Source organism: Amborella trichopoda, chromosome 9 (genome assembly GCF_054954075.1).
Source record: "Amborella trichopoda isolate Santa Cruz 75 chromosome 9, AtrichopodaSantaCruz75HAP2 v2.0, whole genome shotgun sequence".
Taxonomy (NCBI): domain Eukaryota; kingdom Viridiplantae; phylum Streptophyta; class Magnoliopsida; order Amborellales; family Amborellaceae; genus Amborella; species Amborella trichopoda.
Genome location: NC_142344.1, coordinates 3824538 through 3895785, shown reverse-complemented (window position 1 = coordinate 3895785; position 71248 = coordinate 3824538). Strand labels below are relative to the sequence as shown.

At 34.3% G+C, this 71248-nt stretch overlaps 6 protein-coding genes across 16 annotated transcripts in view; 5 read left to right on the top strand and 1 right to left on the bottom strand.

Moving 5' to 3' along the window:
- LOC18437766 (uncharacterized) overlaps positions 1 to 3047 on the top strand; it is a 9615-nt gene extending 6568 nt beyond the window's left edge. The window contains exons 5-8 of one of the 3 annotated variants that reach the window (XM_020669295.2): positions 701 to 888; positions 1161 to 1266; positions 1356 to 1481; positions 2512 to 3047. In XM_020669295.2, coding sequence (XP_020524954.1) covers positions 701 to 888; positions 1161 to 1266; positions 1356 to 1481; positions 2512 to 2646 — 555 coding nt within the window. In that variant the 3' untranslated portion in view covers positions 2647 to 3047. Of the gene's footprint in view, positions 1 to 700; positions 889 to 1160; positions 1267 to 1355; positions 1510 to 2447 lie in introns of all 3 variants that reach the window. The other 2 variants (XM_020669296.2, XM_088847168.1) reach the window with 2 other exon arrangements.
- A 9079-nt stretch (positions 3048 to 12126) lies between these two features.
- Positions 12127 to 15361, top strand: LOC105420925 (defensin Tk-AMP-D2-like). Its single transcript, XM_011626391.3, has 2 exons — positions 12127 to 12221; positions 14784 to 15361. The coding sequence occupies exons 1-2, from the start codon at positions 12158 to 12160 to the stop codon at positions 14948 to 14950; spliced, it is 231 nt and encodes a 76-aa protein (XP_011624693.1). The 5' UTR covers positions 12127 to 12157; the 3' UTR covers positions 14951 to 15361.
- A 3737-nt stretch (positions 15362 to 19098) lies between these two features.
- LOC18437764 (U11/U12 small nuclear ribonucleoprotein) lies at positions 19099 to 28497 on the top strand. Of its 9 annotated transcripts, XM_088847163.1 has the most exons (7): positions 19099 to 20565; positions 21250 to 21364; positions 23675 to 23782; positions 23967 to 24832; positions 24937 to 25511; positions 26902 to 27061; positions 28275 to 28497. In XM_088847163.1, exons 1-4 carry the CDS (start codon positions 19160 to 19162, stop codon positions 24735 to 24737), a joined length of 2400 nt encoding a protein of 799 aa, XP_088703289.1. In that variant the 5' UTR covers positions 19099 to 19159; the 3' UTR covers positions 24738 to 24832; positions 24937 to 25511; positions 26902 to 27061; positions 28275 to 28497. The 9 variants fall into 9 exon arrangements, with proteins under 9 accessions (XP_088703289.1, XP_020525218.1, XP_020525216.1 ...); XM_020669559.2 differs by lacking the exon at positions 24937 to 25511 and having other exon boundaries at positions 23967 to 24826; XM_020669557.2 differs by having other exon boundaries at positions 23967 to 24826; positions 24937 to 27061.
- A 12253-nt stretch (positions 28498 to 40750) lies between these two features.
- On the top strand, positions 40751 to 42353 carry LOC148780310 (defensin-like protein). The gene is made up of 2 exons (XM_088847160.1): positions 40751 to 40814; positions 42050 to 42353. The coding sequence occupies exons 1-2, from the start codon at positions 40751 to 40753 to the stop codon at positions 42202 to 42204; spliced, it is 219 nt and encodes a 72-aa protein (XP_088703286.1). The 3' UTR covers positions 42205 to 42353.
- Positions 42354 to 47686: 5333 nt separating this feature from the next.
- LOC148780309 (defensin-like protein) lies at positions 47687 to 51974 on the top strand. Its single transcript, XM_088847159.1, has 2 exons — positions 47687 to 47828; positions 51610 to 51974. Exons 1-2 carry the CDS (start codon positions 47765 to 47767, stop codon positions 51771 to 51773), a joined length of 228 nt encoding a protein of 75 aa, XP_088703285.1. The 5' UTR covers positions 47687 to 47764; the 3' UTR covers positions 51774 to 51974.
- A 6452-nt stretch (positions 51975 to 58426) lies between these two features.
- Positions 58427 to 69723, bottom strand: LOC18437763 (adenylate kinase 1, chloroplastic). Its single transcript, XM_088845912.1, has 5 exons — positions 69653 to 69723; positions 67008 to 67200; positions 64409 to 64552; positions 59201 to 59473; positions 58427 to 59095 (listed from the first exon to the last, which is right to left on the bottom strand). The coding sequence occupies exons 1-5, from the start codon at positions 69721 to 69723 to the stop codon at positions 58952 to 58954; spliced, it is 825 nt and encodes a 274-aa protein (XP_088702038.1). The 3' UTR covers positions 58427 to 58951.
- Positions 69724 to 71248: the final 1525 nt, after the last annotated feature.

The window sequence follows — 71248 nt, the reverse complement described above, 5'->3', positions numbered from 1 at the left end:
CTCATGTTTTAACATTGTGAACATCCCATTTGGGATCTTATACAGTCATGCATGAGTTACAACAGGTATACTACATTTTACCTCAAACTGTTGCTTGCCAAAGTGGACATACATGGAGGAAAGATTGGCACCCGCCATCTGTTGTTAATAATGGAGGGTTTATGTGTAGTTTACTGTTGGTAAACTATTATGCCTCACTATATATTTCATCTTCATTGTTAGGGGTAGTATTGAGGGGTAAAGAATCATAGATTAGTTCAACTGCTTGGTTTTTCACTGATGCTTGTTGGATTTTTGTGTTACTTTTCTTCTAGAATACTCAAAAAATACTATCATATGAGGATTGAGAGAAAATATTAAGCGGAAATTTGAAAATATTATTTCTCTTTGAAAATATTAAAACAAGGGGACTACTTGAAGCCTGACAACAGTGCCTTGCTTGTTCAATGTTTAAGAGTATCACATGATGAACAATCCAGAATTATTTTAACTGATCTTCTGCAAACCTATAAATGATTAAGTCATAATTTTGGATGCTTTTTTTCCTTTTTTCCTTTTTTCCTTTTTTCCTTTTTTCCTTTTTAATACACTCTTCTTCATTTCTGGTATAATTGAATATGTTGTGGCACCATATTGATGAAAGACTATTGCAATGTCTAGGTGGGAAATGATTAACCAATGGAATCATTGTGTTATACAGGACAATTCCTTCGAAGGCCTTCTTAGTTTGGAGGACCAAATTCTTCATTCTGTGATACTGTCTGTGATTGCTAAAGATAAGGAGGGTGCAGGATCAGTAGTAGAAGAATCTGCAACAAAAGCACACACATTTTTGGAGGAATATATGGGAGAAGATCAGCACTGGGAGCTGTTCCAACAGTGGGAGAGGTTAGTCTCATTTCTTTTACCACCAGGCTGCCCATACAGAGGAAACGAAACAAACTTCTAATTTTGACATTGCAAAATTGATTTCTCTTCTCATTTTAAATGGTTCAAAATTGATCCTTTTTCTTATTTAGGGAGGGAGGGGAGGTTGGGAGGGTTTACACTCGCTATGCTTGTTATTTTATATTGCAAAAGTGATTCTGAAGAATTAATTCTTATTTGAAATGGTGACTACCATCTTTCATTCCTTGTGATTGATGCTTTGTTCATTCTAGGCTGAAGCCTTCCACAAGGCATGTTTTAGCTTTGGTTGCTGAGGTGGAGTCACTAAGGCGTGACAAAGATCATCTGAGGACGAACCTTCACAAAGCTGAAGAAGAGGTATGTATACATTTGAAACATGTTGCATTGGAGATCTCTAAAACCCTTACTGTCCTTTTTTCTTTCTCATGACTCTTGGTTTCATTTAGGTATCTAAATTTTATGAGGAAAACAAGCTTTTGGATGAGGAGAACAAGAAGCTTCTGAGACACAGCAACAGGGAGCGGCGTCATGCATCACATGATGGCAGCCATCTATCCCCACATTCAGCCAAAGTGAGAAGAAGGCATCTTTTCCTTCTCAGTAAAATTTTTTGAACTTATCTTTCCCTCTCTTGCTAGAATTTGTTTAAGTTGATTAAGACACCCCATCTAATGCCTTTGATTCATCCAAATTGAGAAGAAAGCCTCCCTTCTAACTGAAAATCCCCTCATTCAGCCAAAGTGAGAAGAAGGCATCTTTTCCTTCTCAGTAAAATTTTTTGAACTTATCTTTCCCTCTCTTGCTAGAATTTGTTTAAGTTGATTAAGACACCCCATCTAGTGCCTGTGATTCATCCAAATTGAGAAGAAAGCCTCCCTTCTAACTGAAAATCTATTAAAACTTATTTGATGCAAGTTGTGGTTTGTTTTATTTCTTTCAGCGCAAGTGAGAAACAAGCATCCTCTGTCACTGAAATTGTTTTAACTTTTTTGAACAAATTTTGGTTATTAGCGCTATAAAATGAGAAATTGTTTAAGTTGAAGGCATCTTAAAAATTCCTCATTCGACCAAAGTGAGAAGAAGGCATCTTTTCCTTCTCAGTAAAATTTTTCTAACTTATCTTTCCCTCTTTCGCTAGAATTTGTTTAAGTTGATTAAGACACACCCCATCTAGTGCCTTTGATTCATCCAAATTGAGAAGAAAGCCTCCCTTCTAACTGAAAATCCATTAAAACTTATTTAATGCAAGTTGTGGTTTGTTTTATTTCTTTCAGCGAAAGTGAGAAACAAGCATCTTCTGTCATCCAAATTGAGAAGAAAGCCTCCCTTCTAACTTAAAATCTATTAAAACTTATTTAATGCAAGTTGTGGTTTGTTTTATTTCTTTCAGTGAAAGTGAGAAACAATCATCCTCTATCACTGAATATTTTTAACTTTTTAGAACAAATTTTGGTTATTAGCTCTATAAAATGAGAAATTTTTGTAATGGTACTAATAGTCTCTCAACCAATGATTTCTGATTCAATTTGTTTGTGCAGCTAAATAGTTTTTGTCATAGTTCTTTACCGACTGGTTATAACTCTAGGCCTTATATTTCCTCAGAGCAAGAGATCACCAAGCCCCAAGGTGAGCCAATCGCCCGAGAAGCCAAGCGATCCAAACAGTCTTGATACGCTGAGGCAGCCTCTCTCACCTTTGCAATACAACCCACCAGCTTCCAAAACACCAATTCGCTAGTAAATCTTAACTTTTCTAAATGAGGGGTCTCTCTCTCTCTCTCTCTCTCTCTCTCTCTCTCTCTCTCCTGGTGGTCAGCCACATTATTTTGTGTACACAATCACACGGAGTGACTTGCGAAGGTGCTCCCTTTTGTGATTACGGATTCCCATAATTGTTTTGTACAATCACACGGAGTGACTTAAAGAGAATATATGACAAAGTGATCATCTCTTTTATGATCTTATACATGGTTGTCATAATTTGGAAAATGTTAAGGATGTTACTTCCGATCAAATTGATCATCTATTTGCTTTTTGTAAAGCAGGGAATGGTTGTCGGTGATATTGTTATTAATTTCTTTGTAGGATTCTTGTGACATGGAACAACTAGAGAACTCAATCTTCACGGATGTTCAAAAATTGAAGTGTAATCTCGACCAGTTCTATTCTTTGGAGTCTATTTTCAATCTATCTGTAAATTTTCCATATAGGATTCTTGTGACATGAACTAACTAGAACCTTCAATCTACATGGTTCTTCAAAAATTAAAGTGTATTCTTAACTTGTTCTAATATTTGAAATCTGTTTTAATCTGTCTGTAGTTGGTCTCTCTCCCTCTCATGTTGATTTGATTCTAGTTCATTGAATTTCATAAAATCTTTACATCGTGTATTATTGCAGTCTATATGTCCATATGGTGTATTTCATATATCAATAATTTCCAGATTTCCCGGCTGGTGCATTAATGAAGAATATTTTTACTTACCCAAAAAAAAACATTTTCCAGATCTATTAACAGCCAAAACTTGGTTTGCTGCACCTAACTTATCCAACTTCCCTTATCTCATTGTGTATTGCTATAAGGTTCGATGGTATTGTATTTAACGAATCTTCCTTCAACCACCTTTTTCCCTTACTCTTTCTTCTTGGAGCAATTGTACCCTTTGAGGGAGGACCTTCATCTCAGCTTTGTTGTTGATGATATCCCTGTTGGTCCAGAGTTAGGATGACCCTTCCATTCTTTACTAATCCTCCAAGGCCTGATTGACCTGGGTTTCCCTGGGCACTTCCATCAAAGTTGAGCTCAATACTTCCCAAAGGTGCTGGCTGCCAGGTTCCATTTCTTTGCCACTTAATAACTCATTGTCGTGGCCACCTCCCCGTAGTTCCTTCTTAACTGAGACCCAATCTGCTACAATCCCTATGATTTTTTACCTTCATTTACTCCAAATTTAGGGATGTTCCTTTGATGCTTCTTCAATTCCTTCCATTTCATAGTTGCCATAATGGTGCAGCCACTAGAGGCCTGCCACACATGCTTCTACCCACTTTGGATAAAAGAGATGTCGTTAGCTGTTCACATAGATTTGAAGCAGGTACAGGAACAATTGGTTCTCGCCTGATTTTTGGCACGGCCCAGTTCTGCAGGGTGCTTGCTACTTGACAATGTAGGAAGAGATGATCTCTATTTCCTTCATTTTGTTTAAACGTAGTACATGCATTTGTTATGACCGTCCCTCTTTCTTAGTTTGTACACTGTCAAGAACTTGCCCTTCTGTGTAAATTCCAAACTTGCCCCCTTGTGTGGGGTTTGGAGTTCCCATACCTTCTGGATTGTGTTGTTTGACCATCTTGGTCTGTCGTGAAGAATCGTAGTGGGTTCTCACTGAAAATATACCATCCGATATAAGCTCCCAAACTATTTGGTCTTCTATCCTCTTTCTTAGTTCGTACACTGTCAAGAACTTGCCGTTCTGTGTAAATTCCAAACTTGCCCTTTTGTGGGGTTTGGAGTTCCCATACCTTCTGGATTGTGTTGTTTGACCATCTTGGTCTGTCGTGAAGAATCGTAGCGGGATCTCACTGAAAATATACCATCCAATATAAGCTCCCAAACTATTTGGTCTTCTATGTTGGGGCTACAGTCTTATGGTATGTATGCCTATTGTTAGGTGTCCAACAGTGTAGTAAACTGCACTGTTTAGTCTAATTTTATTGTTATACCCCGACCTTGTAACCTGGTCCCTCACTTTGGCTCCTGGTTTTGAGGTTTTCTCAAATACCTCATGAAATTGAAACTTCAATGATCTCAAAATCCCCATGAAATTGAAACTTCAAAGTTCTGTTCCTCCACCATTTTTTTTGCCAAAGCATTGTTTAATCCCCTTTTCCAACCACATTTCTAAACTTCCATTTTGAACAAGGATTTGTAGTGACCAATTGCTCTCCCCACTGCTGAGGCTTTATTTTTTTCCTTTGGAACAAGGATTTACATCTCTCTCTCTGCAGATTGGCTTGCAAAGTGCTCCTTTTGTGATTACTGATTCCCATAATCTGAACTGTATTGTACATCCACTCAGGATAACTTGCAGTGATTATAATTGAAATTGACCGTCACTTTTATGATCCTATGCATGCTTGTCATAAAATGGAAAATGATAGGGATGTTGTTTCCTTTACCAATGCTATTTGCTCTTTGTAAAGCATGGCATGGTTGTCGCTGATTAACATGGGCTCCAACTACAACAAAGGAAGCATCAAAATGCATGGTAACTTGGATTTTGCCAAGTTTTGTCCAAAATAATGTGAAAAATTATGTGCTATATAGGCTCAATAAGAAGTTATGGAATATAATTCTAGATATAGGAATATTCATGTAGATGTTAATTTTTTATTTTAAGTGTCAGTTCAATCCTATCAGCCGCTGATCACATGCTTATGGTGTGCCATTCGAATCCTCAGTTGAAGGGGAGGCAGTGCAGTGGGTCTTTACATGATCTAACAACTCGTGTTTATTTGATGGGAAATTTACCAAACACCCAAGAGGTGAACTACTTAATATCTCTTCTAATTCTTTTTATTTAATTTCATAAAATCGTCAAAGGACATATGGTCCTGAGAAAATTAGACGTTGTGTTAGGTGTTTTTTGATTAATGGGTGTACGTGTTATGTAGTTGATATTTTAGGTGTGCTACAATAAAGTTCCTTTATTTGAATAAAAATATGCTCTAGTGGTTGGTAGAGGGTAACTTGCATTATGTAGATTTAGTATTATGGAATCTATACAGTAAGACTGGTACTTTTCATTTAAAAAGGTCTCTAACACTCTATGCCATTTGATTTGAACTCGGACAATCAAGGTATATCATTTCTCTGCACAAAGTTTGAGGAAATTTGTAAGGGTACTTGACAATTCATCTGCCTAATTTCGCATTTGATTGCTATGGCTCGGAATGATTGTGGGGTTTACCAAAGACAAAATAATTTTATTGTATACTTTTCCTTAATTAGGATGGAACCCCTTATGGGGGTTTTCGTAGTTTCATATTATTGGGTTTAGTAGAGGGATGATATGATAGGATCCATAGGGTTATACTGTATAATATTCTCACTGCCCCCAACAGATAAATTGGATGGTAATGCAGGCATTCGGTCTCACAAAAGAGTCACTAATTTTATGGTTATCAAGACTGGACTAGATCCACTGGTATGATTGGTCGAACTTGTGCTATGATCCAAAGGACAAATAGGGCGGGCTAGATAATCAATCAGAACTAATATTCGATGTGTTTTTGCCAGTGGAACTAATCAGTTTTGATTTGTTCGATTGAATAAATAAAGCTATACAAATCTTTAAAAGTATTTTATATTAACTATTATTATTATTTTTTTTAATCTTTTACAAAACTCTCTCCAACAGATTATACCGGCAATTGGACCGGTTTTGACGAAAACTAAACCTCTTCATTCGGTAACATTATTCATTTCATTGATTGAATGGTGATAATGCCTATGATCAAGTTGTTTATCATAACCGTATGAATCATATTATGTTTTCCCTTGTGAAAATTTCAAAAGAGGAAAACCTCACATGGGAAGATGGATAGCCTCCCTTGTTGTACTTTCCATTCCCACTGCCACAACCCTACTAACACATTAAAAAAACTAGTTTCTAAACTATTTGAAAAAGGATGCGGTTAGCATGCGGACCAAGTCTGCATATGTAGAAATGTGGGCCCTTTAATAAATCTATATTTGAGATGGATTTTTGGACATAATTTTTAAGGATATGTAATGTCCAACATGGAGATCATGAATATGAAAAAATAAAATAATAATTTTTTTAAGAAAATATTTGGACCGTTAGTTTCAATTGTTTTTAGATAGACCACATATTTGCATCCATCTTTAAGATGTATGCTTTATACATTTGGAGTGCATGATGTAGAAATGCAGTTCAGCACACATGAAATAATTTTCCTTTTAAAAAACAGGTAGGGGTCCATCTTTCCCACTTAGTTATCAAAAATAAAAAAAATAAAAAATAAAGAAAAGTAAAGAAGTAAAAGACTTTCTCACTGAGTTACCAAAAAAAAAAAAAAAAGCGTCCCATCGGTTGTGTAGAGCGCGCCCACCTTGCTGCTGATTGATAGTGAGATTTATTTGGTTGCATACGTCTGAGTGCATAATGAGAGATAGAGCCGATTCCTACTTTTAGTTTTTCCTTTCCTTCTTGACAAGACAGCCTTGGCCTACCTTCCTATGTCTATTATTTACTCTTCATTTTTCACGTACCTCTTAAATATTGCCAAGTAGTTTTTTAGCTTGCCCAAAAATCCAATAAAGTTTTTGTTGAATTCTCGTTCTATCACAATATCACTTACTTTACACCCCTTACACCAAACCTCATTTGCAAGCATGGTAACGGACTGGGTCAGTGGCCCGGTCCGGTCACGGCTAAGCCCAAGCCTGGGCCAATATGCGGCCTCTAAACCAGGCATGGCATAGCTATGACTTGGCCCTGACCTTAACAAAAGGCCGGGCCAAGGTAGGGCTGGCCCAACCCGTTTCAAGGGGTAATTCCTTTTCCAGAAAACCTGCGTGCCCATTAAAGGGTCCTCCATATGATCTCTTTCTTTCTCTCTCTTTCTTCCCCTTAGTGATTGAGAAAATGCCAATGTGGATCGAGAGTTCAAGAATAGGTGGGGATCACAACCCGGGTCCTTGACGGAACCATGAATTAGTCTGTTTTATAGGTGCTCAATACTTATGTTAGGGAACCGGGTGAACCAATCATGGAACTGGGTGTTTTGGATTGGCCAAATTGACAGTTTCTACTAATTTTATTTTTCATTATTTATATTTTTTTAAATTTTTAAATATTATTTATTTATTAATTTTGGATGACATTGGAACATCAATCTGATTCAGCCTAGATATGTTATCTAGATGGTCCAATCGGTGACCGATTTGGCCACCCAATCGAGGTTTCAAAACATTGTTAAACAAATTTTTTTTTAAAAAAGAATATATATAAGGAGTTCACTCACTATTGGTACAAAGAGGTTATAATCATTATTGACCATTAAATAAAAAATCGGAGGCTATAATCATTATTGACCATTAAATGAGAAATCGAACGGAAAATATTGTGCTATTGATGGGACACAACGCCTCTACAGGATTTTTTAAATGATGTGACACACTTTAATATCTAGGATTTTGCATCCAAAGATGAGAGTAATCGTGACTTGGCACTAAAGATAAATGATCCCACAATATAAATTTTCTTGGTCCGTTCTTATTCTATGCCTTTATACTATGCTCCCTCGGGAGCATAGTATACTTCTACTCGCTCGGTTAAAAGGCTTATTTGAGAGAATTTTTCAATTGAAATTTTGGGATTATTTTCTAAAAAGAAAAAAATTTAAATTTGAGTTTTTTAAAACTTATTTCTCACCCTTTAAAAGTTGGATGGTCTCTACTCAATCTTAAAATATTATTTTTTCAAGTGCATAGAAAGTATAGGTTAATCTATGTATAAAGAGGTTACATCCCCAAGATTTGGGACTCTAAAATTAACTCTAGGTGGGATTTGACGTGAGAAAGTAAATTCAGACATTTTACTCGGTCGGCAAACATACTGTTCATTTTTGCTAAAACTTTTTGTGCTCCCAAGAGCATATTGTCCATTTATTCCCTCCAGTAAAAGCCAATCTATGAGTAATTGAGGACCTCAAATTTGGCTGATGTTACATTTCTAACTCATAGACTAACCTCAATTGAAATTTTTTCTAAATCACACTATCTATATACGTGAAAACAAATAATGTCTCAAGATTATTTGTAGTTTTTAGGGTGAGATCTAAGCGTTAAAATACTAAATTCAAAATTTCTTTTAAAAATAATCATTTAGTAGTTCTTAGCTGGTTCCAAAATTTTCAAATTGACAAAATCCTCCCAAGTAAGCTATCAACCAAAAAGAGTAGATATATAGTATGGTCCTGCGAGAGCAAAATATACATGATCGTTTTACAACTTGGACTCGTCATTCGTGATAAGGTGGGAGAGGAAAATGAGTTGTCTGAGGCGGTTGGTCGGCCATATTGTCTTGTGCCAAAAAGAAAGAAAGCAACGCTGCTACAATGGATTGATTTATTCATGAAATGTAAGTGCTGATCTTTTATATTTGATTGATTTCCCATTACTTTCCATGATCTGAAAATGGTGATTCAGTGGTTTTCTTCGATAAAAATAGATTGCTCTATCACCAATTAAAAAAAAAAAAAAACAAATTACTTGGCCTATCCACTTGTATAGTACAGTAGATGCTTTTCGGCACTTGCGGTTTCGAGATGCTTCCTGGGCTTTTACAATGAATCTTCGGTAAATGCGGTTTATTTAAGGTGTCAATCTTAAATAATTGAAGTAAGGCACTTATACTGGAAGATGCAGTTCTGGGTGTCAGAAGATACAGATCGGTATTAGCAACCTCTGTGATAGCCTGAAGAACTGTTTCTACACTTAATTATAAAATTTGAAGCTAAAAAAATAGCATAGATCGAGTAGATCCATAAGTATTTGAAATATTCGAAAATGGGTGGTTACGGCGGTAGAGATGAAATGGTCTTATGATCAAGTCTTTCTTGGATCAAGCATAAAAGCGGTGCATCTCCACCATCTGTTTTGAGCACAGGTTGTTGACTTTACATGTCGTATTCATATTATTTGTGCCTTAAACCTAAGCCATCAAACCCCTAATTGAATATTTGAAATCTTGCACCAATATAATGTAATAGTCTATATACCATGCAATATTTGTATGAATGTTATTGACTGATATTTCACCATTGAATATAAAAATATCGGACACTTTATTGATGTATATACTGTGTAGTACGCTCTCTTTTCCTATTAATTAGTCAAGGAAGAAGTTTATATAAGGTATCGACCCTATATTGTAGAAGTAAGATGCACCTCAAGAATTTACCGGAAAGGCTAATTCAATGTTGATTACCTTGTCAAAAAAAAAAAGAAAAGTCGAAAAACCCTACAATTGATCATCTTGGTTTCAAGAAAATGATTTCGAGTCCTAAAATTAATGCATATTGTAAGACGCCATCTAGACAATCTATTTCTAAGTGTTTATAGATTTGCTCGATCTACACAGTTTTAATGCTTTGCATTCACAATTAGGAGTTCAAATGATTTTTTAGGCTAATATAGAAGTTTTCGGTGCCAAAACCACCTCTTTTAGCAGGATTTAGAGGTATGCCTTACTTTGATTGCTCAAGGTTGACATCTTGTGCAAACTGCACCCATTATTAACTGAGAAAGGGAAGGTTTGGTTTTAGAGTAGCACCCTTTCAAAATTCAATGAGTCACAACTTTAGAAAAGAAAGTGAGGTCACCCAAGTAAAGGCAACTAGGTTCATAATGGGATTAATTCTATGAGACAAAGGTCTTCCTGTTAATATAGGTCATACAACCAAGGTAGAACAAAGAGGTAAGTCTAGAAGGCGGACTCATTTCTCCTTAAAATGTACATGTGTGAAAATTTTGGAGACCATTGAACCCCTACTTTTCTTAAAAGGTATGGTTTGCCTAAGGTTGTAGCCTTAAATATATCATCAAAGCTAGTTTTGGTGTAAATTTTTTTTTAAGATGACTTGAGAATCTATTTAATTATAAAATTTTAAGCTTCAAAGATAGTTCAAATCAAGAAGATTTATAAACACACGAAAAAATCTTGAAAATGGGCTGTCTAGATAGTGTGATGAAGATGCACTATTTTTCAGACTCGAAATCTTTATATATATATATATATATATATATATATATATATATATATATATATATATATATATATATATATATATATATATATATATATATATATATATATCATGTTGAGATGATCAATTAGAGGGTTTTCGAAAGTCAAAACAGCCATTTTTATGAATTTCTAATATTCACCTTAATTCTACAATTTAAGGTTGCAACCTATTTCAACTTTTTCATTTCTTAGAAACCTTATCTATTAACACGCAAATACGAGTCATTCCTCTTTTTCTCTTTCAATCTTGGATGTCCAGCATATACCATCCTATATGTCGGTAGGCTTATAAAATCAGCTGTCATGTTTATAATCTATCACATGTCTTTATCCATATAAGGAAAATGGTTTGATAGGGCTGCGGCCCTATCAAAATAAATAAAGCCTCACCTCATAACTCATTGAAAAATTGCAATTTAAGTATTGGAAAACCATTACATGGGTCATTTCGGCTAAAACATTTTGGTTGTGGAAAAAGTTTAGGATTGCAAGCTTTAAAAATAGTGTATATTGTAACAAATTATCTAGACCATCCATTTCGCCCTAAAAATTAGTGTTCATAGATCTTCAAGAGCTGTACCATTTTTGAGTTTCAAATTTCATTGTTGTTGTTGGAAATTGATTTTGGAACCATCATGAACATTTTTTCATTACCGAAATTGTTTTATGGAGGAGGATTTGAGGTGAGGCTTTATTTTGTTTTCATAAAGCCCCGGCCTTGTAGAAACCTAATCCTTTATATAAAGGGTGCAGTTTGTATAGTACCTAAGCTCTAAACAATCACATTAAAGCCTACCTTGAAATAGTGTCGACAGATGTGGTTTCAATACTGAAAATCTTTGTAATAACTTTAAAATATATTTTCATCTTTATTTATAAAGTTTAAAGCTTAAAAAATAGTGTAAATCGACCGATCTACGGAAATTTGAAATTCTTAAAAATTGACAGTCCAGAAATGCATTACAAAATACACTATTTCCAAAACTTGAAATCTATTTTTTTCTCATGTCCATATATCTTTATGTCGAGATGATCAATTTGAAGATATTTGAGCATCAAAACAACATCTTCTAATAAAATTTTTGTAGTAAGCTCTAATTTGATTGTTTAGAGCCTCAGCTCTATATAAACTTTTCCCTTATGTAAAATGCATGTGATGAATGATGGACCACAATAATGCAGCTTTGACATGATCGTTTAAAGGAAAAGACAATCCACTAGACGAAAAAAAGTTGTTCTGGCTTTACATATTTTACTTTAAGGTTTTCTGATTTTTTACCATTGAGTCCATCAAAAGCATCTTTATTTTCATTGAATTTACTGTAGTAAAAGAACCCCACCTATTTTGCTATATAAACTCTCTTCTCCTCCTGTGTTCAATCAGAGTTCTTTGGAGCTTCATTCTGTGCTTCAATGGCGATCCGAAAGCCAGTTCTCTGTGTTATTTTCTTGCTCTCTCTGCTCCTTGTCTTCTCAGGTTCATCTCTCTCCATCATGGTCTTTAATTTCTAGTGTTTGCTTTTTTTCCTACTCATATACTGGGAAAAGTTTATATAGAGCCAAGGCTCTACTTGATCAAATTAGAACCTACCTCAAAAATTTCACTAGTAGAGGTTGTTTTGATGCTTAAATATCTTCATATTGATCATCTCATCATCAAGATGCATGAACATGAGAAAAAAATAGATTTCAAGTTTTGGAAATAGTGCATCTTGTATTACATTTTTAGACCAGTAATTTTCAAGATTTTCAAGTTTTCATAGATATGCTCGATTTACACAAAGCTTTAAATCTTATAATTAGAGATGGAAATATATTTTCAGACTATCACAAAGATTTTCAATATTGAGACTACATTTCTCGGCACTATTTGAAGGTAGGCTCTACTTTGATTGTTTAGGGCCTCTATACAAATCATACCTTTCAAAGAAAGGGTCCCATGATTCGAAAGATGAGCTTGGAAAACCAACTAATTTTTTATAGGGCAGTGATTTCATGCAACGGTTGTATACTAGTATAATGCCACGACACTTCTAGAAAATTATGTTTGTGGTATTTGTATGACTCAAAATTTTACATACACACTCTCTTTATCTCAATAATCAATCCCAATTTGCATACACACTTTCTTTATCTTAATAATTAATCTAAAAAAAAAAAAAAAAGTTCAATTTGAACCCTAGATATGGTCAAAATGAGACCCCTCTAAAAATGAATCTAGATCATTCATTTGGTGAATTTCAAGATCTTAGCCTTTATAAACTCAAAAACATTTTTTTTTTATTTTTTAACATGGTCCATTTAATGATAATAAAACCATCCAAAAAAATTGAAAGTGAAAATATATTTTTAAGGCCTAAATCTAAGCATTTCACCAAAATGAACGGCCTATATTAATTGGGTTAAAAAAATACTTTCTAGGTTATAGTTTCAATTTTTTTTTTTGTGATTGTTCATTGGAATGAAAAGAGTGTATATTTCGAAATTTGAATTAAACAAATAGCAATACCATAATTTTTGAAGATTGTTGCATCATGTTACTATACAACCATGAAGTCATTGCCCTTTTTTGTATATTAGAGGTTAAAAAATGAACGATATGCATGGTTTTTCTCAGTAAAACGTCAAATTTTTTGTAGAGTTCAGCAAACAACCCCCGTCCATATGATCCCCTGGCCTCTACTGCTCTCTCTCTCTCTCTCTCATATAAAAACACCAATCATGGATATTGTGATAACACAAGTAGCATGGACGTAGGTGCCCTTATATATTGACACGATACTTATATTTTCTACATTAGAAATTTAGACATTTCTTAACCATTCTTGTTGAAATCTCATTGTGAAAGTGCTAATGTCACTCGAAATCCCACTTCCCTCCTTTAAAAGGTGTTTAAGTGTTGTTGATATTAAAAGAGAAAATTATAAATACCCAAATGAACTTTGTAGATGTCCTCACACAATAGACTCAAATACTGCTTTCTTTGTATTTACTACTAGTCAAAAGTACAAAATAGTGAGATTAAATTGCTTTTTTACTTTCGCACTCTCTCTCTTTCTCTCCACCCACCCTATCTTGCACTCTCTACTAGCCCTTTCTCTCGCTCTCTCAATCTCTTCTTACTCCCTCTCTTTACCTACTTTCTCTCTCTACCCGCAATCTCTCTCTCTCTTTCTACTTCCCCAGATACCCATTAAAGAAAGGGAAATAAGAGGTAATGGGCCCAAAAGAAGGTTTTCAGGAGAGATGGCCATTTTAAAAAGGGGGAATAAAAACAGGTTTTGTAAGCAAAGATAAAGAGGGGCGTCGGATAATCTCTTTGTGTTGGATTCCACAAGTATGGTAAAGATAAAAGAAGAGAGTGAGAGATGAAAATAGGTATAGATGTGAGACAGTGGACTTTATAATGGAACTACGAAAGTACAATAGAGAGAGAGGGCGGGTAGAGAGAGAAAGAGAGAAAGTGGGTAGAGAGAGAGGGAATTAGAAAGAATGAGCAGGTAAAGAGAGAAAGAGAGAGGCAATTTAGTCTCAATTTTTTTTACTGGATTAAATACATGAAAAAACAGTCTTTGGGTCTATTGTGTGATACTAAAAATATTGGGAAAGGATGTCTACATAGTTTATTTTGGGAGTATTTATAAATTTCCCATATTAAAATTGGTATTTTTGACATTTGTATAAAATCGGTGATAATACGGTTTCATAAAAGGCTAGCTACTCTAATGTATAAATTCTAACAAGGATTTCAAGACTTCATAAATATGTACTTTGGGTTCTTGGGGAAGATCAAGGGTGTGGTGGTCGTTGTTCATGTTACATCAGAAGATAGATCACTATTATCACCATGCTCCGGCATGGGAGCATGCTATGCGGACTCTTTTCGTGTTTCCATTTGCTACAGCTACAACGGCCCTACTACTATTACTGTAACATTACGAAATTATTTGGCTCTTTTTATTGTTATGCACCATCACACCTAAGAAAAACATTTATAAGAAGCTCGAGGAAGAAAGAGAAAATGAATGTGTTGGTGCAGAGATGGGGAAGGTGGTGGAGGGGAGATTATGCGAGTCTCAGAGCCAGAAGTTCAAGGGGCCGTGCTTCAGCGGAAGCAATTGCGGCAATGTCTGCAGGACAGAGGGCTTCCCTGGGGGCCGTTGCCGACACTTCCCTAGACGCTGCTTCTGCGTCAAGCATTGCTGATCTCTGTCTCTCTCTCTTCATGGTGTGGTGTGTGGTGTTTAAGTAATAAATGAGAAATGAAGGCTTGTGTATTAGCCTTTGTGGTGCATAAAAAGTGGGTGGGAATCTTGTTGTTAAGGTTTGAATTTAGGTTTTCTGAGAGTGGGGTTCTTGATTGTTAAGCTTTATGGATCTTCTTGTGGGGAGTTTTGGTTTATAACGACTCTCGCTCTCAATACTTCTGGTTATCTCATATTGTCAAAGCCTAGGTTTAGTGATTTTCTTTTGGCTAGATGTTGAGTACATAGAGAAGGGAAATAAATTTGTACGGCTGCAGCTTTATAAAGTGGATGCAGTTTTTACAAGGCCTAGGCTTTAGGAAAACAATGTAAAGCCTCACTTCAAATCCTCATCAATATAGCATTTTGGGAATAGTAATCTTCATGGTCGCTCTAAAATCAGTTTCTAACGCCAATTATGAAATTTGAAGCTCAAAAAATAATATAGATCTTGAGGATATGTTAACACCCATTTTTAGAGCGAAAATACTCTTCATAAGATTACATTGGAACCATCCAATTTTTGGAGGGAATGATCTAGTTGTTCAAGAACTTAAAATCCAATTTTTTTCTTTTTTGAAAATAATCATCTAGTTGTAACTAGATGGATCCCTAAACTTTCAAAGAGAAAAAAAAAAAAATCTCCCAGGTGTTTTACCTGTATGCTCCCTTAGAGAGTATAGTATATTTCCTCCATATACATTTTTCTCCAATTTAAAGGTTTTTAAAAAAATCTCCCAAGCAAGTGTCATCATTTTTCTCCAATTTAAAAGTTTTGCACAAATATTTAAGGAATAATCCTGTTTTGTTTTTTTTGTTTTTGTAAGTAGAAGGTTTACCTTTGTTCCACGATTTGGAAAGCAATGCTCATACAATAACCCACTTCTTAGTTTTGGCCAGGGTTTTAGAAAACTCTTAATTGAGCAGATTGGTCCTCAGTAAGATGGGCAATTACTTATTAGGAAGTTCACATCGATCCAGCTGAAAAAAGAAAAAAAAAACAAAAGAAAGAAAAAGAAAATAAGACAATATTTGCTTTTATATTTATACCAATTGAAATCATTTTTTGGATTTAAATAATTTAAATCAATTGTTTTAAGATTTATATTAATTTATAAATTATTTTAATAATTTAAATTAAGTTTAATTTATAATTTCCAGATTTAAAATGGTTTAATTGTTTAAAATAAAATAAGTAATTCAAATAAATACATATTTAAACAATGTTTGTTTGAGTTTAATTGATTCAAATTTTCAAAAAAAAAATATGAGAAAACGAGACATGACCGTGAAAATACGAAATATTGCATATCGTTTTTAAATTCCTCAAATTATAGAGGATGTTTATGAAAATCTCCCAAAAAAGAACTATTTCCCTGGATTAAGGAGAGTAATTTATGTGAGGTCCTATGAGAAAGAGAGCAAGATTTTGGAGGAAAACGATGGGTTTACAAATTTGTATTCTTTTCATATCCCTTTTATCACTTTCTTTGAGGCAGTGTTTTAAAAAGTTTCGATCTAACTAGTTCTTACATATGTTTTGTGTTTTAAAAACAAAAGCGAAAGCTCGTGGGGACTCGGCAAAATCATAATTATAAGATCAGACAAGTACACCCGGTTCGACTAGTCTTTAATAGGTCCAATTTAAAGCAAAAATTTGGTAGGGGTGAAATCTAAAAATTTAGTGTTTTATCGATTTTGGCTAGTGGGACTATTCAATTTTGACCTATTAAACTGACAAAACATTCCCGCACCAAAATTTGGGGCCACCTACCCACCAATTTTGGGCCAACTTACGAAAACACTAATTTGGGTTAAGGTAACAAGACGTGCATCACTAAATTCTCATTTATTTTGACTCCCTCTTAATTATCTTTCTCCTTAATTTGCAGAGAATATGTCAAGGTAGGAAGAAAAGTGCGAACAATTGCCTTATTTTAATACAAAATTCATGTAATAGGGTTTTTCTCTTCCCTCTTTGTTCTTAAAAAGAGGAAAAACTCACTTAGAAAAATTATTTCCTTGGGTTGTGGCTTTATACAACTCCATCTTAAATCTATCTGGAAAATGCAATTTTGTATCGAAGATTGTGAATTTGAAATTTAAATGATTTGAAGTTCTAAAAATGATATACTCTTTCTTGAGTTTTAAATTCCGATAAGAAATGATTTTAGAGGCAAGCATAATATTTTGGATGTCAAATTAGATACTTTTTATTCTTATGTCAAATTAGATACTTTTTGTTCTTAGGCTTTTTTGGGTTTTAAATTCCGATAAGAAATGGTTTTAGAGGCAAGCATAATATTTTGGATGTCAAATTAGATACCTTTTTATTCTCAGGTGTAGCCTCAGCCTTAGCAAAACCTAATCCATCATCATCCTTTAGGATGGTTCTTCTTTGCACATATTGGGGGGCAATTAGATTGCTATCAATAATATTGGGATTTTGATAGAAATAGAGGAGCATAAATTTCAACTCGGCTTCCCAACCTAACCCACTTTTTTTTTTTTTGGGTAAATTAATGGACGATAAGACCCTTATCCGTTTTCATTAATAAAATTAGAGAAAATATAGATCATATCTTTACAACCCTACAATGGGGCACTGGTGCCGAATCATGAAGTAAATAAACATAAATAAAATCCAGCGGTCTAAAATGCCAAACATTAGCATTTGAAAAAGATGTGGCCTTTTTGGCAAGTATATCTACTACCATGTTGGCCTCGTGATAAATGTGGAAAACAGTCCACCTACAATATAAAAAGTTATGTCGGCAATGGTTGCTACTATATGGAGTGTCCATGGAGCTCTACACTATCTTGAATGACATTGGCGAGCAGCAATGAATTACATTCAATTTGAAGTTTGATGCGATACCAAAAGATGCGGCAAAAGTAGCAATAAATGCATCATTGCCGTATCTGATAACACCACCACCACTCGCTAGTCTCGGGTTTTGAAACATAACCTAACTCACTTATAATCGGCAAAACTACCATTTCCCTCATATATTTTGTTTTATAGGTCATTATCCTAATTGGAAAGCATATAAAGAGATTATTTACTTTTAATACAAAGAGGTGACAAACACTTTTGTTTATCAAATTTCAAATTGGGTCGCTGTGAGTGTGTCATTGATTGGACTTAAAGTTTAAAATTTTTTTTTCAAATTTTGTAACATACCCCAAATCATGCAATTTGAAATCCAACGACTAGGAATAATTGTAACCTCCTTGTAGCAAAAATAGATAATCTCATAATATCAATTACTATATTCAAAGTTTCATTAACATTGTTGAATGATATTTTTGTTTCTTATTCAAATTTTCATTTTAAATATATACTACAATTAAATAAAGGGAGATTTAGCTAAATATTATGAGAGATGAACTATTCAATATTATATATGTATCATTTGATTTAATTTCAAAATATCCATTAAGAAATTGTTGCAAAGGAGTAAAATATTAAATAATTCAAAATTTATCAATAATTTGACAAATATACTTTAAATAATATTTGAATAACCTTTTTAGAAGTTATTTGGAACTTACTTTATTCAAATTTCAACCTAAAAAGCACTAGATTTCAATTTCGTTCATCTTCATTTAACGCTCTTTCCAAACAAGGAACCAATGAACCCATATTTCTTTTTTTTTTAAATATTTGGAAAAAGTTTAAAAGGTGCGGCTCTTAAAATAACTTATAAGGCGAACCGCATAAATTCACTAGAAAAAGTTATTTAAGTGTTAAAAAATTCTCAAATCCGATCTAGTACATCTTATAATGCATTATACAGACCGTCTATTTTTAAGATTTTCATGTTTTTATAGATGGGCTTGATTGGTACAATTTTTTTAGCTTTGAATATTATAACTAGAGATTGAAAATAATTTTTTAGGCAATCACGAAGATTTTCGATACTGAAACGAGAAGATGCGCCTCACTTTGATTGTTTGGGCCTCAGCCTTGTACAAACCACCCCAAGCTCCATATTCATCATTTAAGTCATACCTATTTGAGTTTTTATGAGACAGTGAACTTCATTTGTTTGATTAGTAAAAATTAAGCACTAATTTGGAAACCTACTCTTTGCTTTTATTCTTCAAAAACCTATTCTTGCAGTGTTTCTTCTCCATTTATTTCCTCTCTCTTTCCTCTGTGCTAGCCATGAACCCATCCGATTTCTTCACTTTCCAAAACCCTAATTCTATTCCCAACGTCACCTGCAATTTCGCTCCTCTTGGTCTCACTTTTCAGAACCCAACCATTCCTCCTCCTCCTCCTTCTCCTCTTCCATTAAATCTGAACCAGGCCATCGAAACCCTAAAGAGCTCCATCTCCAACGCAAAAGATGCCCTAAAACGAGTTTCGGGGTTCCTCAACTTAGACCAAACCCTAATTCGTCATGAGCTTTCGACGTGCCCTTTTAATTCAAACCATCGTATGCCTTCTCAGCGTCTCTTTCGCCATTCTCTCACCTGCAATTCGTCTCCTGGTGCCCTAGGCGTAGACAATCTCGGCAATCTGAAATACCCGAATTCTCTGAAATCGGAGAAAGAATTAAAATCTGAAGTTCAGTTGTTTCATGAAATTCATGGTGTTGAATCTGACTTGTGCTTTTCTTTGGACGATGGTGGTGGTTTCAGTGCAAATTTCTTTTACAGGGATTGCCCTGGTGTGGTAAGCTCTTCTGAACCAGAAACCAAGAAGACTTTTACTCTTCCTTCTATTTTGTCCAGAGAATGTGTTAATTTAGCTGGAAATTGTGATTTCAAGCCCCATGGTGAGTTTCCATGGCTTCTTCCTTCTGAACTCTGGTATATGAGAAAGGAATCAGGGGGTTGGAACGATTATCCTCTCTGTTATTCTTATGCTTCTCTTAAGGTCTCTTCTTGCTTGTCAATGGTTTCTAAGCCTGAAATGGTGAAATGGGTACTTAAGAATTCACCTTTTTATGGTTCTGTGATTGATAATCCAATGGGCGAGCACATATTTCTGCTGTTGAAACTTTGCTTTAAAGCCATTTCTAGAGAGGCTTCTTCTTCCCTAGAGCTTCATCAGAACAGGGATGAGAGGGATAAGGGTTTTGATATAAAAACTCTGAGTTTCAAATGTCCAGTTCTTGCAGAAAGCTTATCATGGCTGGGTTCTCACCTATCAGTCTTGTATGGCCATAACAATGGCAAGGTATTTGCTATCCATGTACTTAAAGAGAGTTTATTCATTATGGGTTCTCGGTTAGTACTCTTCCCACTGGGCAATCCATCGATAAACAGCAATAAGGAACTAGAAACTAAGGGTTCAAAAAAGGAAACTGATGTTGTGGGCGTAAGTGGTAGTGATTTGGATTTGAAAGATGGTTATTTGGTAGAAAAACAGGGTTCTGAACTACAAGAAATTATTGGGAAAAAAAATGATGCCAACTCGGGTATGAATTCTGATGAAGATTTGATTGGGCAAAGAGTCTTTGTATCACAAATAGCAGCAGCCATTGCAGCTTTGCATGAACGATCTTTCTTAGAGGAGAAAATCAAAGCGCTGCGCCTATCGGGACCACTTTCAAAATCTCAGCTGTGAGTTCCTATGAAGCTAATTGTTTCTTTATTCTTCACTTTTGTTTCTCATTTTCATAGGCGTTGCTGAAAGTTGAATAATTGTTTATTTATTTCATCAGTTTTTTATTGCAAAATTTGAAGGCTTAAGATTATGATTAATTCATTGTTTCTTAGTCAATGCATGATTCTTTTGCTAAATCTTAGAATGTGAATCTCATTTGAGTTACTCTGTGCTGTATTAGACTTGTTGTAAAAGTTTTGAATCCTTAATTATGTATATTTGTCTTGGTGCAGTAAGCTTCTCATTTTGTGTTTTACAGCTGCAACTCAAATGATGGTTATAGTTGTACTCCTCAGGCAGTAGATCCATTGAAGTGATTATTCATTAGGTTGCACTTTATATTAAGTAACATATATATGTGTTTTGTATAAGCACTGTTATGGTATAGAACTGTTCTTATGTCCCAGAAGTAAAGGTGGAGTTTTTTATACCAATAATACTTCATCCAAATTTATACTTGATATGATTTCTGGCTGTCGTCTGTTTTTATCTTTGCTCTCTCTGCTTTTTCTGTGAATTTGTTTCATTCTTTCCCTGAATCCCTTCCACAGTAGGTCTAACTTATTTAGTTAGGCTTCATGGCCTTTCTATAGATCTTATTTTTTCTAACTTATTTAATTATGTCTGATGAACTTTTATAGGATTTCCGAGCATGATCAAGTGTCAAGGATGGCCAATGAGGAACGGCAAAACCGGCCTGATTACAGAGCTGTTCTTGAGCATGATGGGCTCCTATGGCAGCGATCACGCCATCCGGTTGGCTTTGTCTGCTTTAAAAGTTTTTTTTTTTAGCATTTTCTATTTTACTTGTATTGTATCGCTGCATGTGAGCCAAAAGCCTTAGAGGATGCAATGGATTTATTTGTATGTGTTTGTATATGAGATTTGGTTCCAGAAGGGGTTAAAGGTTAAAGGTGTTTTTGGGAGTGAATCTGTTGTCTTAAGCCCTTTGCTGAATAGGCTTTTATCGTGAAAACAGTGTTTTAGAACCTGGAATTGCTCTGTTACTCACTGGCTGCTTGGAGCCCAATGAGTGAGTCCTCAGTGGGCTCACCATTTCTTGCCTGACTCAGGTAAGTTGGCTTGGTAAAAAATTTGAAAAAGTGGGAAAATTCAGGATATTTTGTAAAAATAGAAAAATAAAAAATGACAAATCCTGAAAATTAAGGAAACCTATATGAAAAGTAAAAAGTATGAAAATTGAATTCATAGGCAATTTGGCATATCATGTCACCTATATTCTGTTGCCTTGTTATTTTTTTATGGGAAAGCTTTCTATGTTCCCCCTACAACATAGAAGTTCTATTCTCCCCCTACCATCCAGCCGTCATTTTTTATCAAGAGAGCCACTCACAGTTTGATCTTAGATCAGACGTCTCAAAGTATTTTATTTTTTGTTTTTTTAATACAATTTTTCTGAATATGAAATTTGGTACGTGCCATTTTCTCATTGGGGCGCACCTATAAAAAATATTAATAATAATTTTTCGATAAAATATAATGACCAAAATACCCCTTGAAACTTTCAGGGGTATTTTGGTCATTTTATTTTATTGAAAATATTTTTTTATACTTTTTGTTAGTGTGAGTTTAATAGAGGAATGTACGTCCAAAATTTGGTGTCAAAATAGTTTGTAGAAAAAAAATTAAAAATAAAACAGTATAGAGATGTGACATTGTGATTGGGGCAAACTTAGCCCCCCATTAAGAAATGGACGGTTGGATAAGGGGGAGGATAGAACTTCTATGTTGTAGGGGGAACATAGAAAGCTTTCCCTTTTGTTATTGGGCATTTTATCAGAAAGAACCCAAGACATGAGTTATTTAACATCCCACCCGTTTTTTTATTTTTATTTTTTATTTTTTATTTTTTTATTTTGTAATTTAGTTTCAAAAATCCCAGATTTAATTTAAGAAATTATTTCAAAGGACACTAATCATGAGCTGAAGTTTCTAGGTAGGCCAGTTTCCAATCTTCCCTTCCTTCAAGAATTGCACTCGCTCTTGACGCTCTATTTTTTTATAATCTGAAAAAATTGGTATGCACCTGCAGGAATCCATCAACAAATTGTACTTTTGCTCCCTTGCATAAAGCCCCAGCTAGGGTATTTTTAGGACCTCAAATTCTGGGGATGTAACATATTAACTTAGACATGCACTTCGAAACTTCTTTGAAAAGTCAAACCTTGGGATAGGGGTGGTTATGAGGAAGTTTCTCCCATACCTTAAAAAGAACATATTTTTTTGGGTACCTAAACACATAGATGTAGACTGTCTGTGCAATTGTGGGGCATAAACTTTTTCATGAAGTCCCAGAGTGTGTGCTGAAGTTTCTTTTCTTTCCTAAGTCGGTTGCTCGGTTGAGCAGGTCACGTCTCCAAAATTTGGGACCCTTATAGTCCTAGCTAAGATTTTTCCTAATGTAGCAAATGTACATTTTCTTCCCATGGGATTATACTAATCTTTTATTGAGGTAAAAGCCTTAGGTCCTTGCTAGTTAAGTGGGTTTCTTAAAAAACCACCAAACTTTGGAAGGAGGGGTTAAATTGGAAAGTGTCCCTCCTGTAAATTCTTACTCATGTTTGGTGTCCTTTGATGGAATTTCTGGAGCTAAATATGGGCTTGTTGAAATTACTTTTTAAAAAGTGGATGAGATTCGTTGTTTTTGATAAATTTCCTTTTCTAATTTTAGTGAAAGCCCCTTTAACAAAGGAAGAGGTTATTATTAATATAAAACTTCTACCAACCACTAATATGTTGCTGTTCAGCATACCCTGGCTACTAGCATATGGGAGGTCTCCTGTCCTCTTTGTGGGACTCTCACTTTTGTTAGTCTTTCTGGGCTTCACAGCTTAGAAAGTCAGAATGTTCTGAAATTATCCGAACATCTCTGAATATTTTTATTCATCCATTTAATATGACATGTCACAGATGAGCTAAGTTATTTTGATATTTGTCTTGATGAGAACTCTAAGTATGCTGATGTTGCGTAATAAAGTTAATTTCTGATAATATATCAGTGTTGATTTCCTAAGTTCTTTAAATTTTGTTGTTCTATTTTTGTAGGATATGAATAAGAACAAGACCAGGGAGGAATTGTTGGCTGAAGAAAGAGATTATAAGCGGCGGAGGATGTCTTATCGTGGCAAGAAGGTTAAACGAACACCAATCCAGGTCTTTTACTTACCCTAAAATATGAAAAAATTGACTTTTGTTTGTGAAAATCAATTTAATATTCTGAAGTCGAACCCATTAAGGATTATCCAAAATTTGAATTTGGAGAGATCTCATGGGGATTACGGCTATTACTTCCCAGCCTTTTTGAGAAATAAGATGGTAATTGTATTCTTATGTGAAGGTCTTACATGATATAATTGAGGGACATATGGAGGAGATCGAGTGTGCAGGGGGTATAGGTTGCTTCGTGAAAGGATCTGAGAAGCCCACATCACTTTCTTCAGGATCAATTGCAAATAATGTTATTTCAGAAGATCATCATGAGTCACAAAGCCATACATATTCCTCAGGAGAAACCATCAGACCCCATAATCAGAGGAAATTATTTATTGGTAGCTCCAATGTATCCTCAACTCGATCCAATGGTGTGTCTATCAAGGACCAATCTGGCATGAGCAGTGGACTTGGCAGTCGTTCTAATTATCCCAGAGATGGTGACCAGTGGCATGGCGATGAACACTACACAAAGCATGAGTCACAGGAGGATCGAAAGAGAAGGGCTTACAGGGAAGAAGAAAAATACAGTAGTTACAGGTCTAGAAGTCCATCTCTTCATACAACTGAGCAACATTGGAAGAGTGGGAAAGAAGACCGTTGGGGAGATGAGAGAGAAAGATATGACAGAGCAGACTCCAGAACATCGGATAGGGATAAGTATCAGAATGGCAGGTCATCCTCTTATGCGTCGAGATCCAGGAAGCTCTCTGATGGCTCTGCTCATAGGTCAGAGAGAGAAGATAGGCATGGAAGAACGTACCACATAAGTTTTTCAGAGAATAATTTTGATGATAGGTATGATCCTTCTGGATCACATGGAATGTATGACGAGGCCTGCAATAATGCATCCTCTAGCAGTAAGTATGAAAGAGGAGATAGGTGGTCCAACAACTAAAACATTTTTGGATCTTAAATTTTTAATTATGAGCTTCAAGGAAATGGGCTTGCCACCAAATGCCTGCACTTAAGAATTCAGAGATTCATGTAAGAGTAAGCTTCCCATTCTTTCTTGTTACATTTGCCTTTGCTTCAACAGAAATATTGTGTTTTGTTTTGAATTCTTTCATTGACTTTCTTTGGTAATATGTGTGCAGTATTCAGACTCCAAGATATATATGCTCATCTGTATCCTCCCATGTATCCTTAAAATTAAATTACAAAAAACTTGTTATATTATTTTTGGAAATATTCATGCAGCATGAACTTATTTTACTTAAGTTTCATTGCTCTAATATTTCTCCCTCAGTTATTATTTCTGTTCTAGTCATATGGTGGATATATTACAGTACTGTTGTTATTGTAGTTGAATTACAGTCACTTCTTAGATGTGGCTACTCACCAGGAAAATAAAAGTTGTGGTGTCCTCCAAATTATGTTCTTTAAGTCATTTCATTGATTATCTTGATTTTATCCATGGACACATCCATCAAAGGAAATCACTTAAAAACAGGCTGGTGAGTGACTAGTTTGGCATTTTCCTCTGTGAACTTTCCATAAAGGTAAAAGACAAGGGAGCCTTCTCTCTGAATGGATTTCTAGGGACTGAATATAATGATGTCAAAACAGATTAGAAGGACAATGAATATGTGCCTTATATGTCTGTCAACATGCATAGAAAAGTTGGGTATCTACAATTGGACATCATGATATTGAAGATGTTCTTGTCATGGTAAATAACTGCTATCTATTTATTTTCAATTGGTAATGGCTGCTACTGTGTTAAGTATGGGCTCGAAGTAAAATGCATTGACAAAACTAAATGAGCACATGAATCATATACCCGTTTGTCTTTTGCCACTAGTGTGCATTTTATACTAGGTTGAGCTCTAAGACTGGTCTCTGGGGAAAATGAATTAGTGAACACTTCAGAGGATTTCATTCCCTTTGATCCGATAACCTTTGCCATTAACATCCTTTACAATGAGTTCTTTTGATCTCATATGTTGCGGCGGCTGCTCTCCAGGGGAGTCAGTCAGGAGGTTTTGGTTTCTGTTCAATTTTTTTTTTGCAGAGATATGTGATTTCTGAAGCAACATTATTCATACTACATTGCAATTGATATTGTATGTTTGATGAACATTATTCCAACTTGTAAACTTACCGCTTCCTTTTTCTCATAATGTGCGTTCATCTAGTGTATCCTCCTGCCAGACTTCTTCCAACAATATATACATTTATAAGTTTTTGAGTCCCTTCTTGTCTTAGAGTTGATTAGAATTTATTCCAAGTAGTGTCTGCTTTCCCTTGAGGAGTAGTGCCGGTAGGCAGAAGGTTGTTTGTAGCACTGGTCTTACTTGTAGAGTGATACATCAACGAAGGTTGTCATAATGGGGGTTTGTGGGATGAGAGAAGTTCATGGTTTGGCGCATTTTTTTTCTTTTTTTTTTTTGTTTCTCTAACCTTGTTTGGTGTTAAAAAGATGTTTGAGACTCGAGTGTTAGTGAGATGTGATATGCTTCATGGTTGTCTTGCTATATCTATCTTTCATATTTTATTTTTTTGATATGAATCTATTAAGCATCTTGCCAACGTGAAGGGTCCTAGGCAATCATGCAAAATACTACCAAGAATTTTTCGTGGAAACTTTAAATATGTTTTTGGGTCATTAAAGAGGGCTTCCCTGATTATCAATACTGTGCAGGTATTGGACGTTTTTCCTTTTCTCCTTTTTGTTACTTCTTCCATTGTTTCTACGGAGTGTCTTCCAAATTACAAGTTTTTGGGAAAATATATTGCTACCAAGGAACTAGATAGAAACTTGGTAACTTTGCTGTTTCTCTTGTAAATATATTTTGGAATAGACGTTTGGGACACGGAAAGAGTGGCAAATAAAGCTCCCCTATAATGGAGGTTTGGTTAACGACAACGGATGCTTAAAGGTTTAATGATACCTAGCATTGAGGGTGGTTTTCTCATCAACATGTGTTTCTTGTGCAGGGAGAGAGCTCATCTAGTTGATATTCAATTATGGTGTGGTTATTAGTCTTCTAGGCCATGGGAGCTTATTGTTTACCTCAATCATAGATGTTTGATAATGCTTGAGTTCTTTCCTATTGCAGGTTTGGATTTTGGTACAATGCAGCGAAAGGGGTTATATCCGTTTTGGGAAAGAAGGTGTGATGCCATCTTCAGATCTCAAAGCATGGAGAAGCAAGAGTTTTTTGAGATTGTCAGTTGATGTTTTGTGATTTCTCCCTAGAGAAGGGCGCCACAGAGGAGGTAAAATTTGTGGATTTAACTGCTATACAATATCTTCATGAGATTACTTTGAATTACAAATTTATTTCATTTACAATTTGGAAGAAAATAAATCTATAAAAATGATATGCATGTGATATATAATTATATATAATGAGAGAAGTTTCTAAATTTATAGATGAAGCCTAGAGAAAGTCGGCATTTTTCTCTCTTCGTTTTCTATTTCTTTAAAGAATTTCTTGTTTTAATAAATTCCATTTTATAACAGGGACTGTATACCTATTTATTTTTGGTGCAAGACGGTTACAATAACTTTTAGTCGTTGGATATGAAATCCAATCGATGAAAGTGTGTTGCAACATTCGAGAAATTTTATTTTAGATTTTGTTCCCAAACGACACATCTTCAACTACCTGATTTTAAGTTTAATGGTCTGATGATTGTGACCTCGATGTATCATAAGTAAATGGTCTCATTATATACATTTCTTTTATAAAACTATGTGATTTCTTGAGCAAGCTGAAATTTTTGGAAATCTCCAATGATTCGGCATCATAAATTTTTTTTGCAAAGATCGAACTTTGTGACATTAATTGCCTTGAAGTTTAATTTTGATGGAAGCTCAAATTGGGACTCTTGTCCATCTAGTCTTCTGTTATGCCATTTGCGGTGATGATGATCAAGTTTTAGAATGTGGGGCCAGTCCTGTTGGAATGCAAGGCTATAACACAAACCCTTGGTGGTTCCAGTTTTCGTTTGGTATGTTTTTTGAAACATGGTTTCTGGGGTTGGAACCCTGTAACTCCCCTACACAAAGCTCTATAATTGTTATTAATTTTATAGGAAAAGTGTTTTATTTGTCGGCGGCACAATGCTCCATTGGCTTCCGCCATTGCATCAAACATCCATGCGTAAATTGGTGATCCCTTCAAAAAGAATAAAATTTCAAGGGTCTAAAAATTTTCTTTAAAAAATTATCATTTCTATTTTATTTATTTATTTTACCTATTAATAATCTCTACATTAGAGATTAGTATATTCCTAAAAAAATTAGATCCAAAATCCATCTAAAAAATAGATCAATGAAGAGGAGATGCATATCTACATATAAAAACTGTGTCCAATTTTATATACGTCTTCAGTCAACCGTTGTCTGATAAAATACAAACCAAGGTCTTGCAATATGCTGTTTGCTTTGTAGTTGAATCTAAATGCAAACCATGTTTGCTTTCAGGCTTATGCTTTTCTGTCATGGTGTTAGATGAGGTTTGCACCAGTGATTCAAATATTGGAATCAAGCTTTTATCTCTTCATCGATTTGAGCCCATATTGTGCAGGTCCGACTTGGGTAACTCCTATGTTAAGTGGTCTATATTTTACAATAGAAAGATATAACAAGGTGATTCCAAGGTGAAACAATCCTTTAAATTATGGAATATAGAGTTTGACATTTTTCAGAGGGCTAGGGTTTTGGAGAGAGCGCATTTTTGAGTTCATATAATGGACTTGGCAAAATCGTAGGGGTGCATTTGAGAAAAAAAATTGGAAAAAATGACGAATTGTGCCAGTAAGCTGGGGAATAAAAATATATTGGCTCACCACAAACTTGGGACTAAATATCGGTTTTGGTCTATCGTGTTATATGTAAAAAAATCAGGAAAAATACATGAATAGGAAAACTGATCAAAATGTCGTAAATATTTCGGGTTTGGCTCAAAAAACTGGAGCGGAAAAATTGGATATGGATAAAAGTTTTAAAAATGAACAAATTGCAATGGCCATTAATAAGTAATGCTTTTTTAAGAAATGTTATTAAACTAGTATAATTAACTTAATTAATTTAGATGTCTCAACCCATGTTCCGAATTAAATTAAAGACAAACAAAGCAAAAGCAAATAAATGTAAGCATAGTAAAGAGTCACTGGAATGATCCAATTTTAATATGTAAAAAGGAACACTAAACATTAAAAGGTGGGTAGAATATGTTTTTGAGTTGTATAGTGGTAGGAATTGAATTTGAGATGTAGTATTGCTAATGTCAATTGCTAACCATTTAAGTTCAGCCTGATCTTTTAGGAGCGGTAGTTATTAGAATTATTGGCAAGGTTTAAGAACTTGGGGAGGTTAGGCTTGAGAGTGTTTTCTTTAGAAAATATATTTTCCCTGGAAAAATTGGATAAGTCAACTAATTAAATTTATTGGAGTTAAATTTACAAGGAAATGTAGTCTTCTTGGATAGTTTTTGGAGTTGCTTATATTTGGAGAGTACGTTTCTTGCAAGGTTTTGGGTAGCTTAGTGGGGAAGGTCCCTTACTAGTGATAGAAACGGAGCTCAAGGCGTTACACTGTAGCATCCTGCCCCCTGACCACATAGCTTTGAGAATTTATTTGGCTTGAAATTTTTTGATGATTTTGTTTCATGAATTTCGATTTGTGTTGATACTAAGGGTTATATTAAATCTAATTCATGGATTATTGATTGGATTCTACATGGTAAGGTGTAAGTTTATCATGTATTTATCTTGAATAAATTTAGTAAGTTACGTAATTAATTAGTTTTGAAAAGATTGAAGGGATAAAGATCAGAAAGTTGCAGAAATTTGTTGAATTTGCACATACATAAATATAAATTATCTAACAAATATATAGAAAGTGCCATAAATTTTGAATTTAATTGTACATACTATAGAGTTTTTTAAAACTTTATTTTTTTTTTAAAATAGTCAAAATAGAGCCTTTTTAACTTTTTCATGAAAAAGTGACCTTTTTTAGCTCATTTTTTGAAAATGTCGCCATTTTTATTGGTTAACAAAATTTTTTTGACTGTAAAAATTACGCCAAAAAAATGCCATTTGTTGACTATGCATCCACCAGATATCCAATAGTATGTCAAGGATAAACGATTTAGATTTGTTCTTTTTTTTGTTTATTTTTGGAATATTAACACAAGCGTACCGTTAATATTAAAAAATATTTACGAGATATACAAGAGAAATGAAATAATCACTGGAAAAAATTAACCACCAAAGAAGAGCAGTTACTTTCCCCTTTGCTAAACAATACGTTTCTTCATTAGTGTCCCGGTAACAATGTCGGAGATCGGCATTTAGTAGTGATAAGTTACCCCTAATCTCATGAAATAATTACCTTAACCTCTATGGAATATTGTATTCACCTCTGTTCCAAGCTATAACATTTGTTGAATCTCCTTCGATTATCCTTTCACCTTCCCATCTTGATAGCAATTTCAGTCCTAGCAAACCAAACCATGTGCTTCGGCTTCATTTGATATAGTGAAACCTCAAGGGATTGAATGTGAGCATAATATGTGGCCCATACTATTTCAAACCAGTCCGCCAAAATTAGCTGCACATGGATTACCAAAGCTGTTGCTGTCAAAGTTCAATTTGATCGAATTAGGAGGAGGTTGAGACCAAACAACAGCTCTTCGATTCGTGTTAGTGGTACCCAAAGTTGCCACTGCCAAAAGATTTAGAAAAATGTGGGTCTTTGGAGTTGAATTACTATCTTTACGAGAAGAAAACCAATCTGTTGCTACAGATATGATATTTGATTTTAGCATGGGTAGTTTTGTGCTGATCCCCTCCCTCGAATGCCATGCCCATGCCCTTCCATTTCTCGAATTACTATCTTTACGAGAAGAAAACCAATCTGTTGCTACAGATATGATATTTGATTTTAGCATGGATAGTTTTGTGCTGATCCCCTCCCTCAAATGCCCTTCCATTTCTCTCCTTCTACTCACCCCAAAGAACACTTATTCAAATAAATCGTCATAAGATAGTACCCACCCTCGGGATACCAGGAGACAAACCATTGAATAAGAAATGTCCTACAATTTTCTAGCACATGTAAGGATAGATTAATGTATTGACGAGTCCAACGGTGAAAGACATTAGTAATAGTGCATCCCGCTAGCTTTTTTAAATTACCCACTGTGGCTAATTTTTCTTGACAAAGAATCCATAAAAACAGTTGTACCTTTAATGTTACATGAAGTTTCTTGATGTTAAAGAGCGATGGATCCAATTGTCTATTTGGATCACAAGATAGCAGGTCATATGCTGATTTGACACAACTTCCCCCAGCTAGTAAGATCCCAAATCACTGCTTATAGGATTCTGTTTACATATCAAAGTTTTTATAAATCCCGTCATTTTATAGGTTTGATATGTTGAAGTTGAACACGATCTCACTGTTAATATGTAAGGCCCTCGTAATATGAAACATAAAATCAAAAAAATCACTTATGTTGATTCCAAATTTTCGAGTATAATGTTATTATTGAAATATCTTTCCACAAGATTTAATACGACTTTTTATTTCCATCGCACTCGAGTACGCCAAAAGACTACAAAAGATTATAGAGAATTATCGCATGAAACCCCAGGAAAAATCAATCGTTAAAAAAATAAGAGTTTAATAAAAGGCCCTCCAACTTTTTTACATTTCAAACGACACAAGAATTTTCTTAGTATGGGCCACAGCAAATTGGTGGTGTTAATGTGTTATTTTCACAATTTTGTGATTTTTTAGTTAATCAATCATATCATCATCATCTATGCTTTAACTCATTTAGTTAGGGTCGGTTATTTGAATCACGTTCCTCCATTTTTATCTATCTATCAAAGGCCAAAATTTGTCATATTTTTTTTTCTCAATACTTCTATCCACGTTTTTTTGGGTTTCACTTTTGTTTTTTTAGAGCCTTCCACTTGAACCATATTGTACATTCTAACTGGTATTATATTAAGTCTTAAGCTGCAAATGGCCAAATCACTTAAATATGTTTTCTTTTATCTTATCGTCTATTAAAGCCCCACCTAAATGCACTTGTATGTATTCTTTTCAAATTCTATCATTTTTTGTTTTGTCACTTATCCATCTCAACATCTTCATTTCAGCTATACTCATCCTATAAATAAGTTATTTCTTAACTACACAATATTCCATTTTATAAAGCATGGCTGGTCTTACATTCATCCAATAGAACTTTCCTTTCAGCCTCAAAGGAATGAGGCGTTCACATCAAACTCTAGATGCTTATCTCCACTTTTCCTAGTTTCAATTTTGCATTGACATTGCCTCTAGTTTCATTGATCAAAACTATGTCATCCGTAAACAACATACACTAGGGTACTTCATCTTGTATGTTCTTGGTTTTCTCGTCCATAACTACAATAAAGGGATATCTTGTTCATAATTAAAACAACGAGATATGAGCTTAGTGGTGATATGAGTGAGGATCTTAAACTTTCCCTTAACCTATCTCGAGCCATCGTAAAAGACGTGGGTGGGTAAGGTAGGCAGCCAACATGAAATTTTGCCAAATCTTATCATGAGTTAATTGATTAAAATTGTGATATTTCAAAATATTAGCAAAAAAAAAAGAAAAAGAGGCCAATTTTCATAAAAATGTTAAGAATAAACCTTTTCAATTTTGAAAAAAATATTTCAAAAAAATTTCTATATTTGTCTACGTGCAATTCAAAATTCATGGAGCTTTCTGTATCTTTATGCGTTTGATGTTTTTAATAACGAATTCGAAATTCGTGGAGCACCTTTGATGTTTTTAAGAAAATATTTAATGAGATAACTTATATTTATAGACATGTAGATTCAATTGCTTTAGAATTTTCTTTATCTTTATCCCTTTGATGTTTTAAAAAATTATTACCGGAATAACTTGTTAAATTTATTCAGGTAAAATTGAGGTGAATCCAATCAATAATTAATAGGTTGGATTCAACATGATCTTTGGTATCACATAAATTGAATTTAATAATTAAATTCATCAATATATTTTAAGCCAAAAAAGGTGTTCCAATTTCTATGACAAAATCCAATCAATAATCAATAGATTGGATTCAACATAACTTTTGGTGTCACACACAAATTGAAATAAACCAAAAACATTCATCAAGATATTTTCGGGCCAATAAAAGTATATTTTCGGGCCAATAAAAGTGTTCCAATGTCCAACTATAAAAAAAAAACAAAAAAATGAAGAGAGAGACAGAGTTCTAGAGCCTATCCAAGAAAAACACATTCTCGAGAAAAAATTACTCCAAAGAGATTACTATTCTCTATTTAATTTTTGCTAAGGAAAACACTACCTCAAAAAAGGTTGATTCCAAAGCCTATCTTCTCATGCTCCTAACCTTTTTATTAATTCCCGTGGCTCTACAAGATTGAGCTTGGGTTTAAGTGGTTAGTAGTTGACATTAGCAGCACTACATCTCAAGTTTGATTCCTACCATCAAATAACTTAAAAAAGACTCTACCATGTCTTATAATTTTAATGTTTCTTTTTATGTATTTAAATTTGGATCATTTTAATGCGTTTTATGCCTTACAGCTTCTTATTTTTGCCTTGTTGACATTTAAAAGAAATGAGATAATTATATTAGTTTAATAAAATTTTCATGGATGTATTACTTATTGATGGCTATAGCAAATTCTTTACAATTTAAAATTCTATGCATATGTAAATTTTGAGCCCAATTTGAGATATTTAAAAGATTTGTATTTACATTATTTTTGCTGATTTGTATTTTGTTCCCGATTTCTTGCATTTGACATTCTAGGCCAAAAATGATTTAATCCTTTTTTTTTGTTTTTGGTAAATCGAGTATTTTTATTGTCCGAGTTGCTAACTAGGGGTGTAAGCCCCATCTCCTCTTTATCACTTGATGGGGACCATACTTCCTGTTTGTAAGGCATTTAATTTATTTTTATTTTTTTGCCGAAATTGTTATTTGGTTGTATCACATACGTGTGTTTCTTGTGGTTGTAGTGTGAATAACGCACCGTTTGGTTTTAAAGCTAGAGAGCAATTTGGCCCTTTTGGAAATTTGTCATGGATAATTAAACCCTTTGATTTTTAAATTTAATTTGAGCCCAGTTACAATGAAGCTTCTGCATTGAATTTTTTGGCAAGACCATTCGAAGTAGTAGGCCTGGGAATGGGCTTGGAGCATCAGTGTTTCCGCCTCAGCATGATGTCAACGCTCCAAAAAAGGAGAAAAGAAAAGAAAAGAAAAATTGAAAACCTTTTTATGGGTAAAAAAAAATATAAATTTCAAAATAGATTTAAGGCAAAAGCTCTCCATAATGTTGTTTTGGATATTTTAAAAAATTCGTTCGGAAAGTAGGCGTGACGGGATTCAAAACTGAGCAGTGGTGACCAGCACCGATACACAAATCATTGAAGCCTCAACTCATTAGTAGTACAGTAATTAAAACTATTTCTAAAAAGAAAAAAATTATATAAGTTGTCAACCTTCTTATACTATAGTAAGATGTACTAGAAACCTCCACTTGAAAATGTTGTTTTGACGTCGAAAAATCCTATAATTGATCATCTCAATGCTGAGATACGTGGATATGAAAAAAATAATTTCAAGTTCTAAAAGTATTGCATCTTCTAGCACATCATCTAGACAGTCCATTTTTCAAATCTTTAAGTGTATTCACATAGGATTGGTAGGGGTCAAAGGGAACTCAGGTCAAGCCTTGGGCCGAGCCAAAGAAGAATAAGAAAAATTCAAAAATAAAAAAGAAACTAGTGGGCCGGCCCGGACTGAGCCACATTTTGTGGCCTAGGTCCTATATTTTCATGGCCAGGCCATTGCTAGCCCTATTTTCTAATCTGCTCCACTTATCTATATTATTTTTTGAGCTTTGATTTTTTTAATTAAAGATAAAAATAGATTTTTAGGTCAAGTTCCTAGCATTAGAACATCATCTTTTAGCAAGATTTAGAGATGTGCCTTAATTGTCATATTGTATACTTCTTAATAAACTTAAAAATATATGATTATAAATCATGAAATCAAATTTAGATAGACAGATATATTTGTTGGCTAGCACCACTTTAATATTTGGAGAAGACAAATGTCTTTAGTGGTAGCCCGCTTTGCTATCAAAAGATTGAGAAAGTAACAACTGCCTCTCCTTCATGACTCGTGTTAGATGACTTTCCTTGATTTCATTGCTTATCCCCCCTTTGGCATTTGCCTTCAAAACATTAATTAATTTTTCCTATTTAAACCCCTCTTCTCTTCTTCTATTCTCAATAAGCATGAGATCTTCAATGGCATATCAAAGGCGTATTCTATGCTCTCTCCTGCTATTCTCTCTACTCTTAGTGGCTCCTGGTTCTTCTCTGCCCTTGTTTTTCATGCTCATCTTGTTTCCTTTTTAAGTATTAATGATAACTATTAGGCCCCATTTTACATGGATTATGCACACACAAACACGATCTCTCACATCCAAAAAAAGGTGAAATAGCCTTATTGTTAGAGGAAAAACTTCTCATGTGTGTATATTTTGTTTGGAAACCCAGAGCTATTTAAATATGACATTATTCTTTAATTTTAAAAACCCCATGTCAATATACATGATCATGAGGTGGAATGGTTAAATGTGAAAAATGTTAAATAGATGACAAGTTAGGTGTATTTGATCAAATGCCCTTTTTTTTTTTTATATAATGTCATCTTGAGTACAAATACCTAGAGAGGGAAACCCAAAGTCCTGACTAGATTGAGAGTCAGCCCGGTCGAGGTCGTATTGATCTGGATCGAACTTATTGGTATGCACACACGCATACACATACTAGTATGAGTCGACCCCAACTGAAATGAGTATGAGCGGCATCTGGAAGTCATTTGGTCCTGGACCCGACCTACCCTATCCATTTCCTGGTTCCAGATCTAGACGCAGTCCTCAGAGACAACTTGATTTGTATTCCTCTGTTTAATTAGCAAAAATTCGATTAGTCCATCAACACCATCAACGTATACAACTTTTCTAAAGATTTTCAACCATCTTGGTTTTTTTAGTAGTGGTTTAAAACCCAGCAATTTCTGATCTGGATGGTATGAGTCTTGGCCCAGTCCCCCCTCCCCGGGTTTTTCCTTATATATATATATATATATATATATATATATATATATTTTTTTTTTTTTTTTTTTTCTTTCTTTTTTAAAACTTGTCTAATGTATTTTTAGGCCCCCATAAACCCCTATTTCCATTTTATTTATATATAATTTGTTTTATCATCGAGTCATACCGATCCAGACCTGATCTGGATTGCCAACTCTAGGCATCGGACAAAGATTTTTAGGTGAACAATTTGCCCTACCGATCTCTGGAACACTGGCTCACAATTTAGAATTGAAAAAATGAACATTTGCCACTCTATTCTAAGAAATGTAGTAGTTATATGTGGAAATTAAAGTGGTATTGGAGTATTTAAGAAAAGATTTGTGTTTTTGATGAGGCAGAGATGGGGATGGTGGCTGAGGCGAGATTATGCCTGTCTCAAAGCTAAAGGTTCAAGGGGCAATGCTGGATGAACAGCAACTGTGCAACCATCTGCAAAACTGAGGGCTTTCATGGTGGACGTTGCAGGGGCTTAACACGCAGGTGCTTTTGCATCAAACCTTGTTAATATGTTGACTCTTGTTACACCCAATTATGTGTTCTGTTTTTCTTTGTTTATATGTGAGAATAAGAAACAATGCGGCCTAGGCTTTACCCCTCGCATTGTAACAAGAAAGGTCCATTGTCTTAATGAACTGTGGCAAACAAGCACAAGCCAATTAGCCATTATATGTGAAATTTGAAGCCTCTATGTGGACAAATGTTACTTGATATGAGTTCAGAAACTACAATATAGAATTAGAACATCAGATACAAAAAGAGGACGAAGAAGATGATTTGTTTTGTTGCGGGGTTGGGTGGCATTGAGTACAAGTGCCGGATGATTGAGTTTGTGAGTAAAGAAAAATTTGATCAAGCCTATTGTTATTTGATTTGTGAATGGAGCACCAAGGTGGCATCCACCTATTCCACAAATCTAATTTGTTTTATTTATTTATTTTTGCATGAACTAATACCCAAAATGCCTTCAAACCATAGTTCCAGTATGAATCAAGATGTAAGATGGTTCACATTAACAGTTAAGACCACTTATACGAAAAGGCGAAACCTATATTCGTTGTGTCACGACCATCTATCTCTCAATCCAAAACTAATCAAATCCTAACACTCGAAACAAAACTAATCAAATCCTAACACTTGAAACACAACATGACGTAATTGAAAATCATCCATCGTGAATACCCAACCAATACAATCTTGTTTTAGAGAGAGAAACATAAAGTCGAAAAAAAATCAATAATAGGAAATACAAATGCAGGGAGTTGAGAAGAAATCACTAAGAGGACGTACAAACGCAGGGAGTTGAGCAGAAATCAATAAGAGGACGTACAAAACGCAGGGACTTGAGAAGAAATCAATAAAAGGAAGTACAAACGTATGGAGTCGAGATCTCCTCACACACCATTAAGAGTAAATAAGAGGGGACTCGTGTTTTTTTTCTCTATATCAAATCTTTTCTCGTCATTCAAATCAAAAGCCAACTTTTTTTCTTCGTCAGTCTTAGTAAATAAAAATCAATATATAAATAAATAAAATCCATAAAATAAAAATCAATATATAAATAAATAAAATCCATAAACAATTTACTCGGATCTTTCGTTAAATCACACGAGGGATTTAAAGTTTCGTACTGAAATTTATATACCAAGCCATCCTGTGACAGGTTACTTTGAGAGTTTTCTTCGTGAATTTCTTTCACCTTCCATCTTTATTTTTCTATCTTTTTAGAGGGGTAACTTCATTTTATAGAGAATATATTTATTTGGTAACTCTGACATGGTCTGTAGGAGTTGAGATTCAAATGTAGCTCATTCCTTTCAGTGTAGTTAATTAGGATTAACAAGTTTTCATCAAACTGTTATTCCTATGTAATGACTTAAACCTGTCATTAGTCCAATAATGACTCATATAATAGGATGTCATCGAAGCATTCCCACAATTTACAAAGAATTCAAACACACCACTGAGTTTTCCCTCCAGTGATATATCTTATTAAAAGCTCTAAAATAGATCTTAGTATATGACATTGTCTCATGTCAAACACATGGGATTTCACATATACTTCAATATGACTTTTGTACTATTATTGAAAAAAATAAATTTTCAGGAGAAAAAGATCCTGATAGGCCACATTTCCATTTTTTGGGTAGATTAGTGAGGAATACATGCCCTTACCCGTTTTTTAAAGTACAAACGCAAGAAATTGAGATATCCTCTCGCACCATCAAAAGTAAATAAGAGATACAACTCTTTTTTTTTTTTCTCTCTCTATATCAAATCTTTTCTCTTCATTCAAATCAAAAGCCAACCTCTTTTTTTTCTTTTTTTTTTTTTTGGGGTAGATCAATTGGGAATACAAGTCCCTACTTTTTTTTTTGTTTTTTGGGTAGATTAGTGGGGAATACATGCCCTTACCCGTTTTTAAAAGTGCAAACACAAGAAATTGAGATATCCTCTCGCACCATCAAAAGTAAATAAGAGATACAACTTTTTTTTTTCTCTCTTTATATCAAATATTTTCTCTTCATTCAAATTAAAAGCCAACCTCTTTTTTTATTTTTATTTTTTTTGGGGTAGATCAATTGGGAATGTAAGATCCTATCCTTTTTCTTTTTAAAATAATTAGCAGTTTTCAAATATGTTAGTGGGAATGAAAGTTTAAACGAATAGTTAAAATTCAAGTAGTGCTACCACCACGACCTCAACTGCGTTCCCTAAGCCAACTTCTTTACATAAACCATAACCGGCCATTTCCATATTAGATAAGAGTGGACTTTCAACCCCTACCAAAGATATAAACAAAGCGCGCTCATCCTTCCTAAAACTAAATGAACTCCTATTCACATAAATTTATATAAAAAATAAAATATCCCAAAAAAATGAAAGAAAAACTTTCCTAAAAGAAATACTCATTACCAAAAAAAACCCACATTAATCTTATTTTTAAAGAGTAACTCTAATAAAAAAAAAATCACTTATAAAAAAAAAAGAAATAAGAAAGCACCTAAAATTCAATTTTATAAGTTTCTTTCGCTCTTTGCACGAAGGCAATCTGACTAGTTTCTTTCTCTCTTTCTGCATCGTCAATCACATCAGTCTTTTAGTCTTTACAAACGCAAATCTAGATTTTCTCTTTCCTTGCAGAGTTCTCTTCCCATAAATTCAATTTTATTAGTTTGAGTCACTATCCATGTAAAAAAAAACGGATGCCACAACACCGGAACAATTCACTTATCAACTAGTGTAACAATGTAACACTAGCTCAAGACTCGCAACCAAATGAAAGGAAGAAAAAAAACCAAAATGAAAAAGAAAAAAAACTAATATTTCGTTCAAAGATGAAACATGGGGTACACAAAGGCATTACAATCTTGACACCCAAGATTAACCTTAATACATGTGACTCAAGGGTACACAAATGCATTACAATCTCAATACACAAGATTCATGTGACAGTTTTCTCACCACACACCTCGTACTTACAACCTATTTACTACAATAACTCCCCACTCACAACAATAACTATTAACTTACAACAACTACTAACTACTTAGTAGTTTCATAACTTCCTGCTACACAAACTTACAAGTACAACTTCACTACATCACTCATAATAAAATAAAATTAAAATTAATATACTTTCTGGAGAATACACTTTAAAAGTTTTAACAATCCAAACCCAAACTTTTTCTTTCCCTTCAAAACTCTCTCTCCCAGCACACGCCATGCTACCATCTCTCTCCATGCAAGCCCAAATTGTCACTCATCTCCCTCCCCCCTCAAATTTCACACTCTTTGGACAAAGTTAATGCTGATAGTCTATCACTCTCTCACACACACTTTCTGTAGAGGCCTAAACTTACTCTTACTCTCCCCCACAAAGCTGACTCTCTATTTATTTAGGCCACATATTTCGTAGGTTTATTGGACCAATATTTGTGTAGACGATCTCAAATAGTTGAAAAAAATGTTATCATGATAATGATGATGTTATGGGATCCATAATATAAGTAAAATTGGTTTTAGTAGGATTTTGTTTAATGAGATCTAGGTGCGCGTTATTTTAATTACGCTCTGATCTGAGTAGTATGGAGCACATGGAATCCCGTGTAAATCAGCAAGGACCACTTTATATGGCTAAATACTCTTAGGTGACCAATAACGAAGTAGTATCGTGAGGAAAATGTGAACTTGTTTAAACTCCGTTAAAGTTTTTTAACATGTTAAGGATTAATATTAACTTTTAATTTTCTTTGTTTTCTTCCTTACCGGAAGTACTTTTCCATCCAATTATCGGAGTTATAGGGATGGCAAATGGAAGTCTGATTATATCCTGCTTTTCATTTTTTTTATATGACATCTTAATGTTTCATTTTATTGAAACTACTTTATACCAAGATAAAGTAATCGACCTTTTTTTTTTTTTTTTTCATTCTTACAAAGAATTTCCTTTTAATAACTTCTACTTATGAGAAAATTGTTGTAAAATTTATCAACTATGATTATAAATCATGAATACAAATTTTGACATCACAAATATATTTAGTTGGCAAGCTCACTTTTATATTTGGAGAAGACAGATGTCTTTACTCGGCAAGTCCACTTTGCTATAAACACCTGCCTTACCTCCATGACTCGTGTTCAAAGATTTTCTATGACAGTTTCCTTCATAACATTAATGGACTTTCCTATTTAAATCCCCTCCTCTTCTTTTATTCTCCATGAGCTTGAGAACTTCAATGGCAGACCAAAGGCGTTTTCTCTGCTCTCTCCTGTTGGTCACTCTACTCCTTGTGGCTTCTGGTTGTTCTGTACCTATGAGTTTATTTTGTTTTATTTTTTTTAGTTATAATTAATCATGTGACCATGGATTGTGCATATATAAATAGTCTTATTTTTAGAAAAGCTTCTTACGTATATATGCTTTTTTTAGAAAACCTAGATTCATTTAGCATCTTATATTTTGGGATTGCACAAAGAGTTCATGTATCTTTTGTATATGGAGGTCACAATTATTATCGTTTATTAGATGTTATATTAGACGGCTTGAGGTGAATCATGAAGTTTCAGAATTTTTTTTTTAAAACTTTGTGCCGACACTTTTACCGTCACCTATTTTGAAATTTATGGGATAAAAATGATTGTCTTCCATGTACAAAAGAGAAAAATGGTATTTTTCTAGATTCTTTTAAATTTAGGAACCCCATCTCAATATAAATGATCATGACGTGTAACCGTTGACATGTGAAAAGTATTAAATAGTTGAAAGGTTAGGTGTATTTAATTGAATTTCAATTTTTTTTCTTCAAATGTCTAAATACAAATGCTAGGGAGGTAAAAAAAAACTTAGAATCCTAGTCGGACCGAGAACCTAGCTAGGTCCAATCTATTGGATCGGGACTAGGTCATGTACACACACATACACACTACTTGACTTGCATCCTTTCATGTAATTATGAAAAATTGGGTTTGTTCATGCTATCAACATCAATGACTCAAACAATTCTCTTAGAGGGCTTCAACCATCTTGGTTATCCTCTTAGCTTAGAGAGATATTTGCTACGTTGTGCTAATAAAATTAGTGGTTATATTTGGAAATGGAAAATTGATCAAAATACTGGTAAGAGGTGCACCATTTAGCATTGCACACTTTTAACACTGTTCCAACTCATGATTATTTTGAAAATAAATCAAACCATAGGAAAAGTATACAATGAGACTTTATCTTTGGTCACAATTAATATTCCTCACTGGAGGTGAAATTAAGATGGCTGTATTTATTATATTGATCAAGCTCAAACTTCAAAATAAATTTTTTTGAACTTTGTAATACATCTATGCTATTAGATTTCACATGAGATCATGAGTAATTGTGACCTCTTTGTATTAAAAGTAAATGATTTCATTGTATACAATCCCCAAACAATATAGGTACAAATAATCGATAGTTCATTTTATATGGGTATTTTTAATATTTTAAAAAAAATTAAAATGATACATTGAGTATTTAACAAAGATTTGTGTGTTTGATGCGGCAGAGATGGGGACGGTGGCCGAGGCAAGGGTATGCCAGGCTCAGAGGGGGCATTGCCTGAGTGACACCAACTGTGCGTATTTATGTAAAAAAGAGGGCTTCTTTAGTGGACTTTGCAAAGGCTTAAGACGCAGGTGCTTTTGCAGCAAACCATGTTAATTTGTTTACGCTTGTTACACCACAGTAGTATGTGCTCTCTTTTTCTTTTTTTTTCTTTTTTTTTGTTTATGCGTGAGAATAAGAAACAATTAGTCCTCGCATTGTAACAAGAAAAATCGGTATCCTTAATAAGAAGCGGTTCTTGTTTAGATCACAGTCTCACTCTAAGCATTCATTTATTTACGGAAAAAGTTTATATGGAGTCTAGGCTCTAAATATACCTCGTAAATTTCAGAAGAGGTTGTTTTGATGTTTGAATGTTCTCAAATTGATCATCTCGACATCAAGATGGGCACCTTTTATTTATTAGATCTCTCTCTCTCGAAGCAGTTATTGCGTATGCTTAGATCTCTCTTTCTCCACCACTTGGTGGGCCTTGAGAGTGTTGAGCTAGAGACCTCGAATCTCGGCTTCAATTGTTGTCACATTTTCACTACGCCCCCAATTACAAAAGATGACAATCCCTCATTATACCACCATCCTGGATGTATATTTTTTTCACTGAAATTTATGATGCATTTCAAGTTATCAGATATTTTTTTTTTCACTGAAATTTATGATGCTTTTCAAGTTATCAGATTTCACGTAACATTTAAGGATCATAAGGAAATTGTTACCCATTACGACCGTAGGCAATTGGTTTATGTCACCACTCCTATAGAAAGAAAAATGAGGCAACCGTTACCCATTTGACATTTAACGACCATAGGCAATCGTTTTGTTACCCCTATAGAAAGAAAGAAAAATGGGGGTGAAGTGAATAAGAGGACGAAAAAGATGATTTTTTGCGAGGTTGGGTCGCCCATAGAAAGAAAGAAAGAAATTAATCAAATCTATTTTTATTTGATTTGTGATTTCGCCTCTTGTTAGTGAATGGAGCTCTAACGTGGCATCCCACAAATCAAAATTGATATTCTTTTGCATGAACTAATGCTTTCAAACCACGGTATGGTTTGAAGATGAATCAAGATGTAAATACGAAAAAGGCAAAACCTATATTCGATGTCTCATGACTATCTCTTAACTTCAAAACCAACCTATCCTAATCCCTTAAACACAACATGAAGCAACTACAAAATACCTGTCCTCAATACAATCGCCAATACCTCGCAAATACAATCGTATTTTAGAAAGAAAAATAAAAAGTTAGACAAAAAATCAGCAAAATGCAGCGCATTAACAGTAAATAAGGGACAACTCTCTCTCTCCATCAAATCTCTTTTATTCATTCATATCGAATTATAACCCCTTTATAATCAACTACGAATATATATAACTAACATTCCTAAAAAGTAGAAAACCATAACTCCCTATTTCCATGTTTGGATAAGAGTGGACTTTCAACCCCTATAAAAGATATGAACAAAATGCACTTATCCTTCCTAAAAGGAAATAAACTCCTATTTATGTAACTTCTCTAAATAATAATAATAATATATCACAAAAAAAGAAGAAGATAAATTGTCCTACAAAACACACTCATACCAAAACAAAAAGATTTATCTTTCTGCCAAAAAAAAAAAAAAAAAAAAAAGAAGCAAAAGAACGTTCTTCTTAAAGAAAATGACTTTATTAACTAAACTAAAAAAACCCATACACTATTTCTAAAAATTAACTCAATAAAAATAAAAGTAAAAAACACATATAAAAAAAAAGGCAATGCTTCTCCTACAGTATGGAAGTTATATCCTTTTTTTTATCCAATTGTCCGTTCTGAATGAAGGACTACGATTGTTTCAATCACAATATTATGTCTCTACACTATTTTATTTTTATTTGTTTATTTTTTCTATAAACTATTTTGACACCAAAATTTGGCCGTCCATTCCTCTATTAAACTTACACTAGCGAAAAAATATAAAACAAATATTTTTAATAAATAAAGTTATCAAAATACCTTTGAAAGTTTTAAGAGGTATTTTGGTCATTATATTTTATCGAAAAATTATTTTTAATATTTTTTATAGGTGCACCTCAATGAGAAGATGACACATATCAAATTTCATATTTATACAATTTATATAAAAAATCTAAAAATAAAATACTTTGAGATGTCGGATCTAAGATCAAACGGTGAGTGACTCACTTGATCAAAATTGGACGGCTGGATGGTAGAGGGAGGATAGACTTTCTATGCTATAGGGAAAGCATATAAACCTTTCCCTAAAAAAAATAACAATAACTAAGTCCCCAAAAATTGAGAAGAATAAAAAATACTGAATCCATCTAATCTTGATATGCGTTATTCTCCTTGGGTTAGAGAAAACTCATTCTCAAGTATTGACTCCCCGGGTTGGAGAAAACTCGTGAAATGTGCTAAGATGAAATTTGTATTAGTCCTATAGCTTTTTTCAACCCCAATAATGTAAATACGATTTTGTAACCTGTGGGATTACTGCACTAATCAAACCACAATGATTGTGCATTGAAACTGAGAAAACCTAAGTAAATAGGTCATTGTATGACCATATAATTTGTTTATGCTTTGCCCAAGAACATATTAAGGGAGCATCTTCATGATGGGCGCTTTCAATGATTGACCAACTTCACTTATTGATTTTTCTTTGAGTCCTCCATCTTTTGCTTCATCAAATATCTCTATAGGCTCGAGCTCTTTTGGGTTCAAGCATCATTTTGCTTTTCCATCATTCCATTGATAAAAAAATTAGATATCCTTGTTACTCAAGACCAACTTCCGTCCTTTCATATTGTTTTTCATAAAAAATAAGACCTTCATCAAAGACGGGATCATCTGTGATATCAAGGAGGATCTAAACCTACTTGTTCTTCATCTTCGAGTGGTTCTTCATCAAACATAAGTATATCACTCTCCCGACCACGAGGCTCCCTACGCAAAACGTGCCATAGAATGGACTCTCGAAAACGACTTTCACCTCACTATCGTTATCATAATGTATTGGTGATAGGTTTTACGTGAAGTGTTGGGTCAACTCAACTTGCATTTTCATATTTTTCTACCTCAATATCTTGCAGGTACCGCACTTATTGGATTGGCTCATTTTCGGTACCTGGTTGTCGAATATGTACGAGAGCCATGATGCCTTATCAATCAACGCTTTGATACCACTCGATACAGCTCGAATAATTGGTTACCAATACCCTCAAATACAGCCTCATTTTAGATAGAGAAACACAAAACTAAGAAAAAAACAACAAGCGAAATTATAAACACGGGGAGTCAATACCTCCTCACGTACCAGCAAATATTTTCTCTTCATTCAAATCAAAGGCCAACCCTTTACAATCAACAATGTACAGTTATAACCACCATTTCTAAAACATAAATCATAACTCCCTGAATTCCGTGTTTCTCATACAAAGATAGGATTGGACTTTCAACCCTTACAAAAGATATTAACATAACACACTTATCCTTCTTACGAGGAAATGAACTCCTATTCACATGACTCTTATAAAAATAAAATATTCCAGAAAAACAGAAGAAGATAAGCTTTTCCAAAAAACACTCAATAGCTAAACAAAAGGATTTATCCTTCAATACTTTTTTTAAAAAAAAACTTTATCAACCAAACCTAAAAAAACCATAACCTTATAATGTACATGTAAGATGCACCCAAAAATCCATTGAGAAGGTTTTTCCTATGTTGTAAAACCCTCAACTTGATCATCTTGACATTGAGATTAATAGATATGAAAGAAAAAAAGATGATTTTTAGTCCTAAAAATAGTTCACCTTTTAACGTGTTATCTGGACCGTCTATTTTCAAGATTTTCAAGTGTTCATAAGTTTGCTTGATCGTCACCATTTCTGGAACTTTAAATTTCATAATTTGGGGTAGCAATAAATTTTTATATCATCACAAAACATTGCAGTGCCAAAATTGTATTTTTAATATAAATTTGAGATGCACCTTACTTCATTAATATAAGGGTGACACCTTATACAAAACCTCACCCGTCCTGCATTCAATTGAATGAATCCTATATCCCCAACAGTACTGATTTGAACTATGGAAACTTAGCTTTGTTTTGGTTCGATAGATCCATGAAGACCACAATTTTGTGTTGAGAATGAGACACCTTTGAATTCTTAGGTTACCAGTCTGTTTTTTTTTTCTCTCAACTCTTCTCACTGTTTTCCCTTAGACCCAAATACTGCTGTGAGAAAGAGAGATAGAAGGGTGGTAGAGAGAGAGAAATAGAGAGAGAGAGTGGTAGAGAGAGGGTAGAGAGAGAGTGAGGAGGTAGAAATAGGGTGGGTAAAGAAAGAAAGAGAGAGGGCAGTAAAAAGAGAGGTGGGTAGAGAGAGTGAGAGATGAGAAAGGCATTTTAGTTTCAATGTTTTTGGATTTTTTTGACTAGGGGTAAATACAAGAAAATACAAATTTTGGATCTATGATGTAATACTAAAAGCACTGACGAGAGGATATCTATAAGTTCATTTTTGGGTATCTATAATATTCCCTAACTTTTTCAACTTTTATTAGTTTGCATCTCTACACAAACCAAAACTTGTTCTCTCCCTCCAAAACTCTCTCTCCCTAGCATTGTTCACAAAATCGCTCAATCTAACTGCCAACTGTCTGGTTAGATCGGAACCGGGCCACAGGCCGGTTTCGGTTTTGGATGGTTAGGGTGATCAACCGGTATTGTAAAAAAATTCAAAAAATGTTTATAAAATTTTAAAAATAAATAATTTGATTTGTAATGTATTTTTAAATATTATTTACGTTATGGTAATACTCACTTTTATATTTTCCTATCTTTTTTTGAAAATTTTAAAAATAGCTCTTGAAAAATTCAAAATGGGCTAAAATCCGTTTTTTTCATTAATTTTCAACTTCATTTGAATGTGTTTTGTTTTAATCATTCTTTATATATTTTCATATTTAGTAGATTTTTTTTGTATTTTATGTATTTCTTCAACACCTTTTTGACAGCCCGGGACTTGCCCGATTAGAGCGGTTGAATCGGCATGTTTACTGATTAGACTGGTTAAACCGCTTCCAAGCCCATCTCCAGTTAACTGTTCCGATTCGATTTTACGACCACTGCGCCCTGCGCACCCCCTCCTACCATCTCTCTCCGTGCAAGTCCAAAGCGTCGGTCTTCTGTCCCCTCAAAGGGGGTGGCAAATGGAAGGCTTATTATATCCTCCTTTTCATTTTGCTTGATATGATATTTTAATGGGTTTCATTTTATTGAAACTACTTTATACCATGATAAAGCAATTGAATTTTATTCTTTTTCATTCTTACAAAGAATTTCCTATTAATAACTTCTACTTATAAGAAAATTAGTGTAAAATTTATTAGCTATGGTAATAAATCATGAATTTAAATTTAGAGAGCACATACATATATTAGGTGGAAAGCTCACAATTTTATATTTGGAGAAGACAAATGTCTTTAGATGGCAAGCCCACTTTGCTATAAAAAAGAGAGAAAGTAACACCTGCCTGACCTCCATGACTCGTGTTCAATGAGTTTCTGTGGCATTTGTCTTCTTAACATTAATGAACTTTCCTATTTAAACCCCCTTTTCTCTTCTTCCATTCTCCATAAGCTTGAGATCTTCAATGGCAAGCCAAAGGCGTTTACTGTGCTCTCTCCTGCTGCTCTTTCTACTCGTTGTGGCTTCTGGTTCTTCTCTACGTTTGAGCTTATATTGCTTTTCTTTTTTAGTTAGAATTAATTATGTCACCGATAGGTCCTAGTATACATGAATTATGTATGCAAACACGCTCTATCACTCTTCAGAATAAATAGTCTTTTAACTTTAGAGGAAAAGCTTCTTACGTATATATGTTTTTTTTACTGGCAAACCTACACTCATTTAATATTTTATATTTTGGAATTGTCTATAAAGAAGTTATTTATTTATTTTTATACATTGTGGTTACAATCATTCTCACAAAAGATAAATAGTCTCTTTTTAGACAATCTTTTATATTTTTTCTTTTAAATTTAGGAACCCTATCTCAAAATAAATGATCAAGAGGTCTAACAATTGATATGTGAAAAATATTAAAGAAAAGTATTGAATGGGACTATTTATTTTTGGTACAAGGTGATCACATTAATCTTGACCATTGGATGTTGAATTCGGTGGCGGCAATTATTCTATTGACCAAGCTCAAACTTCAAAAGAAATTTTGTCGAACTTTGTGACACATCCAAGCCATCAAATTTCACATTGGATGGTTGTAAATAATTATGACCATCTTGTATCAAAAGTAAATGGTCTCATTGTATACAATCTCAAATATTAAATAGTTGAAAGGTTAGGTGTATTTAATTAAATTTCAAGTTTTTTTCTTCGAATTTTGAATACAAATGCCAAGGAGGCAGAAAACCTAGAATCCTAGCCGGACCAAGAACCTAGCTGGGTGGTGTTTTATGTGATTTGGGTTCAACCTATTGGATCAGGGCTTGGTCATGTACATACACATACACACTCTCGAGTTGCATCTCTACATCTAATTAGGAAAAATTGGATTTGTCCATGCTATCAACATCGTTAACCCAAACAATTCTCTTAGAGGGGTTCACCCATCTTGGTTTGCGTTTTGGCTTAGAGAGATATTGCTAGGTTGTGCTAAGAAAAGTAGTGGTTTATTTGGAAATGGAAAATTTGCAAATAATTGGTCAAAGGCGCACTATTTAGTATTTTACACTTTCAACACTGCTCCAACTCATAATCATTTCGAAATTAAATCAAATAATAGAAAAAGTATACAATGAGACCATTTACCTTTGAAACGAGGTGGTTATAATTAATTTTCAGCATTGGATGTGAAATTAGATGGCTAAATTTATTCTATCTATGTAAATATAGAAACCTACATTTATTTTTTGGAACAATATTTTCCTTCTTTTTATGTGTATTCATATTAGAAAGGTGGTTAATTACATATGTAGAATAATATTTTTTTTCGTTTTGTTGTGTATCCATATTAGAAAGGTGATTCGTTACATATGTTAGTTTTTTTAATAGTACACAATTTTGTAATTCTATAAATTGAAGCTCTTTTTCACATATTCTATAAGTTCAATAATACATCTTCCATTTGAGCTTAAGGCCAAAGACACAGAAATACAATTTTTAACATGGTATCAAAATTTGGTGCCATCACCAAATCTGTGAAGACTATCTATGCGTTGGGTACAATGTTCTATATGTTCCTGTTTGTGAGAGGATCCTTCTTCCTTAATCGACCATCCTGTGGTTGTAGATATCGTTTCTACACTGTCTTGATTTGTCAGATCCAGTTGCTCTTGGTCACTCTTTCTACAACAGTAGTCTCTGGAAACTTCTATAGTTTCCAGAGAAAAAATCAAGTCATGTTTTCCTCGGTCTCTTTCTCTCTTTAACTTTTAGTTTTGAGTTGTTCTTTTTTGCATCTTTGCCTTGTTGATAAAAATCAGTTTTCTCTAATCTCTCTTATTCTTAGTTCTTCCCATCCAAGTTTCTTTTATAAAAGTCACTCATCGTTGAGCTCTTTTTTATTTTATTTTTATTTTTATTAATCTTTTCCACATCAATTTTTTAAGAGCTTGGATAAGCACTTGTTCCCTTGTTTTTCCCATCATCTCTCCTCTAAAGCCTAGTAATGAGAGTATAGTCTTTCTCGTTGTTTAACCTTGCATCTTTTTTCTCACATAATCTAGGTTATTTTAAAACAAACATCATATTCGAGTTTTTGATCTCAGATCCAGTCTCTTGATCTCATCTGCGGCTTTTGAAAAAGAAGAAGAAGATTTCCTGGCCATGGTTTCTCACTCTATCTTGATATGTGCTATTGGAGTCGGTTCTCTCTCTCTCTCTCTCTTATTTGCTTTTTTTGAGTTGAGGCATATTTTTTCTTGTTTTTGGGCCTATTTTGACTCTTTGATCTGTTTCTTTGTCGAGCCGTGTTTCGACTCTGTGATCTGTCTTTTATTGAGTCGTATTTCAACTCTTTGAGCTAGGTCATGTTTCGACTATTTGATTTATTTTGGATCTTACAGTTCTCAATTTCGAATTTAAGGTCCAATTGTGTTTGCTGATCCTTTGCTGATTTCTGTTGGTTCTTTCAAGTGCCTCCTGTTTGGTGATCAGATTTAATGATCCAGGTTGATGCTTAAGTTTTTTGTTACTTGATCCCGTTTGATTAAATTCTCAATTACTCGTTCATGTTTAATGATTGAATTTTCCTTTATTCAATTTTTATTGGATTGTAGAGTTTTCCATTACTTCATCTTGTGTGATGATCGAGTTTTTTTGTTATTCGATCTTGTTTGTTCTGGAGGCCTGATGATTTGATGTTATGTGCAACTGGTTTGTTCGTGGCGTCGGTTTCTGAAGATCGCTAATTTGCAGCTGCTTAAGCTTCTTTATATCCTACTTTGTTTTTAAGGCCTACTTTCAGTTGTCCAAACTCTAATTACTCTATCTTAACTCATCTTGAGTTTGAAGGGGAGTGTGGACATATAGAAACATCCATTTAGTTTTGGGAACAATATTTTCCTTCATTTTATGTGTATTCATATTAGGAAGGTGGTTTATTGAACAATATTTTCATTTTTTTTTTAATAGCTCAGTGGGGAAGATTCTCTTACCCTGGTATTAGTGTGACTCAAACCTGTAATTCAGGCACCATGAATTCTATCGCTAAATGTGCTGACCGGTTTATACCCAGGCTTCTTGCCTACCAATGTCGGGGTAAAGGGATCTTCCCCACTGAGCTATCGAAAAAAAAAAGGGAAGGAAAATATTGTTCTACATATGTAATGAACCATATTTCTAATATGGGTGTACATTAAAAGAAAAAAAATATTGTTCCGAAAACAAGTGCATGTTTCAATATTTGCACACTCCCTTTCAAACTCAAGATGCAGTAACTTGAGTTTGGATAACTGAAGGTAGGTCTTACGAAGATGATTCATTACATATGTAAAACAATATTTTCCTTCTTTTAATTTTTTTGACAAAATTCAAAATTTATTAATAATAGATGCAATTTATGTGTATCCATATTTAGAAGGTGGTTCATTACGTATGTTAGTTTTTTTAGTAGTACACAACTTTGTCATTATATAAACTGAGGTTCTTGATCATATATTTTATCAGCTCAATAATACATCTTCCATGGGAGCTCAAGGGCCAAAGATACAGAAATATAGTTTTTAACACCATCAACCAAGTTCAAACTTTAAAAGATAAATTTTTAAATTTTGTAATACATCTATATTATCAGATTTCACATCGGATGGTTGTAAGTAATTGTGGTTTTTTTATATCAAAGATAAAATGCTTCATTATATACAATCTCCAAACAATATGGGTATAATTCATCTTATATGGGTATTTTTAATATTTTTTTTAAAAATGAAAATGATATATTGAGTATTTAACAAAAGATTTGTGTGGTCGATGAGGCAGAGATGGGGATGGAGGCGGAGGCGAAGGCGAAGAAGGTATGCACGACTCAGAGGGGGCATTGCTTGAGTGACAGCAGCTGTACACGTTTATGTCAAAAAGAGGGTTTCCCTGGTGGGCTTTGCAAAGGCTTAAGACGCAGGTGCTATTGCAGCAAACCATGTTAATTTGTAAGCCGCAGGTGCTATCGCAGCAGACCATGTTAATTTGTTTGTTGTGCTCTCTGAGAATAAAGAACAATGGGGCCTAGACATGTAAATCTAGTAAGTGCTCTCTTTTTTCTTTGTGATATGTGTGAATAAGGAACAATGGGGCCCTAGACCTTAGCCCTTGCATGTAATAATAAAAGTCCATTGTCTAGAGAAAAACCAGTTCTTGTTTGGATCACACACTCTCTCTAAGCAGTTATTGATTAGATCCCCCATTTCGTAGGCCATTTGCGTAGAGGGACTTTTGTTTTAAACGATTACTATGAATTTCATTTACTCATTAACGCTTACAAAGAATTTTCATTAAAAATATTCTATAATCTTCAAAGTGGTTTCGCTTCACTTTTTGACCAAACAATTACGTTGCTTGAATTTCCTTCATTCATTTTTTGAGAAAAGTTTATATAGAGCCGAGGTCCGAAACAATCGAATTGGAGCCTACCACAAAAATCTCACTAAAAGAAGTTGTTTTGATGCCTAAATATCATTAAATTGATCATTTCACTATTGATATAGAAATAAATCAATTTTAAGTTTTGAAAATAGTGTGTTTTGTAACGTATTTTTGGACAGTCACTTTTTTATATTTTCAAGTTTTCGTAGATATGTTGATCTTTAGATTTTATAAATAAAGATGAAAATATATTTTAAGGCTATCACAATGACTTCTAGTATTGAAACTACTTGATTTAATTTCTTAACACGATTTGAAGGTAGGTTTTAATTTGATCAGTGTTCAAAACAACGGATCGGGTCGATTAGTCGGTCTTGGCCCAATTTGATTAGTCGATTAGATCGGCCGATTGGTGCCTCTATTTTTCTTTTTAAAAAAACATAATTTTGGTAAATGTTTTTCCAAAAAACTCAAAAAATTGTAAAAAATTGTAAAAACTAAGTTTAAAATTTAATGTATTTTTTTTATATAGTCTTGAAAAGCAAAAAAATAAATATTATAAGCATAATTGGGTTTCGGAGAAAATGAGTACGCACTAGAAGCAATATTTTTTCGGAATATATAATAAATATATATATATTATTATATATTATATATACTATGTAATCAATAAATATTATATTAATATAAATTATATTAATAAAATAAATATATAATATTATAATATTTCAAATCAAGACCATGTTTGTTTTTTGGGTATTTTGGAATTCAATTAAAAGTGTAGGTAAAATATAAAATTTGTTTTTCTTTTTGTGACAATTTTGATAAATTTTCATCGTTTTTTTTTTTTTTTTAACAAGAATAAATTTCTCTTTCACATCTATGTCTCTGTATGTCTATGTGCTTTTCAAGGGGTTGGTGGTGTAGGTATTAGATTGAACATCAAATCAGATGAACAATGAATAAATTTTATATCCCCCGAGTTTAGGGACCTACGAGCTTGGCACCCTGTCGGGCTTACACAACTCTGGTGCGTATGTGTCTACTCGCTCAAAGCGGCAAACCCTGCTGTTAGCGAATAAAAAATTGTAATAATATATGAAGTTTTAAGTAGAGAAATAGAAGGAAAATTGTTTCATGCGGGTTGGATCACATTTCTATCGTACACAGTCCAGAGGTATAAAGCATCCATCTTAAAGATAGCTGCAGATAGGTAATCCATATAAAACCAAGTGTAACTAACGGTCCAAATTTTTTTTTGATATAATTATTAATTCTAGTTTTCAAATTATTATTTTCTTTCATATTCATGATCTCCATAAAAAATTTGGATCAAATTATTTAAAAAATATATTTATTGCCAAGCCCACATTTCTACAGTATGTGGGTTGGCAGCATAAAAACCGTGTCTATAGAAGAATAGGAAAAAAAAAAACAAATATATATATATATATATATATATATATATATATATATATATATATATATATATATATATATATATATATATATATATATAATGTTATAAAGACATCTTTGTAGACTCTCTACTGTGACAATGCACTTATCGTCCGATTTTTAGAACAAATCTCCAATAAGTACATTGAAAAATAATTTCTGCATACATGACAGTTAAAATCAGGCTAGATCAGGATCGGCTAGTGAACGATCCCGAGTTAGTGAGCGATTTTTTAAAAATCGTCCGATCTGTTAAACACTAAATTTGATTGTTTAGAGCGTAGGCTCTATACAACCCTGCACCCATCATTTTTTTGCCCGCAATATATTTTATTAGCTTTAGGCCTTCCAAAAGAACTCTTGCCTCAGCTTCAATAACTGTTGTGCATCCGCATGACCCCAAATAAATGTATTTGTCGTTGCCTATATAATTTCTGATAATTTTGCCAAATCCTGTGGCTTGGGTTCTCATCTGAACTTCTATCAAAATTGAGTTTTAGACAACTTTTTATGAGGAAGTATCCAAATAACATTTTGTACATGTCTGCCATTGTTAGGCTCGGCAACGAGACAGAGGCAGGGATTTGATGAAATGCTTTAATGAGAGAGAGAGAGAGAGAGAGAGAGCTGATTTATGGAAGTTTACGGGGTTGTTGATTAGAGACAGGAAAAATTTAGAAAGGAATAAAGAGCGAGGGGTGGTTCATATTCATGTTTACGCCTGTTTTGTGTTTAACATGTCTATGTCCTTCCCTCGCATATGTATATTGGGAGCACACGGTATAAGATTCTACCTTCATGGAGGGCATCGTACTGTACACTTTTCCATCGGGCAAAAAAGCTACTGATGAGTTGTGAAGACGAGAGAGTAATAAAGAGGTGTGCGGTAAAAAAGAGATGAAGAAGATGCCTGTTGAGGTGTTGGGTGGTTTTTTTGAGTTATGAATGAGTGAGTTTGCTAATGAAAAAAAATCTAAAAAGAGATCAAAGTAAATTTTTTTGGATTTCATGTCATTGTAATATAATGAAACTACCACTCGTGTGGTTTCTGTAAGGTTGCAACCTTAAACAATCCAATTAAGGCGCACCTCTAAATTTTATCATAATATGTATTTTGGCGTAAAAAAATTATTAGGATTATCTAAAAATCTATTTTCATATTTAATTGTAAAATTTTAAATTTTAAAAATAGTTAAAATCAAGTAGATCTATAAACATATGAAAATCTTGAAAATGGATGGTCTGGATAAGATGCATTATTTCTTGCACTCTAAATCTTATTTTTTTCATATTCATAAATCTCAATATCGAGATAATCAATTAGAAGGTTTTTCAACATTAAAACAACCTTTTCTGATGGATTTTGAGGTGCATCTGTAATTTTATATTTTAAGGTTGCAATTTTATATAAATTTTTTCTTTTAAAAAATCATGTTTGTGGCATTATTCAGACCTTAAAAATAGTACACACCTTCTCTTCATCCTAATAACCAATCTCCAAAAAAAATAAATTTAATTTGTACTCTAGATGTGGTCAAAATGAATCCCTATCAAACAATGAATCTAGACCATCCATTTTGTGAAATTCAAGATTTAGGCCTTTACAAATTCAATATATATATATATATATATATATATATATATATATAGTTTTTTTTTTTTTTTCATCTAATGATAATAAATCCATCTAAAAAATTTGGAAAGGAAAAAAATCTTCCAAGGTCTATATCTAAGTATCTTACCAAACTGGACAGTGGCCTATGTTAATTAAGCTAAAAAATACTTTTTAGGTTGTGTTTTCAAATTTTGAGATACTAAAGCCATTTAAAAAATTTGATTCCGAGGCTTAAATCTAAGCATCTTATCAAAATGGATGGCTTATGTTAATTGGGTTTAAAAAAACACTTTTTAGGGTGTGTTTTTAATTTTTGTTTTTTATGATTATTCACTACAATGAAAACGTTATATATTTAGAAATTAGGGTCAAAGAAATGGCCATAGCATAGTTTTTGAAGATTGTTTCATTATATTACTATACAACCGTTGCATGAAGTCATTCTTCATGTTTATTTGATTTGTGAGTTCGCCTCTTACTTGTGAATGAACAAATTCATGAGACATCCACATTTACCCCAAATCAAATTGGAAAAGTATATAAAGAGATAATTTACTTTTAGTGCAAGAAGATCACAATCATTTTTTATTTATTTATCAAATTTTAAATCCGGTGGTTGTAAGTGTGTCATTGACTAAACTCAAAGTTAAAAAAATAATAATTCTTGAATTTCATGACACACATCAAGCCATCAAATTTGATATTTAATGACTATAAGTGATTGTGAAATCTTTGTAACAAAGTAAATGGTCTTATGGCATAGAATCCCAGTCAATTTTTCTATTTTTTTTTTTATTTTAGAAAAAAAATTAAGATAAATTAAGATATAAGATAGTTCATAGTTAAGACCATTTAGGTAAAGGAATTGCATAGAATGAGACCATTTACCTTTGATACAAGGAGGTCACAATTACTTATAACCATCCTATATAAAATATGATAGCTTGGGTGTGTCACAAACTTAGAGAATTTTTTTTTTGAAGTTTGAGCTTAGTCGATATAATAAATGCAACCACCCAATTTTTCATCTAATGATCAATTTAAGCAGTGGCCACCTTGTAACAAAGGTAAATAATCTCATTGTATACTTTCCCTTTCATAAAAAAAGAAATCGTATTATAATATAAAACTAATACTCCGAGTGTTATGACCATCTATCTGTTCTATTGATGGATGGTGATGGAAGGGAATTGGACTTTTGATAAGATCCCAAGTAGTGAGCCCTCACTTCTGCTAATCAATTGATTGCATGGTCGTGGCACTTGTGAATGCAGTTTTTTTATAATCATAACTATAACATTATCATCATCACGAGAGTCTTATCTTAATTATTTGAAGTCGGCTGCACAAATCTTCTTCTACCATTCCATTTTATTAAGGGACATATCCTCTGTTAGATTATAAGTTATAATATCACTTATCACGAATTCCATCTATGTCCTTTTGGGCTTTTTATTTGACTTTTTGTAGCCTTTCACTAAATTAAATCGTCTCTCTTAATTGGTGTTGTTTTAGGCCGATGCAATACATACTAGACTATGCCAATCTACTTTTTTGCATCGTATTGGTTATTGGAGCCATTCCTGAATTCTTTAAGATTTATTTTCTTTTCGAATTTTTTTTTTTTTTTTTTTTTTGTCTTGTCACTCATCCATCTCAACATCTCCATCTCAGCTAAACTCAATTATAATATTAATGATAAAAAGTATGGGCCCTAATAATTTAATCTATATAATCATCATAAGCAGTGAGGTTACGTCCATCCCATGAGAGTGTTCGATGATGGAATGGTTCCATTATCTAGTTATTTAATTTACTGCTTGTCTCTACTTTGTATTTATCATTGTCTAGCCCATTGGCTGCACTGAGATAATCATACAGTTAAAGTTGTTGCTATGACCATATGGATCGTGTTGCTAGGGTGGCCTCGTACCACCGTTACTCCATGGTCTCTTGTCCGAAGCACAAGGGCAAGAAAAATATTTTTACATCTAACCACATGAGAGAATTTCAAGTTGAACCTTTAAAATATAAAAGTTATAATCTTCCGATCAAATAAATGATTCATCTTGGAAAGATTCCATTTAAACCGGAAGGCGAAGTTTGCATGATATTCAAAATATTACGCTCATGTATAAGCCAAGGCATTTAGCCATCAAATGGAAAGCATGACTCAAATAAATAAAGTTCGATCACAAGGAAAATCTGGGCTATCCTTCTATGCCTCTTTCACCCTATATAATACCGATTGGGTTCTCTTTCTAGCACTCTGAGGGGAAATGCACAGAAGGCATCTTTTGCTCTCTCCTCATTATGGATTCGGGTGGTCCCTCTTTTAGCCCTCTCCTTTTACTTGTAGTTCTAGTTTATATCTCTGCTTGTTCTTGTTAATTTAATTGAGCAACCTTTTCTGTTTTTATTTCAAATTCTTTTTTGTTTCATCGTCATCTAAGCCTTATCAGAGTCCGCTAAAACTTTTTCGTGTTTTAATACTTAATTTTCTTCATATCATGTCTCGATGTAAATCCTTCACTTGGTTTGATGTTTTTAATGGATACATGGAGCCCAGTTAAGTCTCTCTCAAAATAAAAAGCTTAGCTTTTGTCAATAAGGTTTATCAATGTGACATGACTTTTACGTTCACGAATGTGAATACCTGATTTTATCATTTACCCACAAAATATCAATTAGAAGCTATGTTTGTTCAATATACTTTATTGATTCCAACGTGTTCAGTCATAGCATACAAAGTTACCACGAGACCGTTTACGTACAATTACTTGTACCTCTCAGATGTGAATCAAGAGCCAAACATCACATTCAATAAAATTTTCAAAAATTTCTTTGGAAAGGGTAATCCATATATAACATGCAATTTCCAATTTCAAATGTAATGACCTTGTGTCAATCGATACCATAATCGTACTGTGCCTGAGCTTTGTGCATGTTGACATGCAACTGTCAAGAGAAAGTGCAAGGACAGAGACTGGTGTTTTAAAACCTAGATCATCCAGATGGTTAAGGCCTTCACTAATCCAATCCTGATTGCCAAAAATCAGTCAGAAAAATTTAAAATAGTACCATCCGGTGATTCCAGCGAGAGATGTGGGTCGCCCACCAGCCAAATCCAATCTGAATTGCCTGTTTTGGAACACAGATAGAGAGAGAGGCTTTGTATATGCTCATGCGTCATAGAAATAGAGAGACCACTACCAACAATAGCACAAAGTCAGATTCTATGCCAAAGACTAAAATCCTAGGCACAGAAATGAACTACAATCCTAGCATAGATATCAAACCGGTCCTGCATATACTGAAGTACAGTATTGTGGAGCATAAAAATAGAAGAATGAATCATGATAATATAATAGAGAATCCATCCTCCCTCGATCAAAATTTCATACTCCAATACTCTCAATACAGCATCCATCTCCATATGATTGATGGGCGTTGATGTATGCATCTCTGAAAGCCTGCTTTCTTGGTGGGCTTCTTACGACAGCCAAAGCTTTATTTAAAAAAAATGATGAATTTGAGTTGCCACCCGTGGAATGACAATACAACAACATAATACCAGACCCTCGTATCCTGTCTCCTATTTTCTCTCCTCTTTTAATAGATAATGAAAAATGAAGGGTCTTGAAAGAAAACAAAGGGAGCATCGGTACATTATGCAGCTGCACTTTTTTTATGATCATGATCTTCAAGATTGAGAGCAGCAAGCAATTTTGGCCATGATTCGGGGATTCCACCTGGGAGATCAAACTCCAGCAACTTGGTTCGACTACGGTAGAACTCTTCCACAGTTTGGCTCTGCAACAACAAAGTAATCCAGAATGAGAGAGAGAGAAAGAGAGAGAGAGCTTTAACAACAAACCAAAGCCATAAAAGGAAATGTATGAAACAGTGATGTGTTACCATTTTGTTGCACACACGGAGTCGTTCTTTTACAACTTCTTCAGTGTCATCAGATCGAGTAATGAGCTTGGAAGCACAATGTGGAGGAGAAAGAAGAGGAGCCATACATATGCCGGGCCTTCCATTCTCCCCCTTTATGTCAATAGTTGCCACATTAAAATTGCCTCCACATTGACTGCAAATCCTCCTTCCAAGACACTTCTCTAGAAGCACATCTTCTCTCAGTTTTAGATTAACCACAAGGTTGATATCGGTTACCTCTTCCAATATTTCCTAAAGCAAAGAAAACACATGCATCAGCTCATCTGCAAGGAATACAGTTACGATAAAAATTCTGTTGCATTTCTTGATCAGTATAGCATTGCCACATTTCTACCATTAAGCCCCAATAAAGAACGAGAAATTCTCTAATATGAAGCCTATATTCGCATTTCTTGATCGACAGAGTATAACCACATTTCTACTATTAAGCCCAATGAAGAACAATAGTAAATACTCTACGATAAAAGCCTATATGTCTTTTCTTTCGCTAGGCAAGCAAAATAAAACAACGAGCACACACAATGTAATATTTCTCAAATGGGCTCAACAGAGTCAGGAGCATTTTCTTTCCAGTATACCCACCATCTAACTTTGCAATTTATAACAAAGCACCATATGTGTTTAAGATGATTGTCAACTAATGTTGCCATTTCACCTTTCAGGTCAAAACTGTTTTCCGGTACATATTTCCATGTTAATAGTGTCGATGTTACGAGTTTCATCATATAATAAGAATTTATACTTTCATTGTAAAGCTCTGAATATTGAAAACCCTTATTCAAGCATTGTCACTGAAGGCAAGCCTAGATAAGAAGAGAACAAACTTAGCCCCACAAAACTGAAATCCTTTAGTGCCTGAGAATTTTATTTCACCACCCTTGAACCCAAGGATCTTGCATGAGCTAATTTGTTATCTTTGGTCTAGAAATGCTCCAATAGAGAAAAAACACACAAAAAATGATGGCAATTTCTTGTAAATTCAAGATATTAGAAAGAAATCACATATTAGAAAAGCATTTAGCAACACGGTCTTGGAACACTACCTAATCATTTAGCATTTAGGAGAAAGAGGTCTTCTGACCTGTGCCTGCTAAAGAACCCATCATAAAGTGATTTCTATTTTTCTTTTCTTTTTTTAACAACTCACCTATAAGGCGACAAGATATCTAACAACAGATCTACACAACATTGGTCCCTCATGGTCTTGAAAGAGTTTAGCGGTCACCTTAGTGGTTTAAGAGAAAGAAATACATGCAAAAGCTCACCTTAACGAGTGGTTATGTTACTTATGTATATGCTAAGGAAGCAGCTCACACTTGCCTCAAGAGAAAAACGAAAACGTACCCTTACCTTAAAACACTCCGACGCCAATGTAACCTTTGTGGGTACACTTTAAGACCGATGGTTGATTTTGTTCCATATGTGTAGCCAAAAGAGGAAGACACAATTATTTGGTTGAGTCATAGTGGACCTATAGTATCCATGCTTTTATGGAATCAAAGCTGTACAATTACCTTGAGACTTTGGAAGATTTGCCAGTAAGCATCCCACTAAAAGATACTATATCATTCACATTCAAGCTAATGCTAACAGTATACCCATAAATAGGAATGGACCCTCGGCCTGGGTAACAGTATGTAGAGTCACAACGTGACATCGAGGGAACCATTCTCACCCCATTAACATGTCAAAAATAAAATATATATACTGATAAATTTTAGATCATACATAATAGGCAATGTTAAGGTGTATTTGATAGTCATATTTTAAGGCTAAACCTACTATTCAAGTTATCAAAGTTTAGGGCTACAACGAGCACAACCAAGTAACAACAAAAAAAATAGTTTACCAATCTTGAAATATATAATTATATGCTGTCATCTTAGGCCCGTAGCAAAAGGCTGATCCTTTACTTTACCTTAACTTGGCCCTAACTAATTTTTCATTTATGCAGTCGCTAGTCACTAAATTTTGGAAAAGGTTTTCTTGAAAATCCAATAACTAGAAGCAACACTCACCAGTCAATATAGATAAGAACTTAATGTTTAAGATTCAAATATTTACTATTCAACCAATATTAAAAAAAATGGATTTGGGCACCCAGGGATAGGGTGCCCTCGCCAAAATCAAACACCCCACCCCCCCCCCCCCCCCCCCCCCCCCCCCTCCCTCCCAAAAAAAAAAATATTAAAGAATTAAGTCACTAAGACACTAACTATTACTTTACAATAAGACTTAAATGAATAACAGATTATATAAGTCATTTTAAGACTTTAGTTTCACTTTCATATAAGAGACTGAACACATTAAGATATCATATAATCAGTTATTTATCAAATAAAATAAAACAAAAAAAATAGAATATCAAAATAAGACACATTGTACAAAAAAGGAATCAATTATTCATTAAAGAATACGATATATGCTCAATTTCATTCTCCAACTGAGAAAAAAAAATCAATAAATCACCAAAAAAATCAATATTTTAACTACAAACATGTAAATATATCGTAAAAGAAAAAAAAAGTAAAAGAAAAAACACATGATTCATAACATAATATGTTGTAGCAAAATAAAATCAAAACCCTCTTTCAAATATGATAATACATTAAAAATATCAAAATCAAATCGATGTTGGTGCCTTGTCTATTGGGTCCATAAAAGTTCTCAAAATCAACTATTAGAAGCTCTAAATCCACCCACAAACTATTGCCTTCGTTTTGGGAAAAAATTTATCAATCTTACGATAAATCACAAAAGAGTGGTTTTTGAGGGGTTTTTCTCACCCTAAAGGCCACGGATTTTCTATTGGGGTTTAGAATACCCTTTAAAACCCTTTTCCCCCCTTTTTAAGGGGGAAAATTACATTTTTCTACCCTCACCCGAGGGTTTTTTTCCATCGCCCGCAAGTTGTCATGGGCTGATGCCCAGAAGCAAAACGCATAATGCCTCCGCATAGACTGCAGCGGCCATCTAGGCGGTCGGGCGGCCGAATTTTCAAGCATTGTATTCACCATAGAAGCTCATTTAAATGTTGGCTAATTTCCTCAATTCTGGGGTTTCCTTGCCTATAATAGGTAATCCCAAACACAGAATGCTTCCCGCAGATCAAATATTAACATGACCCCTTTCTCCCGCTTCTATGACAAGAACAGAGATATCAAGTATAACTACCATGCTATCCTTTCCAGACCAAAAAGAATATGTATTCAAGATTTCTCTTCCTCGCACAAATTGCAGTTTTTGTAATATTTCATAGAATAAAAGGATCTTTTAGAATCTCAAAATGATCACTGCTATGAAGTATAAAATATTTCATACATATAAGTAATGGCAATGTAGTGCAAAACAAGTGTTCTAATATATAATTTTATAGAATGATGGAAAACATTATTTGGAATCTTTATCACATCAACATTGAAGATTCAGACTACCTAAACATCTCTCTCTCTCTCTCTCTCTCTCTCTCTCTCTCTCTCTCAATATTTGGAATCCTTGTCAAATCAATATTGAAGATTCAGACTACCTAAAAGTGTCTCTCTCTCTCTCTCTCTCTCAAAATTATGAGACCTACATTTTACAAGACTGATGCTCAACCACTGAGTTATAGAGGAGGCAACTGATTATCTAAACATCTTAATTAACAACATAGCAAATTAGCATGCATTTTTCTATAGGCATGATTCAATAATCTTAAATGTAAAATCAAACATGCAAACTCCAAGAGCCATATCCTAATTATGTTTGGACAGTAGATCTGCATGCTGTACCAATGAGTATCATGAAAGTGTTGAAGAGATTCTTTAAAAGGAGCCAAAGTAACACAAATATGATTTCTGAAAAGTTTTACCTTGACACTCATAGTGTTATAGTTTAATATTGAACCTATTAAGCAGCCTAGATTGGATCACAGGAACTGAAGTTGTGTCAATAGTGTTGGGGGAAATTGTTGCAAAGACTAATCCCAAAGACGATCTCCTCACCCCACCCACCCCACCCCCCCCCGAAAAAAAATAAAAAAGGACAAAAAAAAACGATGAATTGACTCATCTTACAAAAGTTCTTCTTTTTGGGCCTCCAATCAAAGTGGGAGATATTTCAGTCGCTCTACTAACATAGATTCTTTGATTTTTCATGTTTAGGATAGATAATCAAGACATATGTTTTTCTTTTCCTTGTGGGAATATATTTTTTTGGCTTCATTTGTCATATTGATGTTCACGATTTCATAACAAATCCATGTGGTTGTGTGCATAACCATGCTGTTGAGTCCTATTTCTTAGGGCCGGGGTGAATCCTGTACCCCGTATCATGCCCATTACGAAAATTTGTACCTGTACCCCGTATCATGCCCATTACGAAAATTTGTACCTGCATCCAGGCAACATAAATAATAAGATCAATCTATGCAGAACACCAGGAGGTTCTGCAAAACAAGCATTAGAATTAAAAGGTTCATTGTGAAGAAGGTAGAAAAAACTAATAAATAAGGGTGATGACCTGTAATCCAAATTATAAAAGCATAATCCTCCAAAGAGTTGCATGGGCATGCAAGAAAAAGAGGAGGGCGGAATAAATAGAATATGAGAATAGCTGACAATAAAACACAAAGAATGACATATGTTTTATCAGGGAAAAACCCATAATCATTTTAATTCGAAGTAATGTAAGTTTGAAGGAATCCCTAAGGGCAATCTCACATGTTAAACCTGTGATGTGTCAAGTTTTAGACATCATATAAATATTAGAAACTTTCAATTGTGTTGTGCATGACATTTCTTCATAGAAGACAGATGTAAAATCAATGCCAAAGACCACAAATAAAGACCCAGCCATAGTCCATACATCATACAAGAATCACATAATATTGCAATCACTGGAAGCCAGATCAAGATGAAAAAAGAATTTGATGCAGAGGACAAACTAATCAGTTAACATCTCAATTGACTATTTAGGATATAACACAAAAAATACAAATTAAACAAGAAATGCAGATAAAACTCTCATGCAAAATTAATGATGAAAAACCTTCTCCTCTTCCTTGGAAGCTGTCCTAACATAAGCCAAACACTCATTAAAAGTTCACATCCTATGATCACCAATAAAGAAACAAAGACATTACTCTTAATACGCAATGTCCACAATTATGTGATGATATATGCATACCGCTTGATTTATCGTTCGCAGGAATCCATCAAGAATGAATCCCGATTCACCCTTTGCCTCCCCATTTTCAAGACGTTTGGACAATAGATTGAAATTAAGAATTTCATTTGAAATCAATTGGCCTTGATTTACAATGTTTGAAAGCTGCAAAAAAATTTTGGAAAAAGAAAAATTAGAGCAAAATTGATATTCTACCATGCAGGATGAAGGCTAAGATATCCAATCCAAGGCCACAAAAAATCATGTCTTTTCAGATGGTCATTCTAACAAAACTAAAAGACAACATAAACGGATTGCAATACTGAGACTTCAAATCCATTTAGTAATCTATAATGTTAACAAAAGCCAAGCGACTATAAGTAATAATTTGTCATTATCAGCCAAAAAAAAATGTCATAAAGAGATCTATTCATTGATACGAAAAAGAAAAACCGTGAACAACGATTGGATTGATGGGAAAATAGAATCCGGAGTCATGAACAGTAATTTGATTGATGATTAAGAGAATTCTTGGTTCAGTTCTCCGCAAGAGAATTCTTGGTTCAGTTCTCCGCCTTAACAACAGAAAAAAGGATTAAACTAATTCTATGGAGTCTGATTCAAAGTGATCATTTCTCAAAGATGACTCTGGTTATCAAAACATTGAACAACCAGGATCAATTTATTTGCGATGCTTAGTTGACAATCATAAAAAGTATCTAATAAATTATGAGTTCAATAGATCTTGTTTAGCAGAAAGACGTCCGCGATAGTTTTTTCAATAAATTTGATATCATTGATGAGGGATAAGACAATTCATGGATCGGATGTAGGAATACGACGCAATAATTGTATCAAGATAGCAAGCATTTACCTAGGTTGGTTTGCCATGTGGCATCTATATCTTCGAAACCCGATATTTTGGGAGGGTAAGTGGGCCAAGCAGTTCCGCTTTCTCTGTCTGTGGAATGCATTGTTGGAACTGAGTTGGAGCGGCAAGTAACTTTAGATTCAGGGGGTACAGTTAGGTCATTTATGCCGATACTGAAAAGATCATTTATCAGGGAATGGAGACACTATAAGCATTCTCAAATTACCAAACAAGATAATGAATTATGAGTACAAATCCCAACACATTCTGCTATGCGTCTGCATAGATGTATCAGAAAACACATGTTTATATGATCCCCCTATAGTTAATTTATACCAAGATCAACCAAATCGACTCTCCAAGTCACTTGTAAGCCCAATCGTTAAACCAAACACCAAATCAGATGCCATTGGGAATCCAAAGCAATTATAAATTTTCAATTTAATATCCAAATTTTTATTCAAATTTGGTTATTTGGTTACCAAATTCATATGAAATTTATTACTTAGGAGGGAGATTTCGATCCATCCAAAAGAATCCAAATTGAGTTATGAGACAGTAGAGACCACAAACTACAAAAGCAGGGATTTTGGGAAGAGATTTATGAATATGAAAACTCCATTGAATTTCAGCTTGAAGCCCATCGTTCAATTCAAAGGCTATGATGTTCCAATCTCTGAACTGCAAGCAAATCCAATAGTGCACTCACTCCATTTTCTAGATCATCTTTTGCACAACAATAAGATGAACAGGAAAATGAAATAAAGAATAATAGAATGAATGTACGAATAGGAAATTGGTCAAGTCAGAATCAGCCACAAAATAAGACCCAATTATGTGTCCATATTTACACTATTACACATTCTTAAGGAGTCTTCCCACAGTTATTCACTAATCAAACGTCAATATTTACACTATTACATATCGAAAACTACATTATATTAATCAAAGTGGTTCATCGAGATGCCCTCGCTAAAGATGAGAAATATAAGTTTATCATCCATTCATAGGCATGTCAACATAGACATATCAGGACTGCAAGTCTGCAACAGAAAAGTTATTGGAGCTAATAGCAAACCACTAGCGTCACAAAAAAATAAGATTATTAAGATGTTGTGTAAAAAGAACAAGTTCTTCAATTTTCCTGATGGGAAAGAATGATCCAAACAATTGATAAAAGGACATGGATTAATGAGCGGTATAAGCTTTTTACCTATAAGTTACGCATTGCTAGAGCTACTTTAAGCTTTTAATTTCCAAAATAATAAACAGATCTCAGAAATTAACTGTCAAGAAATTCCTCCATTTTTAAGAAACTCAACAAAGACATGAAGTGAAATAGAAGCAATTAACCCTCGAGAGGGCTCCCATGAAATTCCCCTATTTCTAATAAATTCATCAAATAAACAAATCAAGGCCAATTAAAAGAAGAAGAAGGAGAAGAGGAAGCTCAAACATGCATTGAAGCAGAGAAGCGTGAGATTTTCGGCAAATATACCAATAATTGAGAGATTTTCAGACAACATTCTCGCAATGAGAGATCTTTTTAGTGGAAAAGGGAGGGCCGTTGGCATTATATAGAGATATAGAGAGAATGAATTTCCAGAGAGATTCCGGCAAGACGGCTTTTCTAGAGAGAGATTCAGACGACGTTCCAGCAAGGGAACATTTCTACCAGAGAGAAAGAGAGAGGGGCCAGCTCTGTAACAGGGGATTTAGAGAGAGAGAGAGAGAGAGTTCACTCTTTACCTTCTCAGTAAGAGGGCCAGAATTAGCGAGCTCTTCTCTGACTAGGTCGCCAGTGGAGATGTGTGGCACGGCAAGCAAGTGAGAGAGGCGACTCGCACAAGTGCCCTTTCCGACGCCAGGGCACCCCAAAAACACCCACTGAACGTTCCTCTCGCTCGGCTCTCGCTGCCATGGCTGAGAACTCCTACTATTACTTTAGACAGAGAAATGTTGTGTAAGCGAGACTCCGCCTCTGAAACTAGACTGGAGAAGGGGCGAGAGGCGAGAGAAGTCAAGGACCTGAGGAAGCGGTTCATGGCGGCCATTTTGAGGTGCAACAGAGAGAGAGAGAGAGAGAGAGAAGGGTTTCCTGTTGGAGGGGAACTCGAGATCGGTATATATAGGGCACACGGGTTTAATGGCCAGCCGGGGAGGGCCTTTTTAGTTTCTGCTGCGCGCGCGTGAAGAGAGAGAGAGAGAGAGAGAGAGGGGGAAATCCAGTGAGAATTCTACGCGCTCTTTGTGAGCCTCGCCTCTGAAGTAAAGTTTATATAGAGCCGAGGTTCTAAAAGATCAAATTTGAGCTTACCAAAAAATATTTCCACTCGAAGAGGTTGTTTTGATCATCAAATTGATCATTTCGACATCAAGGTGCACGGACATAAAAAAAAAAGATTTCCAATTTTAGGAATAGTGTATTTTGTAATGCATTTTTTGGACCGTGAATTTTCCAAATTTTAAAGTTTTCATATATTAATTGATCTATACTATTTTTGAAACTTTAAACTTTATAAATAAAGATAAAAATATATTTTAAAGCTATCACAAATATTTTCAACATTGAAACTACATTCCTCAATACTATTTGAAGGTAGGCTCTAATTTGAACGTTTAGAGCCTAGGCTCTATACAAACCGCACCCATTTTAATGTATGATGCACGTTTTTGAAGATATTTATCCACATCTATGAAGATATTTCTGATGGTGAGTTTGCAAAAAAAAAATCTGATTAGTTTCAAAATCCCCCTGGTGCCCATAGGGACTTGATGGCACTGCTTGGCCTTAATTTTGTAATAAGAAGTGTTTGGTATGCGAGGGTATGCACTCATGGCCACGGGTTGGCAATGGGCTTGGCTAGGGCCTAGTCCAAGCTACCCTGGCCGTAGACTTGATAGGGTTGGTTTGAGCTTGGCCCTCCCTAAACTAGGCCGATGAGGCCCTAGCCTAGGGCAGAGTCAAATACAATCAAAAGAGGGGGCAGTTCAGGTCAGGCTGGGTTGGGTTGAACCAAGTTATGCCCGAGCCTAAGGTTATCAAGGGGTTAGACAAGTTCTAGACCTAATCCCCATAGGGACAGCCCATGCCAGTTCAGGTCGGGCTGGGCAAGGTGAACCAAGTTATGCCCGAGCCTAAGGTTATCAAGGGGTTGGCCCAGCTATAGACCTAACCCCTATAGGGATAGCCCATGTCCAGTATGGGTTGTCCCTATCGGGCTAAATAAATCTCTCACCAAAACCCAGTCCCCTACCCTATCGAGGCTTGGCCGGGCCAAATAAAATAAAAAAATAAAAAAAAGAGGGTTGTGCTAGGCTAAACCAAACCGGCTATGGCCCAGGCCTTGCTTGGCGCAGCTCATGCTAGCTCAGCATTGGTTCAGCCCTTGTGGCCCATGCCTTAATTTTTTCAGGGCGATCAAACCAGGCCAGCCCACCCGGCCCATTGCCGTCCCTACCCGAGCCAACTCTTGAGGTTTAGGCTGGGCTGGCCCATTGAAAACTCTAAAGTTATGCCAAACGTTATTGACTGGAGGTTTGTGTCGCATGAAACCGTGTCATTTCCGATTTTTTAATTTGTTCTTATCGGCTTACAAACAAGTCGCATGTTTCACCGGGGGACCACTGAATGAGCAATCTCGTCAAGCGGGACCACGTAACTACGCTACAAGAGATTTCGTGTTTCATGAGACCAACTCTGGGGAGCGTTCAAGCGCGCTAGAAGATTGACTTTTAATAGGGCCGAGAGCGAGTGGTTTTGTGGGGTGGATCGCCCCATTGCGATTGGGCCAACTTGCTCTGGTTCGTCCAATTGAGTGAGTAGGTGTACAGTAAAAAATGAAATAAAAGGAGAATATCTCTATATAGATTATATTTTTCCATAGATATAAAGTTTCAAAATCTATCTTAAAACATAAAAATTTTATTTATTATATCTTTTAACCTCTAAACAAATTTATTTATTTTTAATTCATTTTTTTTTAACCCAATCCTCTCTTTAAATCTCTACTTCTCCAACTTCTTTTATTTATCTATGCCCGGGTCCCTCTCCCCGTGCTTACCCAAAAGGCCTATCTCTATATCTCTTCCTCTCTCTCATGTGCTTACCCAATTCCCTTTCTCTCTTTGAAAATAAAAGTTTTTGCATAGAGAGATAGAGACCTTTATCTCAACTGCTCTTTGCAGGCAACCAGCCTGTCTCTATCGGAAGAACGAGGAGCAGAGTGGAGAGTTAGAGAGAAGAAGAAAACGAGGAGTGTAATAGCAGTAAAGGAGTGTAATAGCAATAAAAGAGGGAAAAAGAAAAACAATAAATATGGGAAGAAGAAATAGAAAGATGTTTATGTTTCAACGCTCATTTTACAAAAACACTGACGGTGTCAAGCTTCTACCGATTGAGGAACCCTACAACCTCCACCACCACCCCACTTGGAACGAGGAGCCCGACCACCTCCAACGCCATCCCACTTGGGATGAAGTATCTACTACTCTTTTTGACCCATAATCCCTTTCTCTATGTCGATTTCTCTTTTTTACCCACAATCCCTCCTCTCTCTCTCTTTAAACCCTCTCTAAAACCAAAGTCTGATTGCTCTTTTGACAAAAAAATCCTTTTCTCTCTCTAAAACAAAAAACTCATAAAAACTCCCTCTCCATGAAAAAGCCATGTATCTCTCGACAAAAGCAACATATAATTTCTCTCTTTTTTCAAAAGAACATCACAATCACCTACTCTTTCTCTAGAAAATGAATATCCCATTCTCCTTCTACCAAAATGAAAAATACCATCTCTTTCGTATCTAACAAAAAGCAAAATACCATCTCTCTCTTACTCTCACTACAGTACTACAGTGAAGACATAGCCGTTCTCTTGTATCCCGAAGAAGGCCGACACGGTGGAATGAGCTTGCTGGTCCATGTTGCAATGAGCTGAGAGGAAAAAGCCTTGGTCCCCGAGAGTTGGGGGAAGTCGGGAAGAGAGGTTTGGAGATTCACAGGGAGAGAGAAAGAGAGAAGTAGGGGAGAGAAAGAGGGGTTTGGCGATTCATGGGGGTTGACAGAAAGAGAAGCCCGTGGAGCCAAAGAGGGGGTTTAGAAAGAGAAACACGTAGAGAGAGAGAGGGTTTAGAAAGAAGGTTTTTTCTAATTTGTTTGGACAAAAAAGATGCGTAAAAATGAAAAAATTGGTTTAGGAGGTTAAAAGATAGGTTTGAAAACCTTGGTCTAAAAAAAAAGGAAATCTTAAAATAGGGTGCATGGAGATATTTTTTCAAAAATAAATTAATAAAGAAAAAAGTTTATATAACGTGTTAAGGTGCACCTAGAAAACCCACTAGAGAAAGTTGTTCTTATATCGGAAAACCCTCAAATTGACCATCTCGGCCTCAAGATTCATAAACAACAAAAAAAAGGGATTTTTAGACCTAAAAATTGTTTATCTTCTAATACATTATTGGACAATCTATTTTCAAGATTTTCAAGTGTTTACATATCTGCTTGATCGTCACTATTTCGAAAACTTTAAAATTTATAATTGGCATAAATAATAGACTTTTATATCAATGCAACGCTTTGTGATACCGAAACTATATTTTTGTCATAATTTTGAGATGCACCTTACTTCAATAGTATAAGGTTAACACTTTATACAAACCTCCCCCATTCATAAAAAAAATAAATTAGTGCGAAATCAATGGGTGGGGAGACATATTAAGCAACAACCAATGTCGATTTGAATTGACGATTCCTGATCCAATTCTTTTTTAAAAAAACAAAATTACTAAACACCTTTAAGCAAAACCAATGGAGTGTCTGAAAACATTACCAACGAAGGAGCATTGTCGTAGACTCCAACATAATGTCCTAAGCTCTATTCCTATTGTTACCGCTTAAAAAAACAGAAAGAAAAAGAGAGTAGTGAAAATAAATTCTTTATCATCACAATTAGATCCCTCCCAATAATTCTTGTACTACTAATTTCCTCTTTT

Bases quoted from the DNA above. Each gene is read 5' to 3' on its own strand.
- LOC105420925 (XM_011626391.3), top strand. From the start codon at position 12,158: ATGGCGATCCGAAAGCCAGTTCTCTGTGTTATTTTCTTGCTCTCTCTG. The intron at 12,222-14,783 runs GTTCATCTCTCT...GTGTTGGTGCAG, and splicing joins TCTGCTCCTTGTCTTCTCAG to AGATGGGGAAGGTGGTGGAG.
- LOC18437764 (XM_020669559.2), top strand. From the start codon at position 19,160: ATGAACCCATCCGATTTCTTCACTTTCCAAAACCCTAATTCTATTCCC. The intron at 20,566-21,249 runs GTGAGTTCCTAT...GAACTTTTATAG, and splicing joins CCACTTTCAAAATCTCAGCT to GATTTCCGAGCATGATCAAG. The intron at 21,365-23,674 runs GTTGGCTTTGTC...CTATTTTTGTAG, and splicing joins GGCAGCGATCACGCCATCCG to GATATGAATAAGAACAAGAC.
- LOC148780310 (XM_088847160.1), top strand. From the start codon at position 40,751: ATGGCAGACCAAAGGCGTTTTCTCTGCTCTCTCCTGTTGGTCACTCTA. The intron at 40,815-42,049 runs GTTGTTCTGTAC...TTGATGCGGCAG, and splicing joins TCTACTCCTTGTGGCTTCTG to AGATGGGGACGGTGGCCGAG.
- LOC148780309 (XM_088847159.1), top strand. From the start codon at position 47,765: ATGGCAAGCCAAAGGCGTTTACTGTGCTCTCTCCTGCTGCTCTTTCTA. The intron at 47,829-51,609 runs GTTCTTCTCTAC...TCGATGAGGCAG, and splicing joins TCTACTCGTTGTGGCTTCTG to AGATGGGGATGGAGGCGGAG.
- LOC18437763 (XM_088845912.1), bottom strand. From the start codon at position 69,723: ATGGCGTTGGAGGTGGTCGGGCTCCTCGTTCCAAGTGGGGTGGTGGTG. The intron at 67,201-69,652 runs GTAGAAGCTTGA...CTCTGTCTAAAG, and splicing joins GTTGTAGGGTTCCTCAATCG to TAATAGTAGGAGTTCTCAGC. The intron at 59,096-59,200 runs GTAACACATCAC...TTGTTGTTGCAG, and splicing joins TCCGTGTGTGCAACAAAATG to AGCCAAACTGTGGAAGAGTT.